This window comes from Mauremys reevesii, linkage group 17, assembly GCF_016161935.1.
Source record: "Mauremys reevesii isolate NIE-2019 linkage group 17, ASM1616193v1, whole genome shotgun sequence".
NCBI classification, from domain to species: domain Eukaryota; kingdom Metazoa; phylum Chordata; order Testudines; family Geoemydidae; genus Mauremys; species Mauremys reevesii.
This window is the reverse complement of record NC_052639.1, coordinates 16,863,971-16,935,638: the sequence shown is the minus strand read 5'-3', so window position 1 is coordinate 16,935,638 and position 71,668 is coordinate 16,863,971. Positions and strand designations below refer to the sequence as shown.

Sequence of the window (71,668 nt, the reverse complement as noted above, 5' to 3'; positions counted from 1 at the left end):
TGGAGGTCTATCCAGTGTGGAAACCTCCCCTGGACATTCCCTTCATGTTGTTTTCATTTGTGCTGTGGTAACAGTGAATGAGAAGAAGCAGACATGGAAGAGTGGCACTGGTCAGAGGTCAGAGGTCTAACCAAGCCGCACACCTACTTTCCATATGTTCAAAGCCTCCTACGTGGATCTGTGCATTATTGTGTGAAAAGTTTTTCTCAGTCTTTTGACTTTATCCAACCAGAATCTCATATTCAGCTCGAATTGTTTGCTGAATGTTGAGTCTCTAAAGTGCAGTTCCAGTCAGGAAAGTGACTCTGTAAAAATAGAGAATGTCAGCGTCTTTTACTGATTCTATTTCTCTTTCAGTGGCTTCTATGTCACACTTGCTCAAAACCATTTTTAACTTTCAGCACTGTAAGTTCATCTAGGGATCTCAGAATCAAGCCCAAGTGTGTTCTCCTTCATGTATCCTCACCAGGCAATTTTGTCAGTGAGGCATGAAGCAGACTAGAATATAGCTCACTGTCGCACAGCTGTGTTGGCTCTACAGTAAAAATGTCAGTACATGAAGCAAATGATGACTCTGAAGACCCAAGGAGAGTACCGGTGGGCCATTTTACAGAGCCATTTTCTGAGCACAGTCCTGTTGCAAGCCTTAACTATGAACATTTGTTAGTCTTTGTAGCAATGTGCAGTGCTGCAGACATAGCAGAGTGAACACAGGGATAGTTACAATGACCAAGAAAGCTCTTAGGAAAGATTGGATTTGCAGGGCAGTGTACAAACCTTTCCTCTCTTCCCTTGTGCTCAGTTAGATTTACTAGATTAATTTGCAAATAATCCAGTTAACTTTGTTTAAAAATGTGAACTGCATCTTGAACGACAGTCAAATTACATTGCATACATTGAGAGATTCAGTCTCAAGACATCCCTAGGTTTACCACGCTGTGAGCAGCATTGCATTGAGACCTTTGAAAAGGAATTAAGAAATCAATCTCTTTCTCCACATCAGTATGATCCCGAGCTTTCGTCACGGCAGTTTGGGGTTGAGCTCTCCTGACTGACCAATGAGGAGCGAGCGGTGCCACTGGTGGTGGAGAAGCTCATAAACTACATTGAAATGCATGGATTGTACACCGAGGGCATTTACAGGAAGGCAGGCTCAACCAATAAGATAAAGGAGCTCCGACAGGGTCTTGATACAGGTAAGATGAAAAAGAGAGAGTCTCAGAGGGGGAGCAAAAGGGACAGCCGAGAACCTCTGTGAACAGGAATTCATGTCATCTAAAGGGAGCCAGAGCAAAGGAACCGTTTTCCCTTCCCCCACCGTAGACTCTGGCTTTTGGTACCATGAAACTACAGACATTTCTCTAATACCAGCCTTCACCAAAAGTCTGCACTGTGTTAGAGCCCTCCTGTCTTGTGGAACTGTTTAATTCTTCCTTGTTTTATTCCTCCTCTTGTGCACAAGTGTGCAAAAAAGAAATTGGGAGAAAAAGCTTCATTAGCCAGGCTTCATATTTATCAACATCACCTAGACTTCCAAAGTGCTTTACAAACTCTCTCTAAAGACTTTCACCCCTGGAAAACTGGCTCCTTTCACGACAAGAATTTTAACATGGTCATATTAAAAAAGTAGGTGCCAAGGTTGTGCACTGTGTGATCTGAGGTTGCTACAGTATTGATACCTGTTTTTCTATGCAGTGTTGTTGTAGCTCTGCTCACTGTAGAAGAGCCTGAGACATAAGCCCTTGTATCAGAGGCCTGAGGGCTGGGCTAAAGTAGCGGTAAAAACTTTGCTGATATAAAACAAAATCCGGCTGTGAGCTAGAGGCAGGCCCTTCTCACAGAATCTGGCAAGAACAGGGCTGATATTGCAGAAACACACGTTGCTGAGTGCTAAGCACAAAACACACACACACAGACACATTCCAGAAGGGTGGTACCAGAACACCCCATACCAAGAATGGTACAAACACATTCCCCAAAGACAACAGGAACCTATTGACCCTGCCTAAAGATATGGTCAGGATGACAATATGATGGATAGAAATGTACAAGGTGGTGGGTTGTGATATCAGAGGATGTCAACTATCAGAGGAGCAATATGTAACTTGTTTGTATCTCTGTATAAAAATGTATCTTGGGGCAGTGTCTTTATCTAGCCTAGGGAGGAACGGAAAGTCCCGCCATTTGCTGAGCTGGTCCATTGTTATGGGTATACATGTATTAGTGCAGGATACTAGTACTGTGCTTCATCAAAATAAGCCTGGCTGGGTGCCTTCATGCCTTAATGGATCTTGTGGTCATTGGGCGGTTCGCTCGAGGTGTGCCATGTCAGTTGTCTGTGCCAGGCTGGGGTGGCACACAGAGGGAACACACACAGGCAGCCGAACATCTGACCACACCCATGATAGTGGAGAGACGGTGAGTGAGGTAATAGCTTCTGTAGGACTGACGTCTGTTGGCAATAGACAAGCTTTCGAGCTACACAGAGCTCTTCCTCAGGACCTCTCTCACCCACAGAAGTTGGTCCAACAGCAGTGGTTAGGTCATCGCCAGTGCTAGGACTGACAGGAAAACACTGGCTTGTTTACTGGAACAAAACTGATCATTTGCTTTTCTTTGGTTTCTTTTCCACTCCTCCACTCACTTGCCTCGGTGAACAGATATTGACAATGTGAATCTAGATGACTACAATATTCATGTCATTGCCAGTGTGTTCAAACGGTGGCTGAGAGATTTGCCCAATCCCCTCATGACCTTCGAACTCTACGAGGAATTTCTGCGAGCTATGGGTAAGGAAGGTCCATACAAATCCTATACAATCACACACAAAACCCAAGACAGGAAGGTACAATTAGCTGCAGGTACAAACCCAGTTTCTGCTTGCCCAGAACAAGCAGTCTTTTTACTTTAGTTTTATCATCACCATTGTCATGACAAGCAGCAAGCAAGTAGATTGTGTGCTTGTACGATTGTACAAGCGCCAATTGTATGGAGTGTTTGAATCCAAAAAGTCATTTTGGTGATCTGTCATCTTTATGACGTAACTGGCAAGACAGTGCTGGAGCCTCTCCCATCTGCTTCCCTCTTAGAGCCTTTTCCCACTGCCGGGTCTTTCCTGCAACAGGGAAAGACGCCATCGGGGTGATGACACTGCTAAAAATAGGCAGTGTAGGTGGGAGCCACGTAGGTGATGCTTAATTTGTGCCAAGGCTTGCCAGGGCTGAGCTCCGGCACATCTGCTCCAGCAGCTCTCTGCTGTTGAAGTCTTTCCTTGCAGCCTCCTTCTGCCAGAGCCTTTCACTGACGTGTAGGTAGGCACTGCAATGTGGACACAGCCTGCTTTTCACTGTGCCATGTAGCCACAGACAGCACTGTGACACAAACTAATCCCTTACACTGTTATAGTAGTCAAAGCCTTTGCCGTTCAGAGCCCTGGTACCACTGGGCTTGCTGTGTGAAAGTTTAAAAAAAAAAAAAAAGCTTTAGCCCCGGCACCTCTTTCGTTACAAATTAAGCAGTGTGTGTAGGGTATATCCCCACAGCCTTCATGCATGTCTTTACTCACCTAAGCAGTGCCTCGCCATCTACATTGCTATTTCTGCCCGTGCTAGAGTGGTATGTAGCATATGATTTTGATGGTGAGCAGAGCAGAGTGTGCAGCATAGACGTGCCCCAGGAGACATAGTTATTATTCAGCTCCCAACTCTTTTGGTATCTGTTTAAAAGAAATCAGTGTCTTATGCTCATGTTTTTTGCATAGGATACTGCTACCCGAGGACCTGCAAAGGGGCCTGCTTGTATAGGCAGGGAGAGGAGGGAGTTGTCATCCCTGTCTCTGTGCACTAGCCTCCTGCACAGCTCCCCTGTACTGGGCCATTCACACCACCTTCACAAGTAAAGATGGCAGAAGACAGCATGGGGAAGTTGCCTGTAATATGTGTAACTGTGTGTGCTCTCTCCAGGCCTGCAGGAGAGGAAGGAGACCATCCGAGGCGTGTACTCTGTCATTGATCAGCTCTCTCGCACCCACCTCAGTACCCTGGAACGCCTCATCTTTCACCTTGTGAGGTAATGGCAGACCACAGCGTGGGATCGTCATACTGCAGCCACTCTTTCTCTTCTCCTTCCTCACTAGGGGCCTGATTCTGATACACTTACTCCCCATGAGTACCACCGTACTCCATGAGTAGTTCCACTGGAACAAGGTACTGTTCTCCGTGAGTAAGAGTACCTGAACACGGGCCTATGTGATCCAAGTACTTTTGTCGGGAAAAAGGGGAGTGAAACTTTGCAAGGGAGTGCTTTAAATTCTGAAATGGCTTTAACGCTCTGGACCCAAGGGCTCTTTTTCCAGACAATGCTCTCATTGACAGCTAATGCCAATAATGTTCTTCTTTCGTAATAGCAACAAATGTTTCAGACTTGCTGAGAAGACAACCACTGTAGGTCTCAGCTGGTTACAAACACATGGTTCCATGCCATAGACAGGGTGAGCTGCAGCCGGTTCGCACGGATCGCGAACGGTTGTTAAATTTAGAAGCCCTTTAGAACCGGTCGTTCCCAGTGGGACAAACTGGTTCTAAAGGGCATTTAAATTAACAAGTGCTCCCTGCTGCCCGGCCCGGCTCACCTCAGCTCTGCCTCCACCTCCTGCCATGAATGCTCCTTCTTGCTTCTCCTCCCACCCTGCTTCCCGTGAATCAGCTGTTAGCGCGGGAAGCCTGGGAGGCTGAGAAGCAAGCAGGCTTCCCAGTCCAGGAAGGCGGCGCTGAGGTAGGAAACCAGGAGGGCCGTGTGCCCCGCCGGTCTCAGCCCCGTCCTGACCACGGCCCCTGTCCCCGGGTCCCGCCCGGCCCCGACCCTCCACGGCCAGCAGGTCCTGGCGCGGCACCCACCCCTCCGGCCCCGTTCCTCCCGGCTGCCTGGCTCAGGTTCGGGCTCGGCGCCCTGCCCGGCCCCACGTTCCTCCCGGCCGCCCGGCTCGGGCTCGGCTCTGGCTCCAGCCGCGGCACCTGGCCGGCCCCACGTTCCTCCCGGCCGCCCGGCAGGCTCGGGCACCCTGCCCCGCCCGCGTTCCTCCCGGCCGCCCGGCTCGGGCCTCGGGCTCCCGCTGCTGCGCCTGGCTGGCCCCACGTCCCTCCCGGGTCGGGGCTGGGGAGTTCGGGGTGGGGGAGTGGATAGGGTTTGGGAGGTGTTAGAGGGTAGGGAACAGGGAGGGGGGTGGACAGGGCAGGGGTCCCTGGGTCGGGGAGGCATGATTCCTCCTGGGGTGAGGAGGGAACCGGTTGTTATGATTTTGCCAGCTCATCACTAGCCATAGAGCTAACCCACTGAGGAGTGCAGTAAGATTGCAGTGGATCACAGTACTGCCATGTATTGCACCCTTTAGTTTGAACATTGAGGTACTAGGGATCATGTGTGATGCTTTTGCATGAGCTTAGACAATATCTAGTTCAGGCTATAGTCACTGTGTTACAATCTGCGAAGTTTCCTGCCATCTACATGCATTTAGACACATCTGTGCTCTGTTTCTAAGGCATAGCTTAATGATGGCTAAGTGAGTTGCTTGCTACTGTAATAAATATGCACTGTATCTATTCCTTTTTGGAAAATAGGTTAAGTAGGTCAAAACAAAAGATTTCCTAAAGAGTGTCATGGCATGTTGCGTGGTTCACTCAGTATCCATTGTCTTACCTTTTTGCCCTTGTCTGGTATAATATTTACATCCTGTTGGTCTAGTTCTTTACCAGATACAACAAATTGAAGCTCTTCACTTCAAAGCTATATAATATTGTGGAAAATCTTCCCTGGCAATGACCTCCAGATCTCATGTGCATGTACAGCCCTCCTCTCCCTGCCCTGCTCTGAATTTGTATTTTGTCCTCTTTCTGTTTCTCTACAGGGTATTTCCTGCCAGTGTTATGTGAATTGGAGCTACCTTTAACCCTTGCTGCTTTGTTGTTTATTGTTTAGGATTGCCCTGCAGGAAGAGACCAATCGAATGTCAGCTAATGCCCTGGCCATTGTGTTTGCTCCTGTATTCTCCGCTGTCCTGACACAACTGACCCACTGCAGAGCGTTCAGGACATCAGTAAAACAACCACGTAAGAATATAGCATTACAACTTCCAGGGTAAATCCTGTAATGAGGTCATGTCAGGACAGTCAAATGATCACTGAGTAATGCACTTTAATGTGCTGTAGAATGACAGCTACAAACACATCACTGGTTTGCAAATGAATTGCCTTAATGAAATACTGTCTATTCTATCAGTAACTAGCAGCTGCTAAAGTTAAACCTTTTAAAAACTGCAGGATTGGATAACCTGCACCCAGGAGTTTTTAAAGAACGGGACAGTGAGCTCTCTCCGCCATTGATGTTGATATTTAACAAATCCTGGAGTAATGGGGAAGTTCCAGAGGACTGTACAAAAGCTAATGTGCCAGTATCTAAAAGGATTAACAGGATGATCTGGGTAACTACAGGCCAGTTAGCTCAATATCAGTCTCAGGCAAAATCATGGGAAAGCTGACGTGGAAGGTAATCAGTAAAGAATTGAAGGATGGCAGTGTAATTAGTGCCAGTCAACACAGTTTTTTATGGAAAATAGGTCTTGTCAAAATTGATTGGATGCCAGGTTTGGTTGGCAGAGGTAACCACGTTGACATCGTTGACTTAGATTCCAGTTGGGTCATCCTGATTAAAAAATTAACACTATACAGATTCAGTGCAGCAAATATTAAATGGATTGAAAATTGGCTAATTGATATCTCCAAAGTAATTGTAAATAGGGAATCATCATCCAGTGGGTGGGAAGGGTTTGTAATGGAGCCCCTCGGGGATGTTTTTGACTTCAACTGGAATTTTAAGAATAAATATGTTAGATTGTGAGAAGCTCAGATAATAGGGCACTGGGAGTTAGATAAGTACCTAGGATGGATAGTGGATGCAGGAATCATTTGATGAAATTCTATGCAGGAGACCAGACTACATGAACCTGCCTGGCCTTCAAATCTCTCCTAGAAGCAATTCTTCTGCCTACAGATGTGAAAATTACTTTGAATCACTCTTCTAAAGGTTCCTTGTAAGAAGAAGTCTCTTTGTAACTTGACTTATATACGCCACCTTGTATCATTACTGCTCTAAAAGGATTTCTTCCAGAAAACAATACTGATGGTATTAAACAAAATATCTGCCCCAGACACTTAATCACTGTCATTGCCCTGCGACTGCCTGTCCAGCTTGGATGCAAACAAGCACAAGTGTGTGTGTCTACAAATAGATATAGCTAGATAGCGCAGCATATCCGAAATGGCCATTCTTTCAGCCTTTCATTTGAACATGCTGTGCTTTCCTAACCTTGGTGGGTATTTGCCTTTCCAGGGGAAGGACCTGTTTCCCTGATGGAGCCCTTGGGGAGCCCTCCCTTTAGTCCTCTAGTTTAGCTCCCCTGCCTAGTACCATTTTGGGCATTTCAACCACACTGTTCGTTTCCAGCCCACGAAGCAAGAGAATTGGCGCAGCACTTAGGCGACATGGCCAGCTCAAACACAGCCAGAGTTTTATCCTCCCGTTTTACCACTTTCTTTTTTCCTTTTTGCAGCTGTGTGGAGTTGATTGTCGTAGAGCAGATGAATAAATACAGGGCTCGTCTCACGGACATCAACAGCCTGGAGTTTGCTGAGAACAAAGCAAAAAGCAGGCTGTCTTTGATCCGCAGATCAGTGGTAAGATTCGGGTGGAGGGTGGGAGGGGGCTGAGCTGGTAGTATGTTCTGTTCCTGTGTCAGGAAAAATGGAGCAGACCTTTCCTTTGTTTTAGGAGGACAAGTTTCTCCAGCCATGTCATTGATCGTAACTTCCTTTTATACATAAAATTCAAAGGAGAACCTCGTGTCCATGCAGCTATTGTGTATTTGCATAGTTTATTCAGTGTGTCTGTTGTAACTGAGAAGAATGTGCATGGTACTAAATTGAAAATCAGAGAATAATTTGGTACTGATAAGCCAGCCCCGTCCTTTCCTCTCCTTTTCACTCAGACTAATCTCCCCTAATCTTCTCCTGCCTATTACAGTCTCCCTAGCCTCTTACACCTCCCAAAGCATCATATCCAGGGCCAACAGAGAGACTGAACCTCAGTCCTGCACTTGGCTCCTTGCGTTTCCTGAGCCACACATTTATACCAAAAAAAAGCCCAAAGGAGATGGGAATGGTGTCTGTCAAGAGTTCTAAAGGAGAGTGCCACAGAAACGTGGTCTCTGGATTTCACAGGCTCATTTGTACATTTTGGGGATATATTTCGCAAATTTGGACTAATTTATCCTGTGTTAATCAACTCTTTGCTGGCTCTGTTTATGACCTCCTCACTCCTGCACTCACGTCCCCTAATCCCACAGTGGCCTGCTGTCTGGTACTGCCCACTGTGTTAAAACCCTTCACTTGTTTCCCTCCTACATAACTTCAGGGGGAATCTGGGGTGAAGCTGCCCTTAACCAAGCCCTTGCTTTGACTCTCTGTGTGCAAGTCACTTCATTAGTACTGCCTTCAGCAGCGAGGACTGAACTGAGCTGCCTATAAAGGGTCACTTTCTTTTCCTCCACTGCCTTTCTGGGAGTTTGGAATACCAGCTCATTTAGCTTTCACACACCCAACTGGGTAGATGAATGAGAGGCAGAGTCTGGGAATTGAAGCGACCTGTGTCCCCTTTTCTGTTAGCTGAATAAGCAACAGGCTGTCATCTGCTGTGTTCTGCTCATAGAATGAGAAAGAATGGCTGATTTATCACAGGACAGTCAATCCAGGTCTGTGCTACTGAAAGGAAGAGCAGGCTCTCCATTTATAAGGATCCAGTATCCTCCCACCACCTCCAACACTGCCAGAGCCCGGAGCCGGGCCGGGCCGGGCAGCCAAGGCCGCCACTGCGCCCGGACCCCAGCATCTGGGTAAGTATCGGTCGCGATTCCTGCCCCGTGCCCGGGCCGGGCTGCGGCGGTCGGGGAGGGCTGCGGGCCGGGCAGGGCGCCGCGGCTGGAGCCCGAGCCCGAGCCAGGTGGCCGGGAGGGGCGGGGCCAGCCAGGGCGCGCAGCGGGAGCCCGAGCCTGAGCCGGGCGGCCGGGAGGAAGGCAGGGCCGGCCAGGGCGCGAGCCCGACCCGAGCCGGGCGGCCGGGAGGAACGTGGGCCGGGCAGGGTGCGAGCCCGAGCCCGAGCCCGAGCCGGGCGGCCGGGAGGAACGCGGGCCGGGCAGGGTGTTACCAAGGACCAGCGTTAGGAAACGGAGCCCTGGGCAAAACTTGTACTTTGGCAAAGTTCTTGGTTCAGGCTTGTAGCAGTGATGGAATAAATTGCAGGTTCAAATCAAGTCTCTGGAGTACATCCACAACTAGGATGGGCCATTCAGTCCTTTGTACAGAGCTTCAGTTTGTAGCCAAGTCCCTCCAGAGGTAGGAAGCAGGACTGAAGACAAGATGGAGATGAGGCATCAGTCTTTTATAGTCTCTTGCCATGTGGTCTTTGCTTTCTTTGTCCCAAGGACACTCTATCCAGCACGCGACATAGAAAAACCTTAGAGTTCTGTCCATAGGCAGGTCCCTGCACACCTTGCTGAGCCACAAGGCATATCTGCCTTCTCTCAATGGGTCAATTGTATAGCTGATGGTCCTTAATGGGCCATCAAGCAGGCTAAACAGAGCTGACACCAATTTGTCTGGCTGGGGTGTTCCCCAGAAGCATAGCACAAGTTTGAAATACAGGCATCATAGAGCCAATATTTATAATGTCAACCAGAAAAATGATACATATCTAGAGATAGCATAATTATAATCAGCCAATCATAACCTCTCCATAGACCCTTTATGTGACCACCTTTATATAATATTGGCTGCAAATATAGAACAGTGGTGAAACGGTGATCTATACAGTTACAGATTATGTCAATAACGTCACAGGAGGTGACATGGTATCAGTGAGACTGATACTGGAATACTGCCTCCAGTTTTGGTGTCCTCATTTGAAAAAGATGGTGTGAAATTGGAGTTGAGGCAGCAAAGAGCCACCAAATATTCTGAGGGCTGGAGAAAAATGCCTTCTAGTGAGCTATTGAAAGAGCTCAACCTGTTTAGCTTCTCAAATGAAGATTGAAAGGTGACTTCATTGAAACGTTGAAGTGCCTTAATGGAGAGAAAAGATTGGCTATTAAAGGGCTCTTTAATGTAGCAGAGAAAGGCATTAAAAAACCCAATGGCTGGAAGGTGAAAAGAGACACATTCATATTACAATTAAGGCACAAATATTCAACAGTGAGGATGATTCACCACAGGAACAAGCTACCAAGGAAATTGGTGCATTCTCCATCTCGTGATGTCATTTCATGAAGACTAGATGCCTTTCTGGAATGTGTTTACCCCAAAGTAGCTCTTGTGTCATACAGGAGGCCTGTGATATGCAGGGTCAGATTAGATGCTCTAATGGTCTCTTCTGGCCATAAAGTCAACTAATTTCTGAAAAACTAAGTGTAGCATTGGGAGCAGCGTCTGATGTTTTCCTCTAGCCGGCTTGCTTCCTAGAATGGCGCTCCTTGAGTGGGGTGATCCACAGGGAGTAGCTCAAACCTCCAAAGTGCCTGGCCAGGGGCAGGACATTAGCCCAGCAAGGGAGGGGTGTGGCAGTGACATCACAAAGGCCTTTTGCAGGACCTCAGACTATTGGCCAAAGGTGGTGGGGAGGTGGTGACCTCACAGAGAGATGCTGACATCAGCCAGGCAGGACAGGGGCGAGGGGCCAGGGAAACCTCAGAGACCCTGTGGCTTTGCTTCAGCAAGTCTCCTTCTCCAGGTCTCTCTTTGAGGACTGAGAGTATTCGGGTTCACGGACGTGAGCGCCAGGAGGAACCACTTTTGAGTTTTCTCCTTCCTTTTAGTGATTTTACTAGAAAACAGATGTCCCTGTTTAGAGGGTTAGAGCCTCCTCGAGGTTTGAAACTGTTCAGTCTGATCATTCTGGTGACAGTTGAATTCATGGAAAACATGATCTTAAGGAGGCAGAATTTTATTCCACACCTGGGATTTTGTCCCTTAGAATCACTGGGGACATTAGGGTTTGTCCTTTTTGTTTCAACTTTTCCTCCATCCATCCCTTCCTCCTTTCTCTTCCTCCCTTGCTTCTTTTGTCCTTTCTTCTGTTCCCCTCCCAACACCAGGAGGTGTGTGTGTGTGTTGCGGGGGAGTGCTCGGCAGCTCTCACTGTGGGAGGTCCACCCAAAACTGTGGAGCTGCAGTAGTGCTGAGGCAGTGATCCCGCCAGTGACCTGGGCCATCCTTTGAGCTCTCTGGTGAGACCCCTCAGCCTCCCCTCCTCAGTCTCTATGCTGATTGGCTGAGCAGGGGGTTATTAACAGGGAGGAGACTCAAGGCCTTTTTGTTCTCTTTTAAGACCAAGTAAATAAGCCATAACCACTTATATGTTTGATGGATTTTGCTGCTTCTCTGCATTAATTGTCTCTGAGCAGTTCATGATTCTCTCTAACATTGCAGTTCTCCTAAAACACTGGCTGAATAATTACTGTGCATACTTGTTCCTCTGGAGCTCATCTGAGAGCACTTTATTGAGGTCATTCAATGTATGAAATTCAAGATCTGATGGTTAATATGAAAATCAGGGCTCTGGGGTCCTATTCCCAATTCTGCCAATGACTGGCTGTGTGACCTAAGACAAGTCAGTTCTCCTTTCTCAGCCTGAGCGTCTCCCTCTTTCAAGTAGGGATAATAATGATCCGCTCCTACCTACCACAACACACTCACTCTTCCCCAACACACACACACACTGTCTCTCCACACACACAAACAGTCTCCACACTGCAGCTGAAAAGCAGCTGGCAGTCTAGTAGGATGACCCTGGAACAATGGGATAGAGAAACCTGCATCACTGAAAGTGCAGCCACAAAGACACCACACACCAGCTTCCCCTAGCTGGCAAGAATCAAACCTCCACAGAAAGATCCCTATAGTATTGTAGGCCAGCTTCCTAAAGCCTCAGCCTCAACCAGTTAACACTGGGGCCTGTCTACACTCTGGTTCTGTTCTCACTGAAGGATCATTTCCAATTGTTCGCTCAGACCAGCTTGCCCAGCACCCTTACTGCTGTGCAGCTCTGTATGTGTGGCCATGGCTGAACAGCAAGAATTCCTGCCCATTTCCCTTTTGGCTGGAGCATGGTTTGTGGTTAATGATGTTGCTGTAGATTGTTTGCTTCCTGCCTTGGCAATTCAGACAGTCCCTTTTCCCAACATATCTCCAGCACATCAGTCCCTGGCTGGGTCTCCTGGGCAGTGGAAAACATCCCTTGTTTGGTGCTGCCAAGGGGATCGTGCAGAGCTGAGATGTCTCTCGGCTTGGATCAAAGGGGAATGTTGGATGGAATTTATCAGACAATCTTACCTGCTCCCCAGAGCCCCATGGGGAGAATGTAGAGAAGGGGGAGTCATTCCTCCCCTGCACTCCCAGAAGAGTTGCTAGGACTCCTTCCTGCCAGCTACTCACCCCTGGATTCATCCTTAGCTCCTAGGATCTTTCTGCTCCAAAGGCTCCATAGTCCTGGGGTGGGGAGGGTGTCACTGCACAGTCTGAAACACAAGGGAGGTTTCTGGAATTGAAGGAAGGAGCAGAAAATGGAGAGGAAAGACCAGGAGAGAAAGCGCCTCGTCTCTCTCCCTCCCCATCAAGATATGTTACCAAGGACCATCGTTAGGGGAAATGTTGCCCAGGGCAAAACTTGTACTTTGGCAAAGTTCATAGAATCATAGAATCATAGAATTCAAGATCAGAAGGGACCATTATGATCATCTAGTCTGACATCCTGCAAGATGCAGGCCACATAAGCCGATCCACCCACTCCTTAAGCAAGTGACCCCTGCCCCATGCTTCGGAGGAAGGCGAAAAACCTCCAGGGCCACTGCCAATCTACCCTGGAGGAAAATTCCTTCCTGACCCCAAATATGGCGGTCAGGTCAACTGAGCATGCGGGCAAGACTCTCCAGCCATACCCTCTGGAAAAAGGCTAACAATATCCTATCATTGACCCATTGTACTAATTACCAGTGTGTCACTTAATTGACCTATTGACTAAGCCCGTTATCCTATCATACCATCTCCTCCATAAACTTATCTAGCTTAATCTTAAAGTCATGGAGGTCCTTCGCCCCCACTGTTTCCTTCGGCAGGCTGTTCCAGAATTGCACTCCTCTGATGGTTAGAAACCTTCGTCTAATTTCAAGCCTAAATTTCCTGACTGACAATTTATATCCGTTTGTCCTCATGTCCACATTAGCACTGAGTTGAAATAATTCCTCTCCTTCCCTGGTATTTATCCCTCTGATATATTTAAAGAGTGCAAACATATCTCCTCTTATCCTTCTTTTGGTTAAGGAAAATAAACCGAGCTCCTCAAGTCTCCTTTTGTACGACAGGCTTTCCATTCCTCGGATCATTCTGGTGGCCCTTCTTTGTACCCGTTCAGTTTGAATTCATCCTTCTTAAACATGGGAGACCAAAACTGCACACAATACTCCAAATGAGGTCTCACCAACGCCTTATATAACAGGACTAGCACCTCCTTATCTCTACTAGAAATACCTCGCCTAATGCATCCCAAGACTGCATTAGCTTTTAACAACCACATCACATTGCCTACTCATAGTCATCCTACGATCAACCAGGACTCCTAGGTCCTTCTCCTCCTCCGTTACTTCCAACTGGTGCGTCCCCAGCTTATAACTAAAGTTCTTGTTAGTCATCCCTAAATGCATAACCTTACACTTTTCACAATTGTATTTCATCCTGTTACTAATACTCCAGTTTACAAGGTCATCCAAATCTCCCTGGAGGATATCGATCCTTTTCTGAATTGGCAATACCTCCCAACTTTGTGTCATCCGCAAACTTTATCAGCCCACTCCTACTTTTGGTTCCGAGGTCAGCGATAAATAGATTGAATAAAATCGGACCCAAAACCGAACCTTGAGGAACTCCACTGGTAACCCCCCTCCAACCCGACAGTTCACCCTTCAATACGACCCTCTGCAGTCTCCCCTTTAACCAGCTCCTTATCCAACTCTGGATTTTCATTTCAATACCAATCTTTTCCAATTTAACCAGTAATTCCCCATGCGGTACCGTATCAACTGCCTTACTGAAATCAAGATATATTAGATCCACCGCATTTCCCTTGTCTAAAAAATCTGTTACTTTCTCAAAGAAGGAGATCAGGTTGGTTTGGCACGATCTACCTTTCGTAAAACCATGCTGTAATTTGTTCTTGGTTCAGGCTTGTAGCAGTGATGGAATAAACTGCAGGTTCAAATCAAGTCTCTGAAGTACATCCACAACTGGGATGGGCCATTCAGTCCTTTGTACAGAGCTTCAGTTTGTAGCAAAGTCCCTCCAGAGGTAGGAAGCAGGACTGAAGACAAGATGGAGATGAGGCATCAGTCTTTTATAGTCTCTTGCCATGTGGTCTTTCCTTTCTTTGTCCCAAGGACACTCTATCCAGCACGTGACATCGAAAAACCTTAGAGTTCTGTCCATAGGCAGGTCCCTGCACACCTTGCTGAGCCACAAGGCATATCTGCCTTCGCTAAATGGGTCAATTGTGTAGCTGATGGTCCTTAATGGGCCATCAAGCAGGCTAGGCAGAGCTGACACCAATTTGTCTGGCTGGGGTGTTCCCCAGAAGCATAGCACAAGTTGGAAATACAGGCAGCATAGAGTCAATATTCATAATGTCAACTACAAAAAGGATACATATCTAGAGATAGCATAATTATAATCAGCCAATCATAACCTCTCCATAGACCCTTTATGTGACCACCTTTATACAATATTGGCTGCAAATATAGAACAGTGGTGGCAACGGTGATCTATACAGTTACAGATTATGTCAATAACGTCACAGGAGGTGACATGGTATCAGTGAGACTGATACTGGAATACTGCCTCCAGTTTTGGTGTCCTCATTTGAAAAAGATGGTGTGAAACTGGAGTTGAGGCAGCAAAGAGCCACCAAATGTTCTGAGGGCTGGAGAAAAATGCCTTCTAGTGAGCTATTGAAAGAGCTCAACCTGTTTAGCTTCTCAAAAGAAGATTGAAAGGTCACTTCATTGAAAAGTTGAAGTGCCTTACTGGAGAGGAAAGATTGGCTATGAAAGGGCTCTTTAATGTAGCAGACAAAGGCATAAAAAAACCCAATGGCGGGAAGGTGGAAAGAGACAAATTCATATTACAATTAAGGCACAAATATTCAACAGCGAGGATGATTCACCACAGGAACAAGCTACCAAGGAAAGTGGTGGATTCTCCGTCTCGTGACGTCATTTCATGAAGACTAGATACCTTTCTTGAATGTGTTTACCCCAAAAGTAGCTAGTGTGTCATACAGGAGGCCTGTGATATGCAGGGGTCAGATTAGATGCTCTAATGGTCTCTTCTGGCAATGAAGTTGACTAATTTCTTTAAAACTGAATGTAGCATTGGGAGCAGCAGCGTCTGATGTTTTCCTGTCTAGCCGGCTTGCTTCCTAGAACGAACGCTCCTTGAGTGGGGTGATCCACAGGGAGTAGCTCAAACCTTCAAAGTGCCTGGCCAGGGCAGGACATTAGCCCAGCAAGGGAGGGTGTGGCAGTGACATCACAAAGGCCTTTGGCAGGACCTCAGACTATTGGCCAAAGGTGGTGGGAGGTGGTGACCTCACAGAGAGATGCTGACATCAGCCAGGCAGGACAGGGGCGAGGGGCCAGGGAAACCTCAGAGACCCTGTGGCTTTGCTTCAGCAAGTCTCCTTCTCCAGGTCTCTCTTTGAGGACTGGGGGAATATTGGGGTTCACGTACCTGAGCGCCAGGAGGAACCTCTTTCGAGTTTTCTCCTTCCCTTTTAGTGATTTTACTAGAAAACAGATGTCCCTGTTTAGAGGGTTAGAGCCTCCTCGAGGTTTGAAACTGTTCGGTCTGATCATTCTGGTGACAGTTGAATTCATGGAAAACATGATCTTAAGGAGGCAGAATTTTATTCCACACCTGGGATTTTGTCCCTTAGAATCACTGGGGACATTAGGGTTTGTCCTTTTTGTTTCAACTTTTCCTCCATCCCTTCCTCCTTTCTCTTCCTCCCTTGCTTCTTTTGTCCTTTCTTCTGTTCCCCTCCCAACACCAGGAGGTGTGTGTGTGTGTTGCGGGGGAGTGCTCGGCAGCTCTCACTGTGGGAGGTCCACCCAAAACTGTGGAGCTGCAGTAGTGCTGGGGCAGTGATCCCCGCCAGTGACCTGGTCCATCCTTTTAGCTCTCTGGTGAGACCCCTCAGCCTCCCCTCCTCAGTCTCTATGCTGATTGGCTGAGCAGGGGGTTATTAACAGGGAGGAGACTCAAGGCCTTTTTGTTCTCTTTTAAGACCAAGTAAATAAGCCATAACCACTTATATGTTTGATGGATTTTGCTGCTTCTCTGCATTAATTGTCTCTGAGCAGTTCATGATTCTCTCTAACATTGCAGTTCTCCTAAAACACTGGCTGAATAATTACTGTGCATACTTGTTCCTCTGGAGCTCATCTGAGAGCACTTTATTGAGGTCATTCAATGTATGAAATTCAAGATCTGATGGTTAATATGAAAATCAGGGCTCTGGGGTCCTATTCCCAATTCTGCCAATGACTGGCTGTGTGACCTAAGACAAGTCAGTTCTCCTTTCTCAGCCTGAGCGTCTCCCTCTTTCAAGTAGGGATAATAATGATCCGCTCCTACCTACCACAACACACTCACTCTTCCCCAACACACACACACACTGTCTCTCCACACACACAAACAGTCTCCACACTGCAGCTGAAAAGCAGCTGGCAGTCTAGTAGGATGACCCTGGAACAATGGGATAGAGAAACCTGCATCACTGAAAGTGCAGCCACAAAGACACCACACACCAGCTTCCCCTAGCTGGCAAGAATCAAACCTCCACAGAAAGATCCCTATAGTATTGTAGGCCAGCTTCCTAAAGCCTCAGCCTCAACCAGTTAACACTGGGGCCTGTCTACACTCTGGTTCTGTTCTCACTGAAGGATCATTTCCAATTGTTCGCTCAGACCAGCTTGCCCAGCACCCTTACTGCTGTGCAGCTCTGTATGTGTGGCCATGGCTGAACAGCAAGAATTCCTGCCCATTTCCCTTTTGGCTGGAGCATGGTTTGTGGTTAATGATGTTGCTGTAGATTGTTTGCTTCCTGCCTTGGCAATTCAGACAGTCCCTTTTCCCAACATATCTCCAGCACATCATCCATGAATTCAACTGTCACCAGAATGATCAGACTGAACAGTTTCAGACTTCGAGGAGACTCTTACCTTCTAAACAGGGTCGGCTGTTTTCAAGTAAAATCACTAAAAGGAAGGAGAAAACTCAAGAGAGGTTCCTCCTGGCGCTCACGTCCGTGAACCCGAATACTCTCAGTCCTCAAAGAGAGACCTGGAGAAGGAGACTTGCTGAAGCAAAGCCACAGGGTCTCTGAGGTTTCCCTGGCCCCTCACCCCTGTCCTGCCTGGCTGATGTCAGCATCTCTCTGTGAGGTCACCACCTCCCCACCACCTTTGGCCAATAGTCTGAGCCCCTGCAAAAGGCCTTTGTGATGTCACTGCCACACCCCTCCCTTGCTGGGCTAATGTCCTGCCCCTGGCCAGGCACTTTGGAGGTTTGAGCTACTCCCTGTGGATCACCCCACTCAAGGAGCATTCGTTCTAGGAAGCAAGCCGGCTAGACAGGAAAACGTCTGGCGCTGCTGCTCCCAATTCTACATTCAGTTTTAAAGAAATTAGTCGACTTTATTGCCAGAAGAGACCATTAGAGCATCTAATCTGACCCCTGCATATCACAGGCCTCCTGTATGACACACTAGCTACTTTTGGGGTAAACACATTCCAGAAAGGCATCTAGTCTTCATGAAATGACGTCACGAGACGGAGAATCCACCACTTTCCTTGGTAGCTTGTTCCTGTGGTGAATCAACCTCGCTGTTGAATATTTGTGCCTTAATTGTAATATGAATTTGTCTCTTTTCACCTTCCAGCCATTGGGATTTTAATGCCTTTCTCTGCTACATTAAAGAGCCCTTTAATAGCCAATCTTTTCTCTCCATTAAGGCACTTCAGCGTTTCAGTGAAGTCACCTTTCATTCTTCTTTTGAGAAGCTAAACAGGTTGAGCTCTTTCAATAGCTCACTAGAAGGCATTTTTCTCCAGCCCTCAGAACCTTTGGTGGCTCTTTGCTGCCTCAACTCCAATTTCACACCATCTTTTTCAAATGAGGACACCAAAACTGGAGGCAGTATTCCAGTATCAGTCTCACTGATACCATGTCACCTCCTGTGACGTTATTGACATAATCTGTAACTGTATAGATCACCGTTGCCACCACTGTTCTATATTTGCAGCCAATATTGTATAAAGGTGGTCACATAAAGGGTCTATGGAGAGGTTATGATTGGCTGATTATAATTATGCTATCTCTAGATATGTATCCTTTTGCAGTTGACATTATGAATATTGGCTCTATGCTGCCTGTATTTCAAACTTGTGCTATGCTTCTGGGAACACCCCAGCCAGACAAATTGGTGTCAGCTCTGCCTAGCCTGCTTGATGGCCCATTAAGGACCATCAGCTATACAACTGACCCATTGAGAGAAGGCAGATATGCCTTGTGGCTCAACAAGGTGTGCAGGGACCTGCCTATGGACTGAACTCTAAGGTTTTCTATGTCATGTGCTGGATAGAGTGTCCTTGGGACAAAGAAAGCAAAGACCACATGGCAGAGACTATAAAGACTGATGCTTCATCTCCATCTGGTCTTCAGTCCTGCTTCATACTTCTGAAGGGACTTGTCTACAAACTGAAGCTCTGTACAAAGGACTGAATGGCCCATCCCAGTTATGGATGTACTCCAGAGACTTGATTTGAACCTGCAGTTTATTCCATCACTGCTACAAGCCTGAACCAAGAACTTTGCCAAAGTACAAGTTTTGCCCAGGGCACCGTTTCCCCTAACGCTGGTCCTTGGTAACATTTCCTGATTGGGGCAGGGGGGAAGGGGAGAGAGTCGAGGCGTTTTCTCTCTTTTCTTTCCTCTCCATTTTCTGCTCCTTCCTTCAATTCCAGAAACTTCTCTTGTGTTTCAGACTGTGCAGTGACACCCTCCCACCCCAGGACTATGGAGCCTTTGGAGCAGAAAGATCCTAGGAGCTAAGGATGAATCCAGGGTGAGTAGCTGGAAGGAAGGAGTCCTAGCAACTCTTCTGGGAGTGCAGGAAGGAATGACTCCCCCTTCTCTACATTCTCCCCATGGGGCTCTGCGGAGCAGGAGGGTTGTGTGATAAATTCCATCCAACATTCCCCTTTGATCCAAGCCGAGAGACATCTCAGCTCTGCACGATCCCCTTGGCAGCACCAAACAAGGGATGTTTTACACTGCCCAGGAGACTCAGCCGGGGACTGATGTGCTGGAGATATGTTGGGAAAAGGGACTGTCTGAATTGCCAAAGCAGGAAGCCAACAATCTACAGCAAAATCATTAACCACAAACACCTCTAACCATGCTCCAGCCAGAAGGAAATGGGCAGGAATTCTTGCTGTTCAGCCATGGCCACACATACAGAGATGCACAGCAGTGAGGGTGCTGGGCAAGCTGGTCTGAGCGAATAATTGGAAATGATCCTTCCGTTAGAACAGAACCAGAGTGTAGAAAGGCCCCTGTGTTAAGTGGTTGAGGCTGAGGCCCTAGGAAGCTGGCCTACGATACCATAGGGATCTTTCTGTGGAGGTTTGATTCTTACCAGCTAGGGGAAGCTGGTGTGTGGTGTCTTTGTGGCTGCACTTTCAGTGATGAAGGTTTCTCTATCCCATTGTTCCAGGGTCATCCTACTAGATTGCCAGCTGCTTTTCAGCTGCAGTGTGGAGACTGTTTGTGTGTGGGGAGAGACAGTGTGTGTGTGCTGGGGAAGAGTGAGTGTGTTGAGGTAGGTAGGAGCGGATCATTATTATCCCTACTTGAAAGAGGGAGATGCTCAGACTGAAAAAGGAGAATTGACTTGCCTTAGGTCACAAAGCCAGTCAATGGCTGAATTGGGAATAGGACCCCCAGAGACCTGATTTTTAAATTAACCATCGGATCTTTAAAAGCAACAAAGAATCCTGTGGCACCTTATAGACTAACAAATGTTCTGCAGCATGAGTTTTCGTGGGTGAATACCCACTTCTTCAGATGCAAACATCGGATCTTGAAATTCATACATTGAATGACCTCAATAAAGTGCTCTTAGATGAGCTCCAGTCCAACAAGTGTGCACAGTAATTATTCAGCCAGTATTTTAGGAGAACTGCAATGTTAGAGAGAATCATGAACTGCTCAGAGACAATTAATGCAGAGAAGCAGCACAATCCATGAAACATATAACTGGTTATGACTTATTTACTTGGTCTTAAAAGAGAACAAAAAGGCCTTGAGTCTCCTCCCTGTCATTAACGCCCTGCTCAGCCAATCAGGGTAGAGACTGAGGATGGAAGGCTGAGGGGTCTCACCAGAGAGCTCAAAGGATGGCCCAGGTCACTGGTGGGGATCACTGCCCCAGCACTACTGCAGCTCCACAGTTTTGGGCGGCGATTTCACCAGGACATTGCAACATCGTTCACAATCCACATGAGTGGAGACTGTTCATTGATTCATCAAAGACGAAGTCTTAAAGATGTTTTACTGCGTAATAGCAATGGTTTGCCATGAATTCCACTTGGTGATGCAGTCCATAGGAAGGAAACCTAGGACAACATGAAACAACAACATGAAACCTCTCGGAGGCTCTTATCTGCTCCACAGGGACGTCTGTCTTCTCATTCAATTAGCAGTGGGAAAGGGGATGCAATGTCTGCCCCCAGCCAGACCACCAACCCCATCAGACACCCTCCCCCGCTGGTGCACCAGGGTCTCCCCCAGACCGACAACAGCTATGAATTAAAACCCCACAGTGTTTGTTGGGGCTACTGGAGATGCTGAAATCTCACTCTTGTCTCTCTCCTCCTGCCTCCACCTCCAAGCCAGGCACTGGGCAGTTCAGTGGGAAGGGATGAACTGATGACAGTGGAGGAAAAAAATCAAAAACCAAAAGTGAAAAAAAGCGCAAGCCGGGCAGGCAAGGCAAATCGCAGGCTTCTGCCATAGACTAGTCCTCCCCACTCTTCCAATAACCCACCCAAACCGCGACACCACAGACCCCACGTTCCTGGTGTAGCTCCACCTTCCAGTGGGGAAGTGGGGAACCAATTACTAACACACACAGCATATTCCTGAGGCGCAGTGCTGGGAGCTGGGGGGATCTGGCGGGCACCTCACTGTGGGATTCACGAGTGGCTCGGCAGCATCCATGCAATCAAGCCGCTCCACATGCCGTTGTGCCGAGGATAACAGCGCCTGGAGGGGTTGCTGCTGGTCACTAGCAGGGCATTGTGGGAGACAGCCAAGGCTGGAGAGGGTTCGGGGGCACAGCGGATCCCATCACAGCGTGTCCCCCCAGCACCCACAGGGAATATCGTGCCCCTAGGAGGAGCGTTTGGGCTTTGCTGTGATGTGTCACTTTCCAGCCTGTGCTCTGTCTCTTCTCCTGTGCACACCCATGTCAATCAGGCATTGCTCAGCTGGGCTCTGCAGAGACCGGACTGGCTACACCCCGTGACGGGACTGAGGGGGGGCTGTGCTAGCGTCACAGGACCTGGTTTCAGCAGCGAGAAAATCCAGGAACAACCGAATTGTTGTTTCACCCACGAAAGCTCATGCTGCAAAAACGTCTGTTAGTCTATAAGGTGCCACAGGATTCTTTGCTGCTTTTACAGGAACAACCCAGTGATCCACTAAGCGGAGTTAGGGGCCTGAACTCCCTGTACGATGCACAGGCGACACAGGCACCTTACAACACAACTCCCAACCACCAGCTCCCCAGGCAGGGAGCCAGCCAAGCCCGCCCAGGGAGACACTGACAACGGGGAGGTGTCCTAGCCCTGCCCCTCTCTCACAGATAGGTCCTGTGCTCCCAGCACTCACCTGCCATGTGGGAGAGCCAGGTTCAATTCCCTCTGTCCAGCTGCAGAGAGTAGCTCAGGGACGTGAGTAGCAAGCTCAGGGCAGACTGTTACACACCAGGGCACCCCCCATGGGGACTGGGAGCTTCCACCCCCCGAGAGCGAACTCCCCAGGCACACGAACAGCCTGAGCAGGGAGTCACAGACAGTCCCCTTGGGCACTCGGGGCTATCCTGCCACCTAGGCAAGTCTGCCTTTGGGCTAGATCTGTGCCTCAGGGAGGCCTGAGGCCACAGGCCACAGGCATGAGCTGGGGCTGCCAGCATCCCCCCCGCCACTGTCCACAAGGGAGAAAGGATTTGAACCAGGGTCCCCCATGTTTCAGGTCAGTGCACGAAGCAGTGTGCCGTGGTGGGGCTCTGTCCAGCTTTCCCTTTGAAGGGGGTTCATTGGGGCTAACTAATGAGGCGAGTGGGGCAGGGGATCAGCTCCCGGTGTGTCCTAATTCCTGCCTCTCAGCTGGGTGCCTGAACTACTAAACACTGTCATCAAAATACCATTGCTAGAAATAAACAATGAAAGGTGCAGAACTCCAGGAGCTCAGGACAGGGAGACTAACTCAGGCAATCAGAGCAGCAGATAAGACAAATCTTGAGCTACTCTGAGGCTCCAAGCAGACATGTTACCGAGACGGAAACTGGCCAGGAATTCTTTGAAATGGCGTAAACACGTCTAAAAGTATCAGTTTGCTTTATGATGAGGATGGGGAGGGAGGTTTAAACTATTTCCTGAATCACATCTCCCTTGGCAGCTCAGTCACCATTTCAGCTAGAGCAGGCGGTGGAGCCTGGGCACTGGGCCACTCGGGGCCTTTAACACCACAGCCCTGGGGAGGGGGCTGAGAGGGACCATCCTGCGAGGAACACGAGTCCTTCTACCATCCACCACACCTAGTGTGGAACTGCTGCTGCCGGCTCACCCCATCTGTGGGGACTTCTATCCCCTCTGCCTCCCTCTGGCTGGGGTTTTCCTTCTGCACCTACCTGGCATGGCCCCGTCTGAACCCCTGATCCTGTCCCAGTTTTGTCCCTCTGCTCATCACGCCCCTCAATTTCCCCCTTCAGGGATTTTCCGACCTTTGATTGCAGGAGCAGATTCTGATGGTGCGTGAGGGCAGCAGCTTGCAGCTGTTACTGAGCATGTGAGAAGAGCATTAGAAGGAAGACCGGCCAGACTGGGTCAAACCAAAGCTCCATCTAGCCCAGTGTCCTGTCGGCCGATAGCGGCCGGTGCCAGGTGCCCCAGAGGGAATGAACAGACAGGAATCATCCAGGGAGCCATCCCCTGTCGCCCAATTCCCAGCTTGTGACAGACAGAGGTTAGGGGCACCATCCCTGCCCACCCTGGCCAACAGCCATTGATGGACCTGTCCTCCACAGAAACACAGAATCCTAGACAATGAGGTTGGAAGAGACCCCAGGAGGTCATCAGCCTAAGCCCCTGCTGAAAGCAGGACCACGAATCTCTCTAGTTTCCTTTTCATCACAGGACCCTGCTCAGGAACAGTGAAGTTGCAAGATCTAACAGGAAACAGCTTCAGAAAGAAGGGCAGCTCCTTTTCCTCCTCCCCTCCCGTGGGGACAGGCAGCCCCAACAGCCTCTCTGCCCGGCCTCCTTCAACCCATTGCCCCTTCAGCCTCCCCAACTGCCCCCATCACCCCCTTTATCCTCCTCAACTTCCCCCATTACCCCTTCAGCCTCCCTCAACTGCCCCAATTGCCCCCTTCTGCCTCCCACAACTGCCCCGGTCCCTTCCCTCATTGTCCCCTCAGCTGTCCCTTGCCCCCCAGGCTCCTCCCCAGCTGCCCTTTCAGTCTCCCCCCTACATCCAACTGCCTCCTTCAGCCTCCCCCCAAACCCCGCACCCAGCTGCCTGACCTGACCCCCTTTAGCCTCCCTTCACCCCGACTGCCCCTTCCCCCCTCACACACTCCCCTCCCTCTGCCTCGCCCCAAGTTCCCGACTCCACCACTCGCAGATCCCCTTCTCCACAACCATCTGCTTCTCCATCATGGGGAACAGGAGCAGAAAATGCTTTTTAAAAAACCTTTTGCAAAGTAAAAAGTAAAATAAGCCAAGTAACTCCCTCCCTTGTTTTGTGCTGGGTGCCCAGCTGTGGGCTTGTGTGGGGGGTGATGGTGTGAGTGGGGAGGGTGTTCTGAGCACCTCCGGTCAGGAAGGGGTGGAGTTGGCCAACGGGGCAGGTTGAATCTTTAGCAGAGAATTCCTTTCTCCATTGTGTTAGCTAAGCGTTGCTGTTAAATGTCAGCCGACGGATGCAGCATTTGAAACAATCTGATTCTAACCCCCCCACCCTCTCAGTTGCTGTAGTTCTCACATCCTCTGCTCTTGTGATGTCACCACATGACATGGTGTCTTATTCCCATAGTGTCCTGTAGGTTAGACAGGACTTAAGTTTATAAGGTAAAAACTGAAGCATAACTCCATCCCTTCCTCCTTTTGACTTAGGAAAAATAAATCCTGTTCCCTCCCCCTGCCCCAGCCCGACCCAGCCAAGCCCCACCAGCGCTGCTGTGGCCAGGAGACAGGTGCCCTCTCACCTGACCCTGATCTGCTGTGGTGAGAGAGAGCAGTGGGGGAGTCCTCTCTCCCTGGGGCAACCTGCACTCCAAGCCCCTTATTCTCAGCCCCACCCCAGAGGCCGCATCCCTAGCCGGAGCCCTCACACCCCTGCACCCCAACCCTTTGCTCCAGCTCTCAGCCCAACCCCACCCCAGAGACTGCACCCCCAGCCGGAGCCCTGGCACCCCAACCTCTGCCCTTCCTGAGCCCCCCTCCACACTCCTAACCCTTCAGTCTCACCACGTCACACACCATCCATGTGCAGAATGAAGTTTGGAATGAGCACCAATAGACAGGTGATGTGTCACACCTCACCTCCGTATTGGTGCACACAACAAAATTCATTCCGCACACGGACATAACAAATTAGAGGAAACACTGCTCCTGACTTTCAGCCTCTCTCTCAGATCTTCAATTTCATACGCTGACTGATCAGAATAAAGTGCTCTCAAGTGAGCTACAGACCAACAGGGGTTCATAGTAATTATTCAGCAAGGATTTTAGAAGACCTAGAACATTAGAGGAAATCATCACCTGCTAAGAGACAATTAATGGAGAGAAGCAGCAAGATTAATCCCGTACATTGGATTGGTTGTGACTTCTTTGCCTGATTTGAAAAAAGACCAAAGGACCTGAGTCTCCTCGCTCACGATAGCCCCTGCTCGGCCAATCACCACTGAGACTCTGAGGGCGGGAGGCTGAGGGGTCTCACCAGATGTCCCAAAGGACGGCCCAGGTCACCATCACAGGGGATCACTCTCAGACCCAGACCCACCTCTTGGTGAGGACCTCTGCAATGAGAGCAACCCCCTCCCCCGCCCACACTCCAGACACGTCCCTCCTTGTTAGAAGGAGGGAAGCTGGGAAAAGGGAAAAAAGAAGCAAGAGGCGAAAGGAGGGAGGAAAGAGGAAAAGGGAAACCAAAAAGGATACACCCCAATGTCCCCAGGGATTCCAATCATCAAAACCTAGGGAGAAATCAAATTCTGCCACCTGAAGCCAGTGCTGTCTGGGCCTAGAATGCTGCCTGCGCCAGGTGGATCAGAATGAACAGGTTCCAAACCTCTCTGAGCCTCTTACCTTCTCAAAGGGAAGTTTCTTTTTGGCACAGTCAGTGGGAGGAAAGGAGAAAACTCCACAGAGGTTCCTCCTCATGCTCACATCCGTGAATCCTAATTCTCTCTCAGCCCTCGAGGAGAGACCTCGCGAAGGAGACTTGCGGCAGCAAAGCCGGGAGGTCTCAGAGACTGGACTGGCCCTGCACCTCTGTCCTGCCCGGCTGATGTCGGGGTCTCTCTGTGAGGTCACCCCCTCCCCACCACCTTTGCCCAATAGGCCGAGTTCCTGCAAAAGGCCTTTGTGATGTCACTGCCACACCCACCCCTCCTCTCAAAGCTGATGTCCTGCCCCTGGCCAGACTCGTTGGGTGTTTGAGTTGTTTCCCCTGGATCTGGGGTTGCCAACTTTCTGACCCAACAAAACTGAACACCCTCATCCTGCCCCTTCACCGAGGTCCCGGCCCGCTCAATCCATCTCCCTCCGTCGCTCGCTCTCCCCCACGCTCACTCACTCGCTCGTTTTCACCGGGCTGAGAAGGGCTGAGAGAGTCCCTTTTCAACTGGGTGTTGTCGGGACAGACCTGGGATGGAGGCTGCCTGCCAAACACCTTTAAGAGGAGCTGTCCCTCCCTGTCAGAAAATCATCTCCCTCCTTCAGTTCAGTGACCGCCTGAATTGTTCCTTGTCTCGGCAGGGCCGGAGGATTGAAAGCAGCAACGTCAAAGTCCTGTGCAGCTAGCAGGAATGGACACAGACTCTCCCTTGTATCTCAACAGATATTTAGTTTTACTCTTGGTAAACTACAAGGCTAAAGAGACAGGCGCTGGCACCAGATCTAAGGAATGAAATACAACACAATCATCATCGCTATGCCCATCGTTGCCCCTTTAATCTTCCGTTGTCTCTCTCTGACCACCATCACCCTCCGTCGGTTCACTGAGATTGCCACACTCATTGCTTCCAACACACACCTGATCTCCAATTTTGCAGCCAAAAGAAAAGTGATAGGCTTTCTTAACCATAGTGTTTATACTGCACTTTTGTGATGCAAAAGTCACTTCACCACAAACATAGCACAAGTTATCTGCACTGTTCACACAAGTACGAGGCATCTCTGCTCACTTTGGCTAAAGAGAAATGGGTCCCTTTGCAAAATCAAACACTGACAAATAAGAGAGCAAGACACTGTATGATTTCTAGACCTGATATAGGGCAATTGGTTCAGCTTCATTATGATTGCATCATCCATGACTTCTAGGAATAACATGATGCAATTCATATCATGTATGAGGCAATACCAGCTTCAGACTGTATCCTTCATTGTTTTGCCTAAAAGCAAGTACTGTCCAAAGCCATTCATAGATTTATTCATAGATCCAGTCAAAGATGTAGTTTAGTCATTACTGGTTTAAATTGAGATCCCGTCCCTTTATAACTCACTTATCCTCCGCCATTCCCAAGTCAAGGGTCATAAATACTGACTCAATAGCATATCTTGAAAACTAGAGCCAATCAAGAATTTTAAGGATCATTTTCGTTCTCAGTGACCCAGAATTAGTAAAGTTGGACTCCATTTATTTCAGAAGCATTTTGGCTGTAGAGCAGTGTAACAAGCCTCTCCTAGCTGCCTCCTGGTGGGGGGAGGCTGTGGAGCTGTGGGGACCTGTTTGAGAGGGTCACTAGTAGCAGCGTAGCACAGGAGGTGTCCTATCGGGTTGAGTCATTGCAGATGATGATGTAGTGCAGCAGACCCCCGTTTTGCCAACCGTGCATTAGGCAGCTTTCCATGTTAAGCGAACTCCCAGTGCCCACAGGTGCAGCAGCCGGCGATTTGTCCTGTGGCCGCTAGGTGGCGCTGCAGCCTCGCACTTTCCCGTTCCCCCGGGTATGGGAAGGTTTGATAAGGTGAGCTGGCTCCACCCGGCCCCGGCGAGATGCCGTCAGTGGGGTCTGCTGTGTAAGGGCTGAAAGTCAATTTTACTGGCATTTTATGATCTTTCAATCATGAAGGGGAGCAACTGCTTACCCTGACTGAAGCATCTTATCTCGTTTCCAAATTGAAGTGTCTCCTCTTTGTGTGCGAAGAGGTTAAAGGCCGCAAAGCTGGGTAGCTGGGTGTGGGGCCTCCAAAGTTATTGTGCTCTGGTGAGACTGAGCAGTTGTGGGGATTGTGCAAGCTGTGGTGTTTACATGCACATAGAAAATGTAATGAAACTCCATTTTTAAAACCACTCATGTCTGGGAATGGAAGAGAAGCTCTTTGAAATAAGTGTCCCCTTCATACTCTTCAACATCACTGGCTCCAACACTCAGCTGCCTCAGGGAACTCAGTGGTGGTGCATTTGAGGGCGGATCGAGAGGTTTCTGGTTCAAGTCCAGCTGCTCTCTTACATGTCCTCTTTTTTAAGTGATCTATATTTTCATATCCATCTCCTGTATGTTCAGGAGTTCCGCTGAACGGGGACGTGAAATGAATTTCATCATTCAATATATTCCTGTTAAAATGTACAAACACTGAGGAAAGCTGTCCATCAGCTGAAATCCGTTCCGGTCCTCTGAGGCGGTAGTTTGTTTTCATTCTTGAAACAAAGATAGAGTACGACTGTAGATTTGCAGGTCCTTGTTCTCCACGAGCGATGCCGTGGAGAAGAAGAAGAACCAGTGGCTATAAATTGGCACTAGGGAGTTTAGTCTTGCCTTCCAAGGGGAGTATTGGGGGCAAAAGACATATCTGGCTTCAAGACTACGCTTAATACTTTTATGGAGGGGATTTTTTTAACAGCAGCCTGGCTCAAGAGCATTGGCCAATATGGACTATATTGTCTTCTTTGCTTCTCTGTCCTAATCTAAAGCCTTTCTAATGCTGTGTTTCAGTTGACTAATAAACCCTGCTATATTTTAACAGTCTGCCCAGTGTCACAGCAAAAACTTGCTGAGGTGCATTGAAGCATGAATGAGGAGCAGTCTCTGAACAGGAGTGTCATTCAGCTGGACCTGCTGGCAGAGCTCACAGGTTGAAATAGGAGTGTTGAATCCAGAGGCTCAGTCTCAAGTGTTGAAGCTACATGGTCTCTCCTTGTGGAAGAGTGGGACCCCTTGGGGGTCCAGCGCACTCAAGGGGCACCTCCCAAGGACTGTTTAAAAGCCAGGGCATTGCACAGATCCTGTGCATCCATGACACTGCGCCAGATGTTAAGCCTTATGGGAAAAAGAGATAAAACAAGAAAAGGATCTAAATGTGTATGTACCATTGCACCCTCATCAGTCCTCGTGGGAATCCCTCATCAGTTACAAAGTGTATTAAAACCTTCCCTAAGGCTCACCTCTTGGTTATCAGGTCGTGTCAGTTTTGTTAGAGGCTTTCCCTCCCCGCCCACTTCCTGGTTCTTGTCACGCAGACAGCAAGCAGCAAAGACCAGAAGTCCAAACGGCAGATAGTGCAATGTTTATTGGGGTTATTTCCAAGCAAGCAGATTCGAAGCCCTTCACACCAGTCGGGCTCATCGCTGTACGTCAGAGAGTCTGTTCCCCAGTGTGCCGTTCCCAGCTCTGAGGCCACAGAGCATTTAGCCTGCATCCCCTTCCCAGCTCTGAGGCCACAGAGCCTTGTCTGTGTCCCTGTTCCCATTTCCCCATTAATAAACCTGATTCCAATTTCCCTTCCCCCTCCTGTTTGACCCCAGTTTATATAGCCATATTCCCAGCTACACCTTAACCAATCATTTTACTGAAATGTAACTAACCAGTCTAACGTATTGCAACATAATTACCTAACCAATTATATCCTACTATCCTAATTAACTTACACCCAGCAAAATTAATTATACCTGGCAGAAACAATTACAGAACCAGAAAAGTGGTGGACATAAAGATAAAACAATACAGAAATGAGGTACCACAACTGTTGATAAGTGATTTCTTGCCAGACAGGATGCTATCAAACTAAATTTTCTTTAAGCATCTTAATATCTATTTCGTTATCAGGTGGTTCTACCCCTTCCCCATTCTGTGGTTGTCTTGTCTAGTTAGATTGTAAATCGTTTAGGGCATGGGCCATCTACTATTCTGTGTTTGTACTTTGCCTAGCACAATGGGGACCCACTGTTAGCTGGTCCTTAGGCACTAAGGTAATACATATGATTTATAATAATAATAACTCTCCTGCCACTTTGAGCCAAGGAAGCTGGCCTTGGGATGTTACTGCTTAAAAATGAGCTGCGGTTAAAACCGTGGACTATTCTTTGTGACAAGTATCCCACAAATTCCACTGACCTCCCTTGTTTTCTTTGCCTGGCGTAGGGTTTCTAAATTCCAAACCTGATGTGATCTCGCAGCTGGAACGAGGGAAGAGCCGTGGGTCCCAGACCGCCAGGGCTCTGAGAATTAAGTGCTCCCGAGCTGCCTGCACAGGTGAGGATTGGTTAAACCAACTCAAAAACTCTCCATGAATACAGGAAACATTTGGGATGCCCTACAAAGACCTTGTGAGCTCTGCAAGTTCAGGATTGTTCCCTTCAGATGTGGAATCATTAGGCAGATGTCACTCATGGCTTCCCACCTACCTAACTGACAACTGGCAGCAGGTCCCTCCCCAATCTCACTTTCCCTGAGTGTTGTGGTGAGATGCACACCCAGAACTGATCCCTTCCTCTCTCATCTGGGGAAGGGTTTGAGAAAATGAGCTCCTGATAGGTTTGATCTCTCCCACACGTATTTTGGTTTGTTCATCCCTTTTCCCTTCTTGTCTCTGAGATTTCCTTTCTCTCCAGCGCAGGGAGTGACCTATGTCTGGATTCTCTCTGTCTCCCATCAGGTGTTGGGATGGTGAGTGAGAATGAGGAGAATCCCCAGTAAGAAGATGCTGAGCAAGTAGAACCACATAGGACATTATCAGGAAGACCCAAGGGAATGTTTCCGAGAGTTGTGCACTCCCAGAAAAAGCAAAAGCCTGTGAGTCTCAGCAGAGGCCAGAGGAAAACCTGAGTAGCCTCTCAGACCTTATTACACACGAGAGAATCAACCTGGAAGAGACACACTACACATGGCATGAGTGTGGGAAAAGCATCAATGGGAGTTCAGACCTTTTCACACATCAGGGGATCCACAGAGGAGAGAGACCCTACATGTGCTCTGAGTGTGGGAAAAGCTTCAGTCAGACTCCTACCTTATCACACATAGGAGAATCCACACGGGTGAGAAACCTTATGGATGTTCTGAGTGTGGGAAATGCTTCAGTTGGAGATATGCCCTTGTCGCGCATCAGAGAATCCACACAGGAGAGAAACCCTACACGTGCTCTGAGTGTGGGAAATGCTTCAGTCGGTCGTCAGCCCTTATCACACCTCAGATAATCCACACAGGTGAGAAACCTTATGGATGCTCTGAGTGCGGGAAAAACTTCAAACAGAGCCCTAGCCTGAGCAGACATCGTAGAATCCACACAGGAGAGAGACCCTACACATGCTCTGAGTGTGGGAAAACCTTCATTGACAGCTCAAACCTTGTCAGACATCGTAGAATCCACAGTGGAGAGAGACCCTACACATGCTCTGCATTTGGGAAAAGCTTCAATCAGAGGACGTTCCCTATTAGACATCAGACAAGCCACATGGGAGAGAATGTGAGAAATGCCTTGATTAGGGCTGGCCAAAGCCTGAGCGTCACGGTTTTACTGTTCCCCATTTCAAAGCAATTGTTAGTCATCAAGTTCCCCCTTCAGGAACAAATTGTTTCATTCCCGTTGCTTTGATGTTGCTTCAAGTTTTGCTGGAGAGCAGATATTTTTATTATCATTTTCCTCAGTTAAAATATATTGAACTATAACAAAGAGCAGGAACAGGGCAGGGATAGGGGAAAATGTCATTTCATCCACTGTAACAACAAAAGTAGTTAGGGTAAATCAGAGATTCCCTTATTCCCTGTATTGTCAGAGTGGGGAATGAACAACAATCTACAGCAATGCCATTAACACAAACACACTCTCAGCCTGCTCCAGCCAGAAGGAAATGGGCAGGAATTCTCACTGTTCAGCCCAGGACACACTTACACTGATGCGCAGCCGTGAGTGTGCTGGGAAGCTGGTCTGAGCAAACAATTTGAAGTGACAATTCAGTGAGAACTGAATCATCATGCAGTGGAACAGCTGTACATCAAGTAGGTGTGGCCGAGTGGTTAAGGCGATGGACTAGAAATCCCTTGGGGTCACCTCATGCAGGTTTAAATCCTGCTAACTACATAAGCACTGTGCTGTTGTTGTTATTATTGTAGTCTTAGTGCCTGAGCATCCACAGTGCAAATTGGAGCCAGATCTAGCTTCACTCTGTCTACACTTAAAATGCTGCTGTGGCATTGCTATAGCACTTTGGAGTAGACAGTGACTGGAGGGTTTTCCCATCCCTGTAATAGCTGCATTGACAGAACAATTCTTCCTTTTCTTTAGCACTATCTAACCAGGGCTTAGGTCACCTTAACTCTATGGGTTTGGGGGGAGGGGGGATTCACACCCTGAGAGACGTCGCTCTGTCAGTTCAGTGCCCAGCGTACACCAGCCCTTAGATCCCTCTTGGTATTTCAATGCAGGCACTGACCTGTGAGAGGAAAACATCAGCTCACAAACACACAGACTGAATTCCCCACATTTCATCTCGCTGCACTTTCCAGAAAGTCATGAAATTCAATTCATTCTTGCTAGGACAGAGAACAAATAAGTGACACTAAGTTTTTGGCTTGGGTAAATAAAATTAAGTGTTTAATTAATATAGTAAAAACCTGTCCTGATGCCTCTAACTAACACCATTGCGTGAAATAGGAACAGAGACAAAGCTTGTCAGTGACGACTAATTTCACAAATGATCTTCCCAATATTAATTTCTACGCTTCCCCCATTGGAGGTCTGGGCATCTCCAGTGTCACTGCTCTGCGTTCACCTTCCCCTTAGAATTGTTCTTGGACATTCGCCTTCCTCTGCAGCGTGGGGCACGGGTCACTTGCTGGAGGATTCCCTGCACATTGAAGTCTTTAAGCCACGATTTGAGGATTTCAGTAACTCAGACATAGGTTAGGGGTTTGTTACAGGAGTGGGTGGGTGAGATTCTGTGGCCTGCATTGTGCAGGAGGTCAGACTAGATGATCATAATGGTCCCTTCTGACCTTAAGTCTATGAATCTATTCCCAAATTTGGAAAATTGTGCAGTTCAGAATGTGAATAGTGACCCCGTCTCCTTCCTGCACCTGCTCTACCTTGCTCCACAGCAGCTTCTCCCCCTGCAGAGTCACTCCAGCACGGCAGTGCAGCCGCCCAGGGTTCAGCAGGGGCCGGGCAAGGACAGTGGGTGCAGCTAACTGCCCGGTGTGCCTGGCAGTGATTCAGCTGTAAAAAAGCAACCCCCCCTCCACAGAAGTACAAAGACCTGATTTCCCCAACTTTAACATCATGACCCCCTGTAGAAAGCCACACGTGTCAGTTGTATTTTCACAGGGAGATGCAAAAATCAAGTGACATCAATTTTTAAGTTGAGTAAATAAAGTTGAGGAGATAGTTGTTAACCTCACAAAAATATATTAAAGATCCCTCAACATAACAACTGAAGGTGATATATGTTCAGAGTCAAACCTTGTCAGCAAGGCTCATTTCCCAAACGATCTTCAAAATGTTACTAATTCCCACCCTCCTCCACAGGAGCTCTGTGCACTGTAACTGTTCTGCAGGCAGCTTCCCATTCAATGCTGTTGTGGGACATTCCCAGACTTGGAAATGTACGAACGACAGAATTTGAAGAACAAACCTGGCTCCCGCACCAGGCGGGATTTGAGTGTTTGTCCCTGTCACTTAGAGTTTGTCAATGGTACAGACGCCAGGGCAGGACTCAGGCTCTGCTTGAGGATCCTGGCACAGGGGCTGGGGTGGGGAGAAAGGATTCTAGATTCTGACCTGTGCTCTAGAGAGGAGGTAATACTTGAAGGGAGCGTGTTTGTCTCCTCTCCTCCGTGTCCCAGGGCTGGAATTCTACATTCCACAGGACCAAATGAGGGTGATGCCACTTGGTTAATGGAAACCAGTGCTCCAGGTGCAGCTTGAACTCACAACCTCAGCATAGCTCCTCAGCACTGCTCTATAAGTACTGTGCACTAACTAATTGCACCACTGGAGAACATGCTTGCTATGATTTTCTGAGCCCCAGGTTGATAAAGGCAAGGGTGACCCCAAAACTTAGCTGAGAGCGGATAGCAACAAGTGTTGGTACTTGGTGGGGTGGATTCTTCTTAAGGGGTCCAGGCACCATTTCACCCTTTTGTTCTTCCCTTTGTAATAACAGAGCTGGTTAAGACTCAATGGAAGTCTTGCTGCAGAACAACAGATCTGAAATCACTCATAACCAGCAATAAGCATTACTACTGCTTTGTGAGAGTGTCTCTCATGAAAGAAACTGCACAGTCTGCGCAAGCAGTCAGGCTCCCTCACTAACAGCTGAAATCAGGGAGGCTGTGTGAAGTGCAGGGCCCCAGGGGGCCTGAACAGGGGAACAACACCCCAGGACTTTAAAAATGGGAGGGCTCTGCCTTGCCACTTTGTAATGACCGTAAGGGCAAGTGAGGAGGAGAGCAGTGAGCAGGAGGAAGGGGCAGCATAGGAGTCTATCCAGCTCTGAATCTTGTTTTCTCACAGTAGCCAATACCAGGTCTCCCAAAGCCACTCCTCAAGGCAGCACTGGGAGTTGAACCCAGGATCTTCTGTTTACAAAACAGGCACTTTAACCAGCTAAGCCATGGTACCTGCTGTTATTTAAAGCATCGTGTCTGCCCACACCTGACTCTCTGCCAATCCCCACTGGGACCTGACAAGTGTTGCTCCTGTTTGGATTGTGTAAAGCAGAGGAGCAGCTGAAGTTTTGCTCCCAAGGTGTGTGTGTGATTCTTTGGACAGGTCTACACTACAAAATTTGGTTGGTGTAATTACATTACTTAGGCTGGCAATGCAGTTATATCAACCTAATCCCAGTGTAGAATCATAGAATATCAGAGCTGGAAAGGACCTCAAGAAATCATCTAGTCAACCCCTGCTCAAAGCAGGACCACTCCCCAGACAGTTTTTGCCCCAATCCTAAATGGCCCCTCAAGGATTGAACTCATAACCTGAGGTTTAGCAAGCCAATGTACAAACCATTGAGCTATTCCTCCCTCAGATGGTGACTCAACTGTCAGAACTTTCTGGAGCTATGAAATGGGAGAGGCCCAGCCTCTGTAGCAGGAATGCAGGGCAGGCAAGTTCACGGCAGGCATGGTGGGATACTGGTGGAGGCCAGTCATGGTGATATAATGACCAGCAGCATTTACACTGACAATTTGTCTTTTAAGTTTGCTGCAAAAGCTCTAGACCTCTCGTCAAGGTGTTTTTATTTTGTCACCAAAACAGGGCAGCTTTGTCGCCAGACGTGGTATTGCAGTGTGTGTACCAGCCACAAGCTGCCAACCGAGGAGCATTGTGTGTTTTCACACACCTGAGCAATATAATGATGCTGAAATAACTTTGTAGTGCAGACATGGCCAAAGATTCTCACACACACACACACACACACACACACACAGCTTGCAGGAAAAGCTCACCTGCTTCTCTGCTTTGCAGAATCCAAACACATGCAAAGCGTGTCAGGCCCTGGTGGAGCTGTCAGGAGTCAGCTGTGGGCATCACTGTGCCTTAGCTCTAGGTAGGCACCATGGCTTAGCTGGCTAAAGCACCTACCTTCTAAACAAGAGATCCTGAGTTCAACTCCCAGTGGTGCCTTGTTGAGTAACTCTTTGGGTACCTGATATTAGCTGCTGTCAGAGGACAAAATACAGCATTAGGTGGGCCTTTGGTCCAGCCCAGGGTGGCTGTTTTTATGGTTTAAATTACACTCACAGGCACTGATAACAGAGTTACTGAAAGTTTGGGAGTTAAGAGCTGATAGGTCAGTGTTCCAGCCCATCACAGATGACCCCCCTCCCTCTGGGACAGGGGCAGGTCTGGGATCTCACACCAAATGCTCATTGTGGCTGCCAGAATCTGTGGGCAGCTCATTTAGTTTCCACCCAGGATTGAGTCCTGCTTCGTGCACCGTGTGTGAGAATGAAAATCCTAAACCGCCCTTTGAAATAACGAAAGCAGCAGGACATGTTATTGTCCCTGTCCCAAAGCAGACAGACCAATGGAGAAATGCCATTGACTCCAGGCAATACTCCACTGCCATTTTACCTTTTTCACTTTGCTAAACTCCTCCCAACTTTGAGGCTCCCAGAACCTGATATTGAGCTTGAGCTGAGATGTCTACAGTGCAAATTAACCACCCCATGGCCCTAGCCTGGGAGCCTGCACTGGCACAGGACAGCCCTGGGTGTTTCATTGCAGTGTGGACATAGCCTAGCATTATGTCTACACTGCCATTAACACACCAAGTCACTATTCTCAAACCCTGGGTCAGTTGATTCAGGCTTGTGGGGCTTGTGCTGCAGGGTTATAAAATTACAGTGTAGACACTTGGGCTTCAGCCCAGCCTCCAAGACCCCACGAGGGTGAGGTCTCGAGCCTGGGCTCCAGTCTGAGCCCCAGGGCCCAAATCAGATCATCCAGGCCAGCCGGGCCACAGGGATTTTATCACAGTCTAGATGCCCTCTCAGGGTATGTCTACACTGCAATGTAAGCCCAGGGTTAGCAGAAGTCATGTCAGCAGCCCCAACACATAAACATAAACCATGAGGGAAAGACCCACCCCCAAATAAGCTGGGCAGTGTCCTTCTCCCTACAGTTCATAAGTCCAGCAACCAAAAGTCCTTTAACATGAGCCATCCCCTCTCACCCCACTCACAGCTGTTGTCCTTAGTCAGTGCAAGCCCAGAGGTGCCTCTGTAGAGTTCACCTGCCTGCCTGGGTGGAAAAGGGGGAAAATAAGAAGGCACCGTACTCACTGTGTTGTCTAGGGACTCACTCATCCCTCCACTGCCACCCTGTCCTAACATTGATCTAAACCCTAAATTTTAGTATTGGGACCCAGTCCCCAGCCTCACTCCCAACCAGAGCCTGCTCCTCTTCACCCTTCTCCTCTGTCCCAACCCACAGCCCCCTCCTATTCCCAGTGCCCCTCAATCCCAACCCACAGGCCCCTTCTATTCCTAGTGCCCCTCAATCCCAATCCACAGGCCCCCCGCTCCTCACGCTGCTCCTCAATCCCAACCCACAGCTCCCTCCTTCCCTCCAGCAGCAGGTGCTTCAGACCCCCTCAGGAAGATTTTCTTGCAAGGTTTCGTGTATGAGTCTGCATGTGGATTTACAGTATGTTGGAAATAGGTTGGGTTGCTTGCCGAAATGATCACTTCATTCCCAGTCTCCATGTTATTGGGGCAGGAGAAACAAAGGGTTGTTATCCTCGATGTGTGAACCAGGGACTCAACCCTGGGTGGAAACTAAATGAGCTGCCCACAGATTCTGGCAGCCACAATGAGCATTTGGTGCGAGAGCCCAAACCTGCCTCTGTCCCAGAGGAGGTTCATCCACGAGGGCTTGGCCCACTGACCTATCAGCTCTTAAATCCCAAACTTTCAGTAATTCTATTATCAGTGCCTGTGAGTGTAATTTAAACCATAAGAAAAACCACACTGGGCTAGACCAAAGGTCCATCTAGCTCTGTATTTTGTCTTCTGACAGTAGCCAATACCAGGTGCTCTCAAAACATCTCAACAAGGCACCACTGGGAGTTGAACCCAGGATCTCTTGTTTACAAAACAGGTACTTTAACCAGCTAAACCATAGAGCCTGCCTGTGACTAAGGTACAGTGTCTGCTCACACCTGACTCCTGGGCCCCACCTGGCCCCACAAAGCAGAGGAGCAGGTGAGATTTTCCTTGCAAGCTGTGTGTGTGTGAATCTTTGGCCAGATCTGCACTACAAAGTTATTTCAGCAGAATTATATTGCTCTGGTGTGTGAAAAACACACAACGCTCCCTCAGTCAGCAGCTTTTGGCTGGTGTACACACTGCAATGCCACGTTTGGCAACAAAACTGCCCTGTTTTGGTGGCAAAATAAAACCACTTCAATGAGAACAGTAGAGCTTTTTGCAGCAAACTTAAAGTGACAGAGTGTCAGTGTAGACACTGCTGTTCATTATATCACCATAACTGGCCTCTGCCAGTATCCTAATACCCTCTGTGAACTCGCCTGCCCTGCAGTCCTGCTACAGAGCCATGGGCCTCTCCCCTTTCATAGCTCCAGGAAGTTCTGACAGCTGAGCCTGCTGCTCTGCTCCAGCAGCCAGGAGCAAATCACTGCTGTGGATGCTGCTCTCTCCCACCCTGCGAATACAGATCAGGGTGGCGGGAACTTCCTTGAACGAGGGAGCACCGGCATCTGAACTGTGACACCCCCAGGACACCCCTTCCCTCGAGGAGGCTCTTACCGTCTAAACAGGGTCGGCTGTTTTCAAGTAAAATCACTAAAGGGAAGGAGAAAACTCGAAAGAGGTTCCTCCTGGCGCTCAGGTACGTGAACCCCAATACTCCCCCAGTCCTCAAAGAGAGACCTGGAGAAGGAGACTTGCTGAAGCAAAGCCACAGGGTCTCTGAGGTTTCCCTGGCCCCTCGCCCCTGTCCTGCCTGGCTGATGTCAGCATCTCTCTGTGAGGTCACCACCTCCCCACCACCTTTGGCCAATAGTCTGAGGTCCTGCACAAGGCCTTTGTGATGTCACTGCCTGTCACGGACTCACAGATCGTGCCCACTCTTGGCCCCGTGCGGTCCATGGGGGGTGCCCCTTTCAGTGCGACAGCCCTTCTCGGGGGTCCACTCTCTCTTGGGGTCAGGCCCCTCCACCTCCTGGAGCTGCCCCTCTCTGAGCCTTAGCACGTCTGTCTCTCGCCGTGGGCCCCTCAGGGAGTCCACGCGCTCTGGACCCCCTGGGCCTCCTCACCCCCGAAGGGGATGAGGCCCCCTGTTCTCTAGCCCAGGCGACTCTCCGCCAGCATAAAACAGGAGGGTTTATTGAGAGTTGAACACAGCACAGGAAACTCTCAGGGCCTCAGGCCTGGCCTCTCACAATAACAGCACATCCCAGTCCCCCTGCAGCCAGGTGGGCTCTGCCTGCTTCCCCTCGCCAGCCCCAAGCCCCCCGCTTCCCAGCTAGGCCTCCGATATCTCGGCCCCAAGCCCCACCGCTGTCCATTGTCTTTTCTCCAGGTAAACAGGGTTGCCTGGGCCTCCTCTCCTCTCCGCCCTCCTCTGGCTGGAACAGGTTGGTCACGGGGTCCTCTCCCCGCAGCCCATTGTCCTCCCACTGGCCAGAACCGCCTGTGACTCCTGAGCTGGGTCTCTGGGTCACCAGGTCACCAGTCGCTGGGGTCTCCATCCTCCAGGCCATCAGCCGGGGTCCCAAGTCCCTCTCCGGTCTTCTGTAGCAACAAACTCCCTTTCCCCTCACCTCGTTAAACCAGTAACACCTGGGACCACTGAGTCCCACTCCTGTGCATGCAAACCACTGGAAAACACAGCAAACCCTAAGAAAATCCCCCACTTTGTCACAGAGCCCAGCACCTCTCCTCCTCTGGGCACCTAGAGCAGAGGCGGCTGGTGCTGATGGCTCCAAGGGAAGGCTTAAAAGCCACAGAACAATTGAGGTCAGGGCTAGAGGAGGCAGGACCATGCCTAGGTGTGGCCTTCAGACAGGCACAAAGCACCCAGCCAGGCCAAACACCCACTGAAGGCCACCCGCAGACAAGCATGCAGGCGGCTGCTGATGCTCTGTGGCCATTATCGAAGACGGTAGAAAAGCAGGGCCAGCCCCCCTGGTGGGGCCTCTTACCGTTCCCACTCAAGGTGCTCGCTTTTGCCGTGGGGCAGGAGATTTTACCCCAAGAGGCTTTTCCCCAGCTGGCGAGAAGCAGAGAAACACCCAGGCTCCCAAGGCGCTATGTAGCAACCCCCCTCAAGCACAGGGACAGATGCACATTTGGAAGAGAAACTGCTCTACACCTAGCCGGGCAGCCCCATTTTCTTTGGCAAGTCAGGAATGGCAAAGGCGAGACTGGAAGCACCTGGGGCTCATGCCCCAGCCTTTGTGACGCCCACCCCCCAACTCCTTCCCGGGGCTCTAGCTGAAGCCAGAGCATTGGCCTGAGTGGCCAAGAAGAGGTTCAGGCCCTGAAGGAGCAGGACTTTCAGCACAAAGGTAAAACCGGACAAGCACAACCACGAAGGGACTCAAACCCTCAATTGTCTAATCTAAACTCAGCCGCCTTATCCATTAGGCCACATGGTAAAAGTCCCTCTAGGTACTTCTTTGGAAAAGGCAGACACTGATGCGTCCGACGAAGTGGGGATTCCCCCACGAAAGCTCATGCTCCAGTACGTCTGTTAGTCTATAAGGTGCCACAGGACTCTTTGCTGCTTTTGCAGACACTGTGTTTCTCAGGTCAGCTACTGAGGGCCGAGACTCTCTGGGCACAAGAAGTGGAGTTCCCAGCGACACGTGAGACTTAATTGTCTGGAGCCAGGTGCAGGGCTTTGGCAGGAGGCTCGGGCATGGGGCTGGGGTGCAGCGGATGGACCGGCTGTCTAGGTGGGAGATTTAGTCTCACCGAGGAGGAATCCTGATGATAGGCAGTGGCCAGGGCCGGTGCAACCACTAGGCGAACTAGTCGGCCGTCCAGGGTGCCAAGTGGTTGGGGGCACCAAAAATCGCACTCAGGGAGGCAGTGGGTGGAGGTGAGCTGGGGCAGGGGCTGGGAGGTTTGGGAGGGCTGCCTGCAGCAAGCAATGGGGGCGTGCAGGGAACCACACCCTGGCCCAGCTCACCTCTGCTCCGTCTTCTGCCCTGAGCACGCCGCCCCCGCTCTAATTCTCCTCCCCTTCCAGGCTTGCGGCACTAAACAGCTGATTGGCACCGCAAGCCTGGGAGGCGGAGAAGTGGGCGGTGCCGGCGAGCTCAGGAGAAGGCGGAGTGGAGGTGAGCTGGGGTGGGGAGCTGCTGCAGGGGGGCTGCCCGGCTCTTCCCCATGGCCCCAGCCCCGCCCCCTCCTGCACTCCTGCATGGTAAGTGGGTGACCCAGCCCCAGCCTGGTCCACTTCCTGGCTCCCAGCCACGCCGCCGGCGAGTGCTGTGGGGCGGTTCCCCCTCCCCTCAAGCTTGAGAGCCAGGGAGCAGAGCAGGCTGGAGCCCCAGGCCTCCGTGGGGGCAAGCAGAGGGGCTGGTCCCAGGCCTCCGTGGGGATGGGGCTGGCTACCTCCTGCGGGAAGTGGAGTTACCCGGCCCCAGCCTGCTCTGCTCCCCTGGCTCTCAGGCTTGTGTTGGTGTTGGCTAGATTTGTGCGGGTGTTTGTGTATATTAGCAATTGTGTGTGTGTGTGTCAGGATTCATGCATGTGTCTGTGTATGTTTGCAATTGTGTGTGTGTGTATGCGCTCTGCCGCCCTCTGCCGGCACGACAACTATTTCTCTGTATGTCGCAGCCCCCATACCGTCGACCCCAGTGGAGATTTCCCCATCTTACAAGGGCTGGCTGGCCTGACCCTTCTCCCCTCTGCGGAATGTGGCGGGGGCTGCAGCTCTCCCCCTGTGGGGCAGGAGTGCCACGGTGTGGGGTGCTGGTCTCCAATGCACCAGGAGAGTAGCTCAGTTGAGGCAGGGCAGGGCGTGTGGTGTCCGTTCTGCGTTGCCTGGTGCTGGGCCATTGCACAATCCCCAGCCACGCTGCACAGCGCACCCCAAGAGGGGACAAGGGGTCCAAGCACATGATCCTGCATGGGGATCATTCTCATTGGTAGCCATCCAGTGGCAGTGAGTTCCGCAGGCCTTGGCACATGCTGTGTGGGGCAGGAGGTCCTTGTATTGGGAGCTGTGGGAGTGAACTGCGTGCAGTTGTATCTCTGAGCACGATTGTGAATATTATGGTGTGTGTGTGGGGGTGATTGTGAGTGTGGCTGGGGGCGGTGATTGTTGCTCTCTTTGGGGGTTGGGCTAGCATGTCCCTCTGGGTGTGTGGTGTCTGAGTGTTCTTGCGATTGTGTGAGTCTCTTTGTGCGTCAGAGTGTGTGTATGTATGTGTGTGTGTGTGACTTGCTGCAGAATACAAAATCCTGCAAAGCCATTTCCTAGTGGTTAGCCCAGCAACACACTGATACAAACAGTGTCACAGATGCACACACACACAGAGTAGGGCTCAGCCCCACCAGCAGGGGCAGCAGGGACACACACGTCTCTCCTGGGCCAGCTTGGACAATTTCCCATCACGACCCGGCACAGTGCTGGTGCCCCCACACGGGGTTGGGCAGTGACTGGGCAGGGGGGGCAGATGTGCCGGATCTGTAAAAGCAGCAAAGAGTCCTGTGGCTCCTCATAGAATAACAGCCGTGTTGGAGCATGAGCTTTCATGGGTGAATCCCACTTCGTCGGATGGATTCAGAAGGAAGCACTTTGGGAAAATCAGTCAAGGCCCTTAGCTGAGCTGAGACACAGACCCAGTGACCCCTGCACCACCCTGGGAGGAGTGGGGTTGAGTGGTCAGAGCAGGGAGGGCTGGGCACCAGGACCCCTGGGTTCTATCCCTGGCTCTGGGGTGGAGTGAACTGGGATCCAGGACTCCTGGGTTCCATAGGAAACTGTTTTCCCTGTGCTTCCCTCCCTAGTGATCCCAGCCCAGCCCCTAGTGGAGACTGAGCACAAGTGGGGGGAGTTGTTCTCCCACTTTGGACTTATGATTCAAACCCCTCCCCCAGTGGCTCTGATATCCTGAGATCTGCCCCCCACCCCCAACACAGAGAAAACTGGTGGGATTCTGTCCACGCAGAGAATTTTCTCCGCCGGGCTCCTTCGGTTCATCTCGCTGCTCTCCCTACTGCCGCCAGACACTGCTCATCTGCATAGCCCCGCCCATGGACACGTGACACCTTCTGTCCTGCTGGTTTCAAGTGAGTGAGTTGCCCTCGGGGAGTGAGCAGGTCCCAGCACGTCACAGCCCCAGCCAGGGCCGGCTCCAGGCACCAGCTCAGCAAGCAGGTGCTTGGGGCAGCCAGGAAGGGGCGGCATGTCGAGGTCTTTGGCAGCAATTCGGCAGCGGGTCCCTCGGTCCCTCTTGGAGGGAAGGACCTGCCACTGAATTGCTGCTGAAGAAGAAAGTGGTGCAGTGGAGCTGCCGCCGATTGTGATCACAGATTTTTTTTTCCTGCCGCTTGGGGCGGCAAAAACCCTGGGCGGCCCTGGCCCCAGCACACGGCACAGCCCCAGCACACGTCATAGCACGTCACAGCCTGGGGCAGGGAGATATTGGGGAAGGGGATGAGGGGAGGACCCAGCCCCATAGACCCATAGGGGCAGCGGGATATGGGGGCAGGAGAGGGGATGGCGGGGAGAGACCCATCTCCATAGACCCCAGAGGCAGGAACTGAGGGGAGAAGGGGAGGGAGGATCCAGCCCTGTAGACCTGTAGGGGCCGGGAGATATGGGGGGCAGGCGGGGAGAAGGGGGGTTGGCAGAGACCCAGCCCGGGGGGCAGGGAAATGGGGTGGTTTGGAAGGAACTGGGGAGGAGAAGAGACACATGGCAGGACAGGAAACCGACTCACTCCGAATACATGCAGAGCAGGGCAGGGCGGAGGCAGATCATGCTGGTCCCAGGGTAATTTCGGGGGGTTCTGATTCCCCACTCAGCTGGGGGGCTCACCTCTGGGCTGAGGAGGATGCAGGGGCTGTGTGTGTGTGTCAGGCTGGGAGCTGCCTGGGCAGAGGTGCTGGAACTGGGGGTGCTGAGCCACGTAAATTATCCCGATCTAAACGCCATTGTAGAGAACACTATGCTGGCACACCGCTTCCTGGCAGCCAGAGACTGTGCTTTCTACACCTGCTCCTGTGGATGTGACCTCTCTCCTGATTGCTAAGGAAAGGAGCCTTTCCAGGAAATGGCCACAGCTTTTGGGAATCCGCATGTGGCTGTGAACAGAATTTGGCTCCTGGAACACAAGGCAACTTAAAAGCTGAGCACGCAGACAGGGGCTTGAACCCTGGCCCCTCAGATTGAAAGCCTGATGCTCTACCACCTGAGCTACCTGGGCTTGTTAAGAGCATCTTCACCGTTCACCACAGGAGTGAGCAGGCAGGCAAAGAGAGGCAAAGAAAGTCCCCAGAACTCCTCCTCTTTCTGCACAGCCACTGCCTGTCAGCAGGATTCCTCCTCCTCCTCCCTCCTGTGCCTCAGTGCGACTAAATCTCCACAGCTAGACAGCCGGTCTGTCCGCTGCACCCCAATCCCCCATGCCTGAGCCTCCTGTCAAAGCCCTGCACCTGGCCCCGTATAATTAAGTCTCACATCTCACTGGGAACTCGACTTCTTGTGCCAGAGAGTCTCGCCCCCCCTCAATAGGTGACCCAAGAAACACAGTGTCCACCTTTTCCAAAGAAGCGCATGAAGAAGGCGCCCGCATGGCTTAACGGATAAGGTGCCTGACTTTGAATTAAGAACTTGAGGTCAAGTCCCTTTGTGGTTGTGTTGATGCAGTTTTACCTTCGTGCTGAAAGTCCTGCTCCTTTCAAATCTGGAACCTCTTCTTGGCCGCTCAGGCCAATGCTCTGCCTTCAGCTAGAGCCCCGGGAAGGAGTTGGGGGTTGGATGTCACAAAGGCTGGGGCATGAGCCCCAGGTGCTTCAGTCTAGCCTTTGCTATTCCTGAATTCCCAAAGGAAATGGACGGCTGCCGGGCTAGCGTGTGGAGCAGTTTCCCTCTGTCCCTGTGCTTGAGGGGGGTTGCTACATAGCGCCTTGGGAGCCTGGATGTTTCTCTGCTTCTCACCAGCTGGAGAAAAGCCTCTTGGGATAACATCTCCTGCCCCACTGCAAAAGTGAGCATGGGGTATGGGAACGGTAAGAGGCCCCACCAGGGGGGCTGGCCCTGCTTTCCTACCGTCTACTGATGTTGGACACAGAGCATCAGCAGCCACCCCGCATGGTGGTCTGCGGGTGGCCTTCAGTGGGGGTTTGGCATGGCAGGGAGCAGGCTGGCCGGGAGTCTTGTTGCCTGTCTGCTGGCCACACATAGGCATGGTCCTGTCCTCGTCTAGCCCCGCCCTCAGTCGCTCTGTGGCTTATAAGCCTTCCCTCAGAGCTGTCAGCACCAGCCGCCTCTGCTCCAGGTGCCCAGAGGAGGAGAGGTGTGCTGGGCTCCAGCCTGGGACTCTGCCTCCCTCCTGCCTATCAAGCCTGGCCCTGGCACTGCTTTCTTCAAGTGCCATGTGAGCAAGAGGAAAAGTGTGGCTACAAGCACCAGACTTGTGGGCATCAGGTGAAGCAGTGAGAATCCCAACCACTAGAGCCACTTCTAACCCCCACCAAAGACCTGGCTCTGGTGGGGAAAGGAGTTAACCAGCAGGAGGGAAATGACCCACTTTTGTATAGCTGGAGACAGGAAAGCACTTTGAGCACCAGATCTTTACCACCAGCTAACACAAGGTCCCACTGAGATTTGAACTCAGATTGCAGGATTCAGAGTCCTGAGTGCTGCCCTTTACACCATGGGACCAGCTTGTACTGTTCTCTCGGGACATTGGTGACTCTCACAGGGCTGGCTTGTGTAAGGGACTGTTGGCCCTTTACTAAAACTTAGTGGGATTTGGTTGGCTAGTTCCCAGTCCCAATAGAAGGGGGAAGGGCCAATGGGAAATCAGGACCCTGAGACTGACAGGCCCCTGGGGCAATGGTCACCAACGGGTAGGGAACAACCAACGGGTAGGGAACAAGTGAGAATTTGTTAATGGAGAAAAATTCCTGGTGAAAATTGGCAAAGCTGTGCAGATTTTGAAAAGTTCCAGTGAATTTACACATGAAGATACAAACAGAGAGACAAACACGCACACAGAGAATGAGAAAATCACACACTGCACAGGCCCACACAGACATAACAAATTCCAAACCCAATAAGCACACAGAGCCATATACACAAAAAGGAAAACCTCACAAAATATAGAAAGAACAAATCCACACCAAAAATACAGCAAAAGCCCACAACAGGAAACACAAAACCCACATATCAAAAGAATACAAAGCAAAAAACAATATTAATGCAAAAATCATACACACATCCATGCACACAGAACTATGCAAGACATCCACCAAAATCACACAGGACCCACATGCACATCAACGTGACAGATGAAAACCACACCAGCATACAGCAAGCCAGGCAGGGTTTGAGTCTCACAGCGAAGAGGTGAGCACACAGGTGGTTTGGGAGCAAAGACTGAGGGGAGTCAGGGCAGTGCTCTGGGCTCTGCCTGACCCCTCCTGACACAGGCATGTGGTGGAGGCAAGAGCATGGTTGATCTGTGTATTCTGACCTTCTCACTGTAAATCAAGGGGACCTCAGTGACTTCTGAGCAGGAATTGTATTTTCTGCAGAGCAAACTGATTGGCAGAAGCCATTTGCTTAAAGGAAACTAGGGCTGCAGGTGAGGTTTGAACTCACAACCTCAGCATCACTCCACTCAGCACTGCTCTGTAAGTACTGGGCACTAACCCATTGCACCACTGGGCCCTGCTTTCAGGAGCTTGTCTCCATGTTTCATGGCTGGATTAGAGGAGTGGGGGGGGTTGCATTAGCTAATACAAATCCATATGAATGGCTGCAGAATGGCAGCAGCAGAGTGAGAGCCTCCTTCCGGGTGAAGGAGCTGGTTCCCCCTTCCGTTGCTGAGGGGACGGTTGGTGCGTTGAGCCCAGCGGGTGCTGGAGCATCGGATGGGTGAGATTAACGGGACTCAGGGAGGGAAGGAAAGGGAGGAAGTCTTTCCTATCCCTGCCTAGCTCCACTGGTCTCCTGTGGCCCTTTCGGCTCCCTGCTCCCCTGTTGGGAGATGCAGAGACAAGCCCCATCGGGGTGAGTCACCGAGAGGCTGTGTCCGTGGCGTGTGTGGGGAGGTTGGATGGGGCTCAAGGGGAGAAGGTTGTGTGTGACAGTGCGTGGGGAGGAGGGTGTGTTCCTTAGGATAGAAACAGAGGTGAAAGTAAGCTGGTACAAGCTGAGTGCGGCATAGCGGCAGAGGCAATCGCCGTGCCGGACTGCACCGGCTTTTGCTGTGGGGATTGAAAGGGCTCTAGGCTCCCGCCACAGCTGGCAGCCCAGAGCCCTTTAAACCCCACCCGCGGCTCCGGCCAGGCTGGGGCCAGATTTAAAGGGCTCTGGGCTGCTGCGGCTGCGGTCAGCCCAGAGCCCTTTGAATCCCGGCCGCGGCTCTGGTGGCTGGGCTGGGGCCAGAATTTAAAGGGCTACCTCTGCAGCTGGGAGGCCCTGGTTCATGTAAAGGCCCTTGGTCTCCCAGCCACAGCTGGTACTCCAGGGCCTTTAAATCTTGAGAGGCCACGCCCCCTTCCAGATGAGGACACGCCCCTTCTGGATGAGGCCACGCCCCCTCGGGACTCCGGCAGTACCGGTAAGTCCTGTAAGTTACTTTCACCCCGGATATAAATGATGGAAAACACAGGGGTAGTGACAGTGAAGCCCCGTGTCTGAGTGTTATGACTATGTGTGGTGTTGCCATTCACCTTCTCCTCCTATGGTCTCAGCTTTCATTGAATCCAGCATTTTTTCTCCTGTCATCATCCCAGAGGTGTCCCACATGCCTCAGCTACCGAGTGTCCCTCTTAGAGACGCTGAGGACTGGAACTGATTTCAGCTGCTGGGCAGCTCTGCTAGGTCTTTATTCATTTGCATAGGAAAATAGTGTTTAAATTCATTTCAAGCCCCCCTCAACTTCAGCGAACTCCTGAACATACTGGAGATGGGTGTGGAAATCGATTTTCATTTGAAAAAGTTTCTTTAAGGGACTCATTTGGAGTGGAACTAGGAACCCATTACCCTACAGGGAAACATTCACCCACTGAGCTATACTCTCAACAGAGAACATCCTGTATAGCCCAGAGCAGGAACAGTTTTTAACCTGGGGATTAGTAAACTTTATCTCTATACAAACACCACAGCTTACAAACTCCCCACCCCCGCTCTGTGTCACCAGAGCACAACAACTCTCCTTGGAGCACACACAGCTCCCCAGCTCCCTGCCCGTCAGTCTCTCCAGCATTGCTCCAATCCCTTAAAGCAGGGTCTCAACCTCAATTTACCTTAGGGCCAGGGCCAGTCCTCCAATCCTCCCAGTGGGCCAATAATGTCCACTCATACCGCCCAGAACCAGCCCCCAAAACTCCACCCCCACCTACCTAAGGCTCTGGGAGGGAGTTTGGGTGAGGAGGAGGTCTAGGGTGCAGGTCCTGGGCTGGGGCTGGGGATTGGGGTGCAGGAGGGTGCAGCCTCTGGGGGAGTTTGGGTGCAGAAGGGGTGAGAGGCTGGTCTCTGGAAGGGAGTTTGGGTGGGGTGGGGTTCTGGGGTGCAGGCTCTGGGATGGAGTTTGCAGCACCGTAACATGGGCGAGGCGAGTGAGGCACTTGCCTCGGATGCAGAAAGTGGAGGCGCAGCTCTACCACGATCAGAGGCGCTTCCACTGCCACTTCTTGGCGGCAGTTCGTCAGTGGGTCCTTCTCTCCGAGAGGACTCAGGGACCCACTGCTGAATTGCCACCGAAGGATGAATGAAGCGGCGGTGGCAATTCAGTGGCAGGTCCTTCCCTCCGACAGGGATCAAGGACCCGCAGCCAAAGAGCCTGGAGCTGGCCCTTGCCTCGGGCACAAAAATTCCTTGTACGGCTCTGGGAGTGTGGGTGCGGGGTGCAGGCTCTGGGCTGGGGCAGGGGGGAGGCGGAACAGGAGGCGGGGGGGGGGGGCAGGCTCTGGGGGGGAGATTAGGGTGGGCAGGAGGGTGTGTGGAGGGAGAGGGTGCAGGCTGTGGGAGGAGTTGGGGGCAGGTGTGTGTGGACCGGGCTGCAGGCTCTGGGAGGGAGTTTGCAGGGAGGAGGGGTATGTGGGGAGGATGGTGGTGCCGGCTCTGGGCGGGAGTCAGGGGTGGGGCGCTTACCTGGGTCTCCAAGGTGGGGTGGGCTGGGGGCCTCAACGTTCTGCTGCCCCCGGGCATCACCCCCGCAGTGTCCCATTGGCTGCAGGGGCTCGGGGTGGGGGCAGCGCATGGAGGCCCAGCCCCACCCTGCCCTGCCATGAGGAGGGGCCGACAGCCACTGGAGCGAGCAGGCAGATGCTGCTCAGCTGTGCTGCACTGCTGGGGCCCCTGGGGAGGAGCGCCTGGAGGCAGCAGGTGGGGCCAAGGGAGATCCGGTTCCCAAACTGCTGGAGCCCCACGGGCGAGATCTGGGGATCAGGACTGCCAGCCAGCCAAACACCTTTAAGAGGAGGTGTCCCTCTCCTGTCAAAAACTGATCTTCCTCCTTCAGTTCAGTGACAGCCTGAATTGTTCCTTATCCCGGCAGAGCCAGAGGATTGAAAGCAGCAACATCAAACCCCGGTGTAGCTCGCAGGAATGGACATAAACACTCCCTGGTATCTGAGGAGATGTTCAGCTTTGCCATTGGTCAACTACAAGGCCAAAGGGAAAGGAGGTGGCACCAAACACAGGTACAAGTACTAACAACAGTGGCTGCCTTTTAGCCATAGATTTTAATCGGGGCAATAAGTTGAAACAAACCCCTGTTAAATCGAGGGCCGCCCAGAGGATTCCGGGGGTCCAGGCTCTTCGGTGGCGGGGGGCCCCCGCTTTGGCGGTAAGTTAGCGGCGGAGAGTCCTTCCGTTCCGGGACCCGCTGCCAAAGTGCCCCAAAGACCCACAGCGGGGGCCCCCCCCCGCCGACTTACCGCCAGCGGGCCCCGCCCCCGCCGTGCCGCCCCCACCACGGGCCTTTGGGGCACTTCAGTGGCGGGTCCCGGAACGGAATGACCCCCCGCCCGCCGCCGAATTACCGCCGAAGACCCGGCTGCACTCCGGCGGCAGGTTCCGCTTCGGCGGTAATTCGGTGGCGGGGGGGGGGGTGTCCTTCTGTCCCAGAGAGGAAGGACCCCTGGCAGGCAAAGACCGGGAGCGAAGAAGCTCTGGGGGCCCGGGTCCCATGAGAGTTTTCGGGCTCCCGGGCGAGTGAAGGACCCTGCTCCAGGGGCCCCGAAACTCTCGTGGGGGCCCCTGCTGGGCCTGGGGCAAATTGCCCCATTTGCCCCCCCCTCTGGGCGGGCCTGCATACAGGAGGCCTGTGATATGCAGGGGGTCAGATTAGATGCTCTAATGGTCTCTTCTGGCCATAAAGTCGACTAATTTCTGAAAAACTGAGTGTAGCATTGGGAGCAGCAGCGTCTGATGTTTTCCTGTCTAGCCGGCTTGCTTCCTAGAACGAATGCTCCTTGAGTGGGGTGATCCACAGGGAGTAGCTCAAACCTCCAGAGTGCCTGGCCAGGGGCAGGACATTAGCCCAGCAAGGGAGGGGTGTGGCAGTGGGGCCAGGATTTCATCCCATGATATCAAAATTCATCTTAGTAAAAGTATCAATGAATCAGTTTGCAGGATTTATATCAAGCATCCTGAAGTAGTTTACATATTGCTCTAATTAAGAGATCATCTCTCTGCTGGAGAATGTTATCTTAGGATAATGGTCTCCCGCTGCCGAAGCATTTATGGAAAAAATGTTGACGTGTGATATTTATTTTCAAAACCTAAGGCTTTGATCCTCTCTCAATGTTCTGTTACGATGACTTTGTTTCTGTTCAAATTATCAGAATATATATCTAATAATTTTCTCAGCTGAATGTTGAAGCAGTAAAGTAACAGATGTTTCCCAAACAGTTATTGACCTGAAGCATCGTGATTCGTTTAGAACAACTTATTGTTTGATTCAGCCAGTCAGATCAGTTCAGTTTATCCATAAAAACACATCCAGAGAAAGTTGACAATGGTGATGGAGAGGGTGGGTGAGAGGGGCTGAGCTGTTGTCTTAAATACTCTTTATGCATCTGATTAATTAGCACAGATTTAATTTAATATACATCTGGTTTAAAATTGGAAGAACTTTACTACTTACTCTCTACTTTCTCTTCATGTAAATTCAAGCATTGCACTATGGAAACTTGGGACAGCTATAATGTTAAAGAACCTGAATCTCTAAACAGGACTCAGGGAGGGCATTTGGATAAAAATCCCAGCACCTTCCCTCTTCTGACAATTGGGGAAGAGGAGTTCTCTGGGCTTCTCCCCAGGGCATCGCCCTGATCCCACCCCCCTATATTTCATATTTACTGCTGATTGATAGATTTAACCCTCCAGTTGGTTTGGTGGCTTTAGCTGGTTTTGTCAAGCTCTGTTATTGTCTCTAATTCCTTCATCAGCACAGGGAAAATACAATGAATCAGCCTGGCTGATTCTCCTCTGTGTGTCTTTAAAAATACAGTGAATTTAAAAGACACTATTATTGTTTATTTTTTGTTTGCACAGGTTCCATTCTGGGAGCTATGTATACAAGTCATTGTTAAACCTCAGGAACATCTGAGTTCAACTCCTTTAAAATAATGTTTGAACTATAAAGAAAATTAAACAGTGATTTCTTTTGAAATGTCAAGCTATTTTGCCCTTTTTCTAAAAAAATTCTCCGTGTCAACTAAGTCCTTGGATTGTTTGAAAACAAAATGTATTTTTGCATGGGGAAAATTTTATGTTCAATACCCACATGAGTAACTCATGGGTGCTGGGAATCCTTGCAAGGGGGGACAGAAGGAAGCACTCCCCCTCCTCAGTATGCAAAATGGGAAAAGATCAATGGCTGGAGTAGCTTCCACTGCTCTAATACCCTATTAAAGTCAATGATTTAGGTACATAACTATAGGCACTCAAGTATGGAAATTTTGGCCTATGTGATTTGACCAGGGCCACAGTGGGAGCCAGTGTCAACGCTAGGATTAGTCCTTTGTTCTCATCCCTGAGCCCACTACATACTATATTGCCTCTTCTATTTGTCTGCCCCCTTTGTGGTCAAACGTCATGCTGGATGCTCAGCAGAAGAACTTGTGATGGTCCTAGTGTATCACGGTAGCCCTGAGTGTGCTGCCCACTCCCCAGCTGCAAAATGATCTGGGGCCTTCCCAAAAATCAAAGAGCTTCTGGCTGTGATTTGTCAGTCCTCAAAGGCCAGCCAGGTGACTGCAAACAGCTTACAATCATTAGGAAAAATTAGTATCAAGATTCCAACTCTAGCAGTCAGACAACATTGGTTCAATTTACAAGAGATTACTTTTTATATTCCTTGGTTCCTCAAATTAGGAAGGGCCTGTGACCACAGGTCCTGCAGGGTACAAAGGGCAGGTCTACATCCCTTTTCTCTTTGTGCATAGTCCTGCCTGCTCCCTTTTCAGTTTCAGTTCTGCTACCACAGCACTGATCAGCACATAAGAATAGGAAAGGGCACACACACACTCCCCTCCTGGTGTTGGGAGGGGAACACAGGAATGTTATGTGCTCTTATTCAGCACATAAGAATGTTATGGCACATAGGAATGTTATGGAATAACATAGGAATGCCTTAGGGCACATAGGAAAGGGCACGCTGGTAGCACAGGGCCAGGCGGACCAGTGTGCCTCTGGCTCCCAACGGGGCTGCGCACCTGTGTCTGTCTGTCTCCCCCCCAGCTCCACCAACGTGGCCTGATAGTTCACGCTTGCAATCTGGTCACCCTCCCCCTCCGTCCATCCTTCACTCCCTTCCCTGCGTCTCTCCATCCTTGTCCTCTGTCCCGTCCCCTGTCTCCATCCGTCTCTGCCCCCTTCATCCCCTCCGTCCCGTCCCTGCATCCCCCCAGCCCTGTCCTCCGTCCTCCGTCCCGTCCCGTCTCCATCCGTCCCTGCCCCCTTCGTCCCCTCCGTCCCGTCCCTGCATCCCCCCAGCCCTGTCCTCTGTCCCATCCCGTCTGCATCCGTCCCTGCCCCCTTCGTCCCCTCGGTCCCGTCCCTGCATCCCCCCAGCCCTGTCCTCTGTCCCGTCCCCTGTCTGCATCCGTCCCTGCCCCCTTCGTCCCCTCCGTCCCGTCCCTGCACCCCCCAGCCCTGTCCTCCGTCCCGTCCGTCTCCATCCGTCCCTGCCCCTTCGTCCCCTCCGTCCGTCCCTGCACCCCCCAGCCCTGTCCGCTGTCCCGTCCCGTCTCCCTCCGTCCCTGCCCCCGCCGTCCCCTCCGTCCCCCCTTCGTCCCCTCGGTCCGTCCCTGCATCCCCCCAGCCCTGTCCTCTGTCCCGTCCTGTCTCCATCCGTCCCTGCTCCTCCGTCCCCTCCGTCCCGTCCCTGCATCCCCCCAGCCCTGTCCTCCGTCCCGTCCCGTCTCCATCCGTCCCTGCCCCCTCCGTCCCCTCCGTCCCGTCCCTGCCTCCCCCCAGCCCTGTCCTCCGTCCCGTCCCGTCTCCATCCGTCCCTGCCCCCTCCGCCCCCTCCGTCCCGTCCCTGCATCCGCCGCCGCCTCCCCTCCAGCACAGGTGCGCGAGGCGCTGGGTCGCTGCCCGCGAGCGGGGGGGCGGGGGGAGGAGCCGCCCCTGCGTCGCGGACTCCTCCTCGGTGACGTCATTGCCGCGCGCTGCCAGCCAGCTGCTTTGTTTGCGTCACGGCCCATTTTTCCCCCCTCCCTGCCCCACGTGTGCCGAGACCGTTTGTTTTGGTGGTTGCCGCGGTGACGGTGGGCGGAGCCCGGGGGACCACGCTGGTTGGGCGGGGGCAGAGGGCGGTGACGTTCTCAGTGGGGCGGCCCGGCCGAGCGGCGTCCCAGTTCCGAACGGACAGTGTCAGCGCTCTGGGCGCGAGCCCCGCCCGCGAGGACACCCCCCCCTCCACCCCCCGCGCACCAGCTCGCAGCAGCAGCGGCTCCCCCCGGCAGCGGCGCGAGCAGGGAATCCCCGGGAGCCGTCTCGCGCCGCCCCCTCCTGCTGCCTCGCTGCTGCTGCTGCTGCCCGGCGGCGGGACCGCGGCTGGCCCCGCCCCCCTGCTCCGGAGGGGCCCGTCCGAGCTGTAATTAAAGGGTTTTTGTCTGGCAACTTTTTCATATTTTTGGTGCAACGTTTTTACCCCCCCCCTTTGAGCCTCTCCCCAGCTGGACTCTCCGCCGGGCTCCCAGCCCGAGCAGCCCCTGACACTTCCATGGGGTGGGGGGGGTGTCCCCCGCTCCCGTGGCACTTGATGGGTCTCGGTGGCACAGCAGCGTGGATCCGGGTCCCGAGCAGCGGCGGCGTTACAGGGCTGTCTGGTTCTCTCCCCCGTGCTGTCTGCAGGCAGCCACCCGGCCAATTGGACACGGCTCTCAGCGGCACGCTGCTGCCCTCCCTGGCGATCCTCGCGGCGGGCAGGGAGAAAGCCCTGAGGCAGGCAGGTGTCAGCAATGCGAGTATCCCTCCCCACCCTGCACAGCCTGCCCGGTGCTCCGCGGTGCCCGGTGCTGGATCGCAGCGCAGGGGAGCTGCCCGGCCCCAGCTGGCGAGAGTGACCGGGGCTGAGCTGGGCTGCAAATGAACTGGAGGGGACGGACGGAGACAGGGGACGGGACAGAGGACAGGGCTGGGGGGTGCAGGGAGGGGACGGAGGGGGCAGGGACGGATGGAGACGGGACGGAGGACAGGGCTGGGGGGACGCAGGGACGGGACGGAGGGCACGAAGGGGGCAGGGACGGATGGAGACAGGGGAGGGGACGGAGGACAGGGCTGGGGGGATGCAGGGGCAGGACGGAGGGGACGAAGGGAGCAGGAACAGATGCAGACAGGGGACGGGACAGAGGACAGGGCTGGGGGGATGCAGGGACGGGACGGAGGGGATGAAGGGGGCAGGGACGGATGGAGACGGGACGGGACAGAGGACAGGGCTGGGGGGATGCAGGGACGGGACGGAGGGGACGGAGGGGGCAGGGACGGATGGAGACGGGACGGGATGGAGGACAGGGCTGGGGGGATGCAGGGACGGGACGGAGATGACGAAGGGGGCAGGGACGGATGGAGACGGGACGGGACAGAGGACAGGGCTGGGGGGATGCAGGGATGGGGCGGAGGGGATGAAGGGGGCAGGGACGGATGGAGACAGGGGACGGGACAGAGGACAGGGCTGGGGGGACGCAGGGAAGGGAGTGAAGGATGGAGGGAGCGGGAGGGTGACCAGATCGCAAGCGTGAACTATCAGGCCACGTTGGTGGAGCTGGGGGGGAGACAGACAGACACAGGTGCGCAGCCCCGTTGGGAGCCAGAGGCACACTGGTCCGCCTGGCCCTGTGCTACCAGCGTGCCCTTTCCTATTGGGGTGCGCCCATGCTGTGCCACAGAGCTCCCCTGCACAGCACCCCCCTACAACTCTTCCACCACAAATGCACAGTGCTGTGCCCACACACCTCGCCCAGCACACCCCTGCCCACAGCCCCACCACAGCTGCCCAGCACCCCACACAGAAACCCCCACTCTCTAGTTTCCCAATACACACAGATTTCCCCTCCCTTCCTTCCTCCCTCCCAGTGCTCTTCCCTACAGCCCCACACCATAACTGCACAATGCCCCACACAGACCCGCAGTGCCCTGACACACACAGATCTCCCCCATAGCCCAGCACCCTGTTTTCACTCTTGTTTTTTCAAGACCCAAAGGGAGAAATCCCCTCCCTCCTCCTACTCCATGGGAGGAGGGAAGCGGGGATTGAGCTTCTCTATGAATAGCTCCAGTGCCTGATTCTGCTTGAACTTACTTTTCCTGAAAGAGGCACCATTTTTCTCAGTTTTACCGTCACCCCTGGGGTTCTGAATAACAGCAGTGAAACTGACCAAAGCTGCTAGTGCTTGGCAGCATTGTGAGGCGGAATAGAAGCTCTGGAACTGCCAGTTTGCAGACTCAGGAAGACAGGTCTGCACTGGTTTACATTTGGAAGGTTATCTTCAGATAATGAAAGCTGGGCATGTGCTTTCTTCAATCCCTGACAATGCATGGCAGAGAATACAATTATTAAAGAAAAACAGTTTTAGCCCCTTTTGCACAGTTACCTGCACTTATACAGGTTGCAACCTGATATTCCTTGCACAATCTACAAGTTTGGGTGCAACGGTAATGCCCTAATTGTATTACCGTTGCACCGTGATTTTGCTTGGTTCTTTTAACCAAGGTGAAGTATTCCTAGAAAATAGGTGAAACATTTGGATTTGTAACAGTAATGTAAATACTGTGATAAATTCAGTGCCCTGGCTTCCCATGGTTCCACAATCATAGAAATGGCATTGGAATTTACTTTTATCTTCAGAATTCTTCCCCTCCCTCCGCAGATCACCATAAGAACTTCAGGAAGGGCATTTGAAATAACACATAAAAGTGATTCCATGCACAAGTATGGAGTGTTTTCTGTTTCTCTGGAATTTGGCAGTCTATGGTGCTTAATATGGGCATATATGTTTGATTACTATAGAAATTTTTCAGATCCTGTAAAAAAAAAGTCTGTCTTCACAGAATCCTCTCATCATTGGTACAGAAAGTGAAACAGAAGTGCTGCAGTATTTTAGGGTTTCTGGATTTGTTTTTCTCCAGGAAACAATTTTGGTGCTTTTATTATGCCAGATAATTACAAAAAATGTACTATCTTAAAAATATTGGTGATTGGCAGCAGTAGCCCTGGAAACGAAAATGGGTGAGATTTTCAAAAGAGAGTAAGTGATTTAGGAACATAAGTCTCATTAACTTTTAATGGGACTGGCATTTCTAAGTCATGCAGTTTTCAATGTCTCACCCATCATGTAAAATAGGGCTTGAATTTTCTATGATTTAGTTGACCACTGGCATGTACTTTCAGTATTTTCAAAAGCATATACCAAATGGTAAATTAGAACATGCTGTAGCATGGTTAGTGCTGAATTATCAGAGAAGTAGTTTCAAAACTTCCAATTTTTATGCAGTATGTAGCTATTTATTTGTTCTAAAATCCATACTCTTACTGGCAGACTATTCTCAGACCTTGTAACCTTGTATGACTCTTACATAAACAAAGTTGTAGCTTCTAGTAGAGACTTAACTGATTTGCTCCGCTCTTTGTGTTATAGAGGAAAATCTTGTTCTCAGATGCCGATTCTTGAAATGATGAGGGTTTGTCGATCCCATAAATCACCTTCTTTCAAGGCCGGATCAGATATTCAAACAAGGTTATGAACCTCCTTACTTGTACAGTCATAATTCCAAAACAGGTCGATCAAGAGGAGTTAAGTCCCTGCCCTGTATAATTTATAAACATGAAGCTGAGTAACCTTGGATGACTAAATTAAACTCTAAAATAATAATGAAAAGCTTAGCTTTATTTTAGCAAACTGGTATTACAAGTTTCATGACATAAATGTTAATTATCAATATCTTTGGCACTAGACAATGGATTTTTCTCTGCACAAAGTCCATTTCTTGGCAGAGGATACATTGGGAACTATCAATATAAAAAGGATTAATGTGGAGACATGAAGAATAATAAAACATTAAGGATGTTATCTAAATATTTCAAATAGAGAGAAAGAGGTAGATGTCTACCTATAATATGAGTTTTAGGATCAGCGGGCTCAGTTGTTTACAGATTCTGAATGATGCTTTGTTTTGATTCTTGTGAAAGCTTCCTTATTTATTTTCGTGGCCCAGGGTTGTCTCCCTGGTTTCCCTGTTTATATATTATATAATAAGCATGTTAATCAAGGGTGATCATGTTAGGTTCTTTTCATCCATGATTTAAAACAATTAGAGAAACTCTTTCTTTTCCCCCCCTTAGCTTAGTCTGCAGAAAAATTCACAAGATGAAATAAGCTCTGTGTGGGTTTTTCCCATGTAGAGCAGTGAAATTGTCCTATTTGTTTTTCTATTTCATATTTCTGTACATGTTAATTTATTTTTATTCCTAAACCAGTCCATAAGTTCCTATATTTAAATATAATTTGAAAGTCAGAGTCACTCTAGGCAAAAATTAGAATTAAATTCTTTATTAGAAGTACATCATTAAGCATAAAGAATGAGAAGTACTTGTGGCACCTTAGAGACTAACAAATTTAATAGCTCTGTAAAGGCAAAAAGGGAAAGGGCATGGGTGGAAATGAAAAAGTGCAGGCATTTGAAGACGGATTTCACTGGAGAGAGGATGAGGCTTGGAGATGGTAGCACACATTTTAAAGAAAATTCATATTGCTTGTGTTTCAGGCAAAGATTAGGCATTTATTTACCTTTAAAATACATTTTTAACTGGATTTTCAAAACAGTTCTCTCAGAAACCACTGTGTAACTTAACCCCCTTAATTTAATTGTCTAGTAATTGATAGAATTAGAAACCACAGATATTAAGAAAGATTACACCAGAGGTTATCAAGGTAATTCACTGGACTGCATTTCTGGCATCTTTTGGATGATGCCGCAGAATATTTGGGGCACGGGACCATTCTTTTGTTAGACAGTGCCTAGAACAATGAGGCCCCAAACCCTGATTGGTACAAATCATAATAGAAAGAACTGGGTGGAAATTGCTGAAGGGCCCGATCTTGCTCTAATTGAAGTCAATGGAAAAAATTCCATTGATTTCAATGGTGTAGAATTGAACCCCAAAGGAGGCAGTTGGAGGAGGGATACAGCTGGGATAGGTTTACAGAAGGACAAGTGGCATTTGGGACTTCAGACACCTTGCAGAGCCAGAATGAAGTGACATACACAGAAGCAAAGACAGAGGGGTGGTTGGTGAAGCTATTAACAGCTGGGAGGTCCAGATATGTGAGCCACACTCAACAAAGTGAACATGTACAAGCACCGGGGCCAGAGTTTATTGTTTCCTGAATACTTTAAACAGGATCATTACATGCTGAAATAGATGAGTATTGCTAGAGTTATGAAGGCAAAATTGTCCTGTTAGATTGCACCTGGGGAAATCTGGATTTTGTTTTATCTGTTGGTTTTATGGTTACTGTATATTTTGTTCCTGTCCTCTTTATAAAGTGCTGCTGATTTTTATATTGTTCCTTATTCATTTGATGCCAGGGCCTTATTATATCCCGTTGTTGTTTTTAGGCTACTCTTGTGGAGTATGAAATATAATTAAAAGGCCACATTTTCAAAGGATCCTCCTCTATTCAGGCGTGTAGAAGTTTTCATGCAAATAGCAGCATGTGCATGTTTCAGGTAACAGCAGATGCATGCACAGGTGATAGATTCAGACTTGCAGTGCTCAGAAAGTGTGCATACAGATATTTGCATGGATTTAAATAGAGGCCACTTTTTGAAAACGTGTCAAAAAATATCAGTAAGTTAGGCCACCTTATAACTAGGTTACATTTAAATAGCTACATAAGTGGGATCAGGGAGATCTACTTTGTCCTGAGCTGTTACAATTGAAAAGTGCTGGGTCACGTTAATAATTTCAAACCCCTATAAAGAACCCCTTGTTATGGCAGGAGTCTTGTAGGTGATGTATGTGATGATGAATATGCCAGAAAAATTCCAAGATATCGTGTGTAATTGAGCAAAACCCCAGGTTTAATGGAATTGAAAAGTACTTGTGTCACAGATGTAGGCAATTACTGTTCATAAAGGGGCACCCGCAACTTGAAAATCATTTCAATCAGAAAATGCTGCATCTACTATTGTTACAATTAGCCACGGAGGTTTCTGTCACTGAAAGGGATTAATGAAAAAATAACATTTTCATCTCTTGTTTTCATTTGTTTGCTGTGTGCATTTGGCAGGTCTCTGTGTAATAGTCCTTGTGTGATGGTGCCTGCCCTTCCCTATGCTACTGAAGAATGTGCTGATCAGTACTGTGGTAGCAGAACTGAAACTGAAAAGGTAGCAGGCAGGACTATGCACAAAGAGAAAAGGGATGTAGACCCGCCCTTTGTACCCTGCAGGACCTGTGGTCTCAGGCCCTTCCTAATTTGGGGGGAACCAAGGAATATAAAAAGTAATCTCTTGTAAATTGAACCAATGTTGTCTGACTGCTAGAGTTGGAATCTTGATACTAATTTTTCCTAATGATTGTAAGTTATTTACAGTCACCTGGCTGGCCTTTGAGGACTGACAAATCACAGCCAGAAGCCCCCTCGAGGTTTGAAACCTGTTCAGTCTCAGTCATCTGGTGAGAGTTGAATTCTAGGCATGGAAAAAACAAGCTTAAGGAGGCAGAATTTTATTGTGTACCTGGGATTTTGTCCCTTAGATTCACTGGGGACATTGGGGTTTGTCCTTTGTTTCACCTTTTCATCCATCCCTCCCTCCCTCCTTTCTCTTCGTCTCTTGCTTCTTTTATCCTTTCTTCTATTCCCCTCCCAAAACCAGGAGAGGGGTGTGTGTGTGTATGTGTGTGTGTGTGTGTGTGTTGCGGGGCACTGATCCCCACCAGTGACCTGGGCCATCCTTTGGGCTCTCTGGTGAGAACTCTCATCCTCCCATCCTCAGTTTCTACCCTGATTGGCTGAGCAGGGGGTTATTGCCAGAGAAGAGACTCAGGTCTTGTTGTTCTTTTTTAAGACCAAGTAAATAAGTCATAAGCAGTTGTATGTTTGATGAATTTTGCTGCTTCTCTGCACTAATTGTCTCTGAGCAGTTCATGATTCTCTCTAACATTCCAGTTCTCCTAAAATACTGGCTGAATATTTACTGTGCACTGTTGCTGGTCTGGAGCTCATCTGAGAGCACTTTACTCAGATCATTCAATGTAGGAAATTTAAGATCCGATGCTTAGTTTGAAAATCAGGGCTCTTGGGTCTTATTCCCAACTCTGCCACTGATTATGCGACCTAAGACAAGTCAATTATCCTTTCTCAGCCTTATCTTCTCCCTCTTTCAAGTAGAGATAATAATGATCCGCTCCTACCTACCTCACGGTGGGTGGAGATAGGGCCAACTCTAGGTTTTTTGCTGTCCCAAGCAAAAAAAAAAAAAAAAAATTGGCTGCCCCCACCCCAGCCCTGGGCTCCTCCCTGAATCTCCCTGCTGCCCCAGCCCTGGGCTCTGCCCCCTCCACCCACACCCCCTGCTGCCCCAGTTCTGGGCCTCCCCCCCAACCTGTACCCCCCTGCTGCCAGCCCTGGGCTCTCCCCCACACACCCGCACCCCACGCCATCCCAGCCCTGGGCTCTCCCCCACACACACCAGCACCCTCTGCCACCCCAGCCTTGGGATCTTCCCCACACATGCACCCCGTGCTGCCCCAGCTCTGGGCTCCCCCGGCCCACTTGCACCCTCCTTCCACCCCAGCCCTGGGTCACTGGTAACTTGCTCCCAGAGTGGGTCATTCAGCAGGAATTTTGGATGTGCACAGAACACAGACAGGATTGGTTCCCATATGGTTACAGAACTGCAGTAACATGGAACAATTTCCAGCTTGTGTGATTAAAGGATATCTGGATGCAGATTATAAGACTGTCCTACAGAAATGAGGAAACGTTGAGGTGCCTTTATTATTCTTATGTTCCATTCTTTGTTTCTATGGGCAATTTGCCAATGCAATATCACTGTCTTCCTTTTAAACAAATAAAACTATAAAACAAACAAACAAAGGCAATGGCTGTTGAAAATAGCAATTCCAGTCCTAAAAACCACTGGGAAGCATTTCTTGCTCAAGTTTATCCTACTTTTTCTACAGCAAACTACAGTGAATCAGTATATTTGATTTGGGAGAAATGAAGTAACAGCTGCCCAAATTGAGCTTCAGCACTCCTGAATTTTGAGGGTGTTCAAATCTGGAAGGCAGGTGCTAGATTCCCTTTCTGAATATTAGCTAAATCTGGAAAGGAAAAGTCAATTTCTGCTTCGATGGCTCAGAAGTGAAAATCCTCTATGTGCCTGGTACTGTATCTAAAGCTGCCCAGGTCCAGTGTTCACAGTGCCACCCCGCTCTAGCAGTGAGCTCTCCATTCACAGCAAGCTGCGGCTTGAGGTTTCAGCTACCGTACTCCCTCCCCCTCCCTTTCCTGTTGATAGCGGCCAAGGGAATGCTGAGAAATGTAGTTTTTTTCCTGCTCCAGAGCTGGCTCTATAGGCAGGGAGCTAACCAAGGAACTACAGCTCCCAGGGCCCCCTGTTGGTTCTCAGCTCCCAGGCTGGATCCCTGCTGGCTGCCGCCCCTGCAAATGGGCTGCTCCAAGCACCTGCTTGCTTTGCTGGTGCCTAGAGTCGCCCCTGCCTCCACCCATCCTGCACCCCACCCTGTGCCCCAGCCTGGAGCCTGCACCCAGCACCCAAACTCCATTCCAGAGCCCAACCTCTCAACCATCCCACACCCCAAACCCCTGCCCCAACCCAGGGCCTGCACCCCAGACCTCCTTGCCCGACCCAAACTCCCTTGCAGAGCCTGAGGCAGGTGAGGGGCAGAGTTCGTTGGGGGGGGGAGGGCTCTGTGCAGTAATATAGTGACTCCTTGGGTCTTTGAATGAGGCTTTATACTTGGGGTGGGGGGGTGAGGAGGCAAGCAGCGAGTCGGTGGATGGAGAGGGGCAAATCTCCCAGATTCAAAATCTGTGACTGTGTCTGCTGGTCCTTCTAGCTGCTTTTCTCTGGGCTGGGGGTTGTTCCCACAGGAAGGTGTTTGCTTCTTATCCCCGAGGCCATCAGTATGTCTGCTCTTCTCTAGTCAGCCCACTTGCCAAGCTTGATTGTCCTTGGTTGGGCTGCCAGCCCCTATCCAAGGATTGCAGCTGTCTGGAGGTACTGCCCTCCACGCCTTGCTCAGTCACACCTCATTCATTCAACAGGGCAGTTGATTACCAAGTGGGGGGGGGAGATCTTATTCTACTTCTAGCAAAAAGACACTTTTCTTTTACCTTAATTACACTACCTTAGGGGCCCGCTATAACATATTACCAAGGTTCAATACAAAGTCATATACAAGTTATACAAAAATGCATAATGCAGAGATTTATCTACAACCGCATTGATTGACTGCATTGATTGACTGTGCAGTAATATAGTGACCCCTGGTCTTTGAATGAGGCTTCATACTTGCCTCATTAATGCAGAGAAGCAGCAAAATCCATCAAACATATAAGTGGTTATGACTTATTTACTTGGTCTTAAAAAAGAGAACAAAAAGGCCTTGAGTCTCCTCCCTGTCATTAACCCCCTGCTCAGACAATCAGGATAGAGACTGAGGAGGGGAGGCTGAGGGGTCTCACCAGAGAGCTCAAAGGATGGCCCAGGTCACTGGCGGGGATCACTGCCCCAGCACTACTGCAGCTCCACAGTTTGGGGTGGACCTCCCACAGTGAGAGCTGCCGAGCACTCCCCCGCAACACACACACACACACCCTCTCCTGGTGTTAGGAGGGGAACAGGAGAAAGGAGAAAAGAAGCAAGAGAGGAAGAGAAAGGAGGGATGGATGGAGGAAAAGGTGAAACAAAAAGGACAAACCCTAATGTCCCCAGAGATTCTAAGGGACAAGATCCCAGGTTTGGAATAAAATTCTGCCTCCTTAAGATCAATTTTTCCATGAATTCAACTGTCACCAGATGGATCAGACTGAACAGTTTCAAACCTCGAGGAGGCTCTTACCTTCTAAATAGGGTCGGCTGTTTTCAAGTAAAATCACTAAAAGGGAAGGAGAAAACTCAAGAGAGGTTCCTCCTGGCGCTCACGTCCATGAACCCGAGACCTGGAGAAGGAGACTTGCTGAAGCAAAGCCACAGGGTCTCTGAGGTTTCCCTGGCCCCTCGCCCCTGTCCTGCCTGGCTGATGTCAGCATCTCTCTGTGAGGTCACCACCTCCCCACCGCCTTTGACCAATAGTCTGAGGTCCTGCAAAAGGCCTTTGTGATGTCACTGCCACACCCCTCCCTTGCTGGGCTAATGTCCTACCTCTGGCCAGGCACTTTGGAGGTTTGAGCTACTCCCTGTGGATCACCCCACTCAAGGAGCATTCGTTCTAGGAAGCAAGCCGGATAGACAGGAAAACATCAGACGCTGCTCCCAATGCTACACTTAGTTTTTCAGAAATTAGTTGACTTTATGGCCAGAAGAGACCATTAGAGCATCTAATCTGACCCCTGCATATCACAGGCCTCCTGTATGACACACTAGCTACTTTTGGGGTAAACACATTCCAGAAAGGCATCTAGTCTTCATGAAATGACGTCACGAGATGGAGAATGCACCAATTTCCTTGGTAGCTTGTTCCTGTGGTGAATCATCCTCACTGTTGAATATTTGTGCCTTAATTGTAATATGAATTTGTCTCTTTCCACCTTCCAGCCATTGGGTTTTTTAATGCCTTTCTCTGCTACATTAAAGAGCCCTTTAATAGCCAATCTTTTCTCTCCATTAAGGCACTTCAACGTTTCAATGAAGTCACCTTTCAATCTTCTTTTGAGAAGCTAAACAGGTTGAGATCTTTCAATAGCTCACTAGAAGGCACTTTTCTCCAGCCCTCGGAACATTTGGGGGCTCTTTGCTGCCTCAACTCCAATTTCACACCATCTTTTCAAATGAGGACACCAAAACTGGAGGCAGTATTCCAGTATCAGTCTCACTGATACCATGTCACCTCCTGTGACGTTCTTGACATAATCTGTAACTGTATAGATCACCGTTGCCACCACTGTTCTATATTTGCAGCCAATATTGTATAAAGGTGGTCACATAAAGGGTCTATGGAGAGGTTATGATTGGCTGATTATAATTATGCTATCTCTAGATATGTATCATTTTTGTAGTTGACATTATAAATATTGGCTCTATGATGCCTGTATTTCAAACTTGTGCTATGCTTCTGGGGAACACCCCAGCCAGACAAATTGGTGTCAGCTCTGCCTAGCCTGCTTGATGGCCCATTAAGGACCATCAGCTATACAACTGACCCATTGAGAGAAGGCAGATATGCCTTGTGGCTCAGCAAGGTGTGCAGGGACCTGCCTATGGACAGAACTCTAAGGTTTTTCTATGTCGCGTGCTGGATAGAGTGTCCTTGGGACAAAGAAAGCAAAGACCACATGGCAAGAGACTATAAAAGACTGATGCCTCATCTCCATCTGGTCTTCAGTCCTGCTTCATACCTCTGGAGGGACTTGGCTACAAACTGAAGCTCTGTACAAAGGACTGAATGGCCCATCCTAGTTGTGGATGTACTCCGGAGACTTGATTTGAAACTGCAATTTATTCCATCACTGCTACAAGCCTGAACCAAGAACTTTGCCAAAGTACAAGTTTTGCCCAGGGCTCCGTTTCCCCTAACGCTGGTCCTTGGTAACACCCTGCCCGGCCCCGCGTTCCTCCCCGGCCGCCCGGCGCGGGCTCGGGCACCCTGCCCGGCCCCGCGTTCCTCCCCGGCCGCCCGTCTCGGGGTCGGGCTCCGGCGCCCTGGCCGGCCCCGCGTTCCTCCCCGGCCGCCCGGCTCAGGCTCGGGCTCCCGCTGCAGCACCCTGGCTGGCCCCGCGTCCCTCCCCGGCCACCTGGCTCGGGCTCGGGCTCCAGCCGCGGCGCCCTGCCCGGCCCCGCAGCCCTCCCCGACCACCGCAGCCCGGCTCCGGGCACGGGGGCAGGAATCGCGACCGATACTTACCCAGATGCTGGGGTCCGGGCGCAGTGGCGGGCTCTGGCAGTGTTGGAGGTGGTGGGAGGATACTGGATCCTTATAAATGGAGAGCCTGCTCTTCCTTTCAGCAGCACAGACCTGGGTTGACTGTCCTGTGATAAATCAGCCATTCTTTCTCATTCTATGAGCAGAACACAGCAGATGACAGCCTGTTGCTTATTCAGCTTACAGCAAAGGGGGACACAGGTCGCTTCAATTCCCAGACTCTGCCTCTCATTCATCTACCCAGTTGGGTGTGTGAAAGCTAAATGAGCTGGTATTCCAAACTCCCAGAAAGGCAGTGGAGGAAAAGAAAGTGACCCTTTATAGGCAGCTCAGTTCAGTCCTCGCTGCTGAAGGCAGTACTAATGAAGTGACTTGCACACAGAGAGTCAAAGCAAGGGCTTGGTTAAGGGCAGCTTCACCCCAGATTCCCCCTGAAGTTATGTAGGAGGGAAACAAGTGAAGGGTTTTAACACAGTGGGCAGTACCAGACAGCAGGCCACTGTGGGATTAGGGGACGTGAGTGCAGGAGTGAGGAGGTCATAAACAGAGCCAGCAAAGAGTTGATTAACACAGGATAAATTAGTCCAAATTTGCAAAATATATCCCCAAAATGTACAAATGAGCCTGTGAAATCCAGAGACCACGTTTCTGTGGCACTCTCCTTTAGAACTCTTGACAGACACCATTCCCATCTCCTTTTTTTTTTTGGTATAAATGTGTGGCTCAGGAAACGCAAGGAGCCAAGTGCAGGACTGAGGTTCAGTCTCTCTGTTGGCCCTGGATATGATGCTTTGGGAGGTGTAAGAGGCTAGGAGACTGTAATAGGCAGGAGAAGATTAGGGGAGATTAGTCTGAGTGAAAAGGAGAGGAAAGGACAGGGCTGGCTTATCAGTACCAAATTATTCTCTGATTTTCAATTTAGTACCATGCACATTCTTCTCAGTTACAACAGACACACTGAATAAACTATGCAAATACACAATAGCTGCATGGACACGAGGTTCTCCTTTGAATTTTATGTATAAAAGGAAGTTACGATCAATGACATGGCTGGAGAAACTTGTCCTCCTAAAACAAAGGAAAGGTCTGCTCCATTTTTTCCTGACACAGGAACAGAACTACCAGCTCAGCCCCCTCCCACCCTCCACCCGAATCTTACCACTGATCTGCGGATCAAAGACAGCCTGCTTTTTGCTTTGTTCTCAGCAAACTCCAGGCTGTTGATGTCCGTGAGACGAGCCCTGTATTTATTCATCTGCTCTACGACAATCAACTCCACACAGCTGCAAAAAGGAAAAAAGAAAGTGGTAAAACGGGAGGATAAAACTCTGGCTGTGTTTGAGCTGGCCATGTCGCCTAAGTGCTGCGCCAATTCTCTTGCTTCGTGGGCTGGAAACGAACAGTGTGGTTGAAATGCCCAAAATGGTACTAGGCAGGGGAGCTAAACTAGAGGACTAAAGGGAGGGCTCCCCAAGGGCTCCATCAGGGAAACAGGTCCTTCCTGGAAAGGCAAATACCCACCAAGGTTAGGAAAGCACAGCATGTTCAAATGAAAGGCTGAAAGAATGGCCATTTCGGATATGCTGCGCTATCTAGCTATATCTATTTGTAGACACACACACTTGTGCTTGTTTGCATCCAAGCTGGACAGGCAGTTGCAGGGCAATGACAGTGATTAGGTGTCTGGGGCAGATATTTTGTTTAATACCATCAGTATTGTTTTCTGGAAGAAATCCTTTTAGAGCAGTAATGATACAAGGCGGCCTATATAAGTCAAGTTACAAAGAGACTTCTTCTTACAAGGAACCTTTAGAAGAGTGATTCAAAGTAATTTTCACATCTGTAGGCAGAAGAATTGCTTCTAGGAGAGATTTGAAGGCCAGGCAGGTTCATGTAGTCTGGTCTCCTGCATAGAATTTCATCAAATGATTCCTGCATCCACTATCCATCCTAGGTACTTATCTAACCCCCAGTGCCCTATTATCTGAGCTTCTCACAATCTAACATGTTTATTCTTAAAATTCCAGTTGAAGTCAAAAACATCCCCGAGGGGCTCCATTACAAACCCTTCCCACCCACTGGATGATGATTCCCTATTTACAATTACTTTGGAGATATCAATTAGCCAATTTTCAATCCATTTAATATTTGCTGCACTGAATCTGTATAGTGTTAATTTTTTAATCAGGATGACCCAACTGGAATCTAAGTCAACGATGTCAACGTGGTTACCTCTGCCAACCAAACCTGGCATCCAATCAATTTTGACAAGACCTATTTTCCATAAAAAACTGTGTTGACTGGCACTAATTACACTGCCATCCTTCAATTCTTTACTGATTACCTTCCACATCAGCTTTCCCATGATTTTGCCTGAGACTGATATTGAGCTAACTGGCCTGTAGTTACCCAGATCATCCTGTTAATCCTTTTTAGATACTGGCACATTAGCTTTTTGTACAGTCCTCTGGAACTTCCCCATTACTCCAGGATTTGTTAAATATCAACATCAATGGCGGAGAGAGCTCACTGTCCCGTTCTTTAAAACTCCTGGGTGCAGGTTATCCAATCCTGCAGTTTTTAAAAGGTTTAACTTTAGCAGCTGCTAGTTACTGATAGAATAGACAGTATTTCATTAAGGCAATTCATTTGCAAACCAGTGATGTGTTTGTAGCTGTCATTCTACAGCACATTAAAGTGCATTACTCAGTGATCATTTGACTGTCCTGACATGACCTCATTACAGGATTTACCCTGGAAGTTGTAATGCTATATTCTTACGTGGTTGTTTTACTGATGTCCTGAACGCTCTGCAGTGGGTCAGTTGTGTCAGGACAGCGGAGAATACAGGGAGCAAACACAATGGCCAGGGCATTAGCTGACATTCGATTGGTCTCTTCCTGCAGGGCAATCCTAAACAATAAACAACAAAGCAGCAAGGGTTAAAGGTAGCTCCAATTCACATAACACTGGCAGGAAATACCCTGTAGAGAAACAGAAAGAGGACAAAATACAAATTCAGAGCAGGGCAGGGAGAGGAGGGCTGTACATGCACATGAGATCTGGAGGTCATTGCCAGGGAAGATTTTCCACAATATTATATAGCTTTGAAGTGAAGAGCTTCAATTTGTTGTATCTGGTAAAGAACTAGACCAACAGGATGTAAATATTATACCAGACAAGGGCAAAAGGTAAGACAATGGATACTGAGTGAACCACGCAACATGCCATGACACTCTTTAGGAAATCTTTTGTTTTGACCTACTTAACCTATTTTCCAAAAAGGAATAGATACAGTGCATATTTATTACAGTAGCAAGCAACTCACTTAGCCATCATTAAGCTATGCCTTAGAAACAGAGCACAGATGTGTCTAAATGCATGTAGATGGCAGGAAACTTCGCAGATTGTAACACAGTGACTATAGCCTGAACTAGATATTGTCTAAGCTCATGCAAAAGCATCACACATGATCCCTAGACCCTCAATGTTCAAACTAAAGGGTGCAATACATGGCAGTACTGTGATCCACTGCAATCTTACTGCACTCCTCAGTGGGTTAGGTCTATGGCTAGTGATGAGCTGGCAAAATCATAACAACCGGTTCCCTCCTCACCCCAGGAGGAATCATGCCTCCCGACCCAGGGACCCCTGCCCCGTCCACCCCCTCCCTGTTCCCTACCCTCTAACACCTCCCAAACCCTATCCACTCCCCACCCCGAACTCCCCAGCCCCGACCTGGGAGGGACGCGGGCCAGCCAGGCGCAGCAGCGGGAGCCCGAGCCCGAGCCGAGGCCCGAGCCGGGCGGCCGGGAGGAACGCGGGGCCGGGCAGGGTGCCCGAGCCTGAGCCGGGTGGCCGGGAGGAACGTGGGGCCGGGCAGGGCGCTCGAGCCCGAGCCTGAGCCAGGCAGCCGGGAGGAACGCGGGCCGGAGGGGGTGCCGCGGCTGGGACCTGCTGGCCGTGGAGGGTCGGGGCCGGGCGGGGACCCGGGGACAGGGGCCGTGGTCAGGACGGGGCTGAGACCGGCGGGGCACACGGCCCTCCTGGTTTCCTACCTCAGCGTCGTCTTCCTGGACCGGGAAGCCTGCTTGCTTCTCAGCCCTCCCAGGCTTCCCGCGCTAACAGCTTATTCACGGGAAGCAGGGTGGGAGGAGAAGCAAGAAGGAACATTCATGGCAGGAGGTGGAGGCAGAGCTGAGGTGAGCCGGGCCGGGCAGCAGGGAGCACTTGTTAAATTTAAATGCCCTTTTAGAACCAGTTTGTCCCACTGGGAACGACCGGTTCTAAAAGGGCTTCTAAATTTAACAACCGGTTCGCGCAATCCGGTGCGAACCGGCTGCAGCTCACCCCTGTCTATGGCATGGAACCATGTGTTTGTAACCAGCTGAGACCTACAGTGGTTGTCTTCTCAGCAAGTCTGAAACATTTGTTGCTATTACGAAAGAAGAACATTATTGGCATTAGCTGTCAATGAGAGCATTGTCTGGAAAAAGAGCCCTTGGGTCCAGAGCGTTAAAGCCATTTCAGAATTTAAAGCACTCCCTTGCAAAGTTTCACTCCCTTTTTCCCGACAAAAGTACTTGGATCACATAGGCCCGTGTTCAGGTACTCTTACTCACGGAGAACAGTACCTTGTTCCAGTGGAACTACTCATGGAGTACGGTGGTACTCATGGGGAGTAAGTGTATCAGAATCAGGCCCCTAGTGAGGAAGGAGAAGAGAAAGAGTGGCTGCAGTATGACGATCCCACGCTGTGGTCTGCCATTACCTCACAAGGTGAAAGATGAGGCGTTCCAGGGTACTGAGGTGGGTGCGAGAGAGCTGATCAATGACAGAGTACACGCCTCGGATGGTCTCCTTCCTCTCCTGCAGGCCTGGAGAGCACACACAGTTACACATATTACAGGCAACTTCCCCATGCTGTCTTCTGCCATCTTTACTTGTGAAGGTGGTGTGAATGGCCCAGTACAGGGAGCTGTGCAGGAGGCTAGTGCACAGAGACAGGGATGACAACTCCCTCCTCTCCTGCCTATACAAGCAGGCCCCCTTTGCAGGTCCTCGGGTAGCAGTATCCTATGCAAAAAACATGAGCATAAGACACTGATTTCTTTTAAACAGATTCCAAAAGAGTTGGGAGCTGAATAATAACTATGTCTCCTGGGGCACGTCTATGCTGCACACTCTGCTCTGCTCACCATCAAAATCATATGCTACATACCACTCTAGCACGGGCAGAAATAGCAATGTAGATGGCGAGGCACTGCTTAGGTGAGTAAAGACATGCATGAAGGCTGTGGGGATATACCCTACACACACTGCTTAATTTGTAACGAAAGAGGTGCCGGGGCTCAAGCTTTTTTTTTTTTTTTAAACTTTCACACAGCAAGCCCAGTGGTACCAGGGCTCTGAACGGCAAAGGCTTTGACTACTATAACAGTGTAAGGGATTAGTTTGTGTCACAGTGCTGTCTGTGGCTACATGGCACAGTGAAAAGCAGGCTGTGTCCACATTGCAGTGCCTACCTACACGTCAATGAAAGGCTCTGGCAGAAGGAGGCTGCAAGGAAAGACTTCAACAGCAGAGAGCTGCTGGAGCAGATGTGCCGGAGCTCAGCCCTGGCAAGCCTTGGCACAAATTAAGCATCACCTACGTGGCTCCCACCTACACTGCCTATTTTTAGCAGTGTCATCACCCCCGATGGAGTCTTTCCCTGTTGCAGGAAAGACCCCGGCAGTGGGAAAAGGCTCTAAGAGGGAGCCAGATGGGAGAGGCTCCAGCACTGTCTTGCCAGTTACGTCATAAAAGATGACAGATCACCAAAATGACTTTTTGGATTCAAACACTCCATACAATTGGCGCTTGTACAATCGTACAAGCACACAATCTACTTGCTTGCTGCTTGTCATGACAATGGTGATGATAAAACTAAAGTAAAAAAAGACTGCTTGTTCTGGGCAAGCAGAAACTGGGTTTGGTACCTGCAGCTAATTGTACCTTCCCTGTCTTGGGTTTTGTGTGTGATTGTATAGGATTTGTATGGACCTTCCTTACCCATAGCTCGCAGAAATTCCTCGTAGAGTTCGAAGGTCATGAGGGGATTGGGCAAATCTCTCAGCCACCGTTTGAACACACTGGCAATGACATGAATATTGTAGTCATCTAGATTCACATTGTCAATATCTGTTCACCGAGGCAAGTGAGTGGAGGGAGTGGAAAAGAAACCAAAGAAAAAGCAAATGATCAGTTTTGATCCAGTAAACAAGCCAGTGTTTTCCTGTCAGTCCTAGCACTGGCGATGACCTAACCACTGCTGTTGGACCAACTTCTGTGGGTGAGAGAGGTCCTGAGGAAGAGCTCTGTGTAGCTCGAAAGCTTGTCTCTTGCCAACAGACGTCAGTCCTACAGAAGCTATTACCTCACTCACCGTCTCTCCACTATCATGG

General features: G+C 50.2%; 2 non-coding genes across 2 annotated transcripts; both read right to left on the bottom strand.

Moving 5' to 3' along the window:
• Positions 1–43,771: 43,771 nt before the first annotated feature.
• On the bottom strand, positions 43,772–43,844 carry TRNAE-UUC. The gene has a single exon. It is a non-coding gene; the product is annotated as a tRNA-Glu (tRNA).
• Positions 43,845–45,232: 1,388 nt separating this feature from the next.
• On the bottom strand, positions 45,233–45,304 carry TRNAQ-CUG. Its single transcript has one exon. It is a non-coding gene; the product is annotated as a tRNA-Gln (tRNA).
• Between the last annotated feature and the right edge of the window lie 26,364 nt (positions 45,305–71,668).